We start from the raw sequence: 56720 nt of genomic DNA, 5'->3' as shown, positions 1-56720 counted from the left end.
TATTTCTCCTTCAAAAACACTGCTCCTATTGAGGATAAGATATGTGTGGTTCCTTAACTGAGCAAGCAAAACTTAATTTCAAAGAGGTGGTGGAGCAATGAGAAGATTGCCTGGTACAACATTTGCAGACTTGTAGTATATTAGCTTTACCAGATCCTTTGGGCCAGACTATGATTAATTTAAAAGAAAAATTATCCAAGTTCTATGACCTAGAAGTCAGATAAGTTTATACTGGTTGCAGGAAGCAGGATTTACTTGTTTAAAAAAATACTCATACAATAATGTTCTTCTACCATGACACAGACACTAAAATGAAGATAAAATAAGAGGAGAAAACAAAGACAGCCGAAGCAGTAAAAATCCTTTTCACAGTGGGCCAATCTTGCTATAATTACTCAGGAAAAATGTCGAGTGAAGCACTCTGTATCTCCTCACATTGAAAAGTCACTTCTGTTTCCGTGAAAGAAAGCCTCTTCCGTGACAACCCTCCACTCTTAAGACAGGAGAGAAAAGAATCTCAAGTCCCCCATTCCCCTGTCCCACAGGTCCTCACTGATGCCTGTGAGGCAAACATGAAATCTGCTGGGGGAGATGGATTAAATGGGAAACCCAGGAGATGAAAATAAGGAGAAACCAGCATTCTAAAATAAAAAAGTTACAAATGTCACAGCATTTTCTCTCCAGGATAAGAAGTTAGTTGTGCATCAGTGGGTCATCAGAAATCACTGGGATTTGCTCTAATATGTGAGTAATTTTTATACTTCCTTACAATATCAAATCATTTTTTTTCAGATCATTTGGGCACCTAAAGACATATCTAGATGTCCAATGAGATTTTTGAAAAAGCCCAAAAGAGCACCTCAGATGTGAAGTTTTTTAGCAAAAATGTGTCAAAAGGACTAAGAAAGTCAGTGACTGTCTTTTTCTTATCTGCAGTTGAAAGACATTTAAAACTATAAATAAATAAATAAACATAGAATACAAAATATTAAGGTATTTAAATAATTAGCTCTATTTATTTTATTCTGAAATTTAGAGATAACACACACAATTTACACCAGTGGAAGAGAAAATCATATCTTCTGGGAGACAACTAGCAGTCTTCATCTTCAGGCTTTAAGACATAGTGTATGAGATAAGGTGCTGGAAGACGCAAAGATGGAAACATTCTGACATATTTCTTCTCACCTTGCATTAGAGATAGATTAGTGTAGGTTCATTTCTTTTTTGCACTATTGTCTTCTTCCATACTGTGAGGCAGTGCTTTGGGGAAAGGAGTATTTTAGATTTACGACAACATGTTCTTTGGTTTTCCTGATTCATGTAACCTTGAGCTAGTTTCTTTGTATTTCTCTGCCTAAGTTTATCTAGAAAACAAAGATCCTCTTACTTTACATTAGTGTTGTATGAACTTAGCCACCAATGCTCAAAAAACTTCAAGTTTCATACATTACAAAACCAGCCAGATTCCCTCTAATGTTTCCCTCTTGCAACCCACAAGTAGACCTGAATTGTAATTATTTCTTTTTCTCTGCTGTTGCCTCTCTCCTGCTATAGAATCCCCTTTGCCAAAAAATGACAGGTTTAGTTCAGGGTCTGCTGACCAAGTGCACCTGGCACTTAGTTCTGTGATAGAAGAAACATGTCCTGCTCTTGCAATGCACCCATGGGGACTTCATGCTGAAAGAAGCCATGCTAAAAAGCCCATGCCTATGGCTCACATCCATCCCTTGTCATGCAGTGTACATGCTGCTCCTTTCCACATTGCCCTGGAAGAATGGGTTTTAAGCCTTGGAAAAGTAGAAGCGTGAGCGCTCAGAAGATCTGATCTGAATCCTTGGATGAATAACCTTAGGGTAAAACAAAGTACTTGTTTTAGGAATGATAGCTCTTAAAGTTGAGGCTAGCTTCTAGTGTATACACTTTGAAAATCTCCTCCTTTACAAATTTTGCCATTAATATTTTGTGAATTAGAGAAGTGTGTTCACTTTTCCTGATTTTCTGAGTATGTTTTGCTTGGATAAACTTTCCAAGCCATTTCTTCTATACATGTTAAAAACTCGTACAGATGTGCAGGAGACAGCCAGGGGATGTACAGAATGTTGAAATGTTAAATGGCAGGTGTGCAAACCACTTCTGTAATTTGCAGAATATGTGAGAGACAATGACACATTGCTCTTATTACAAGAAGGAAAGGAGAATAGTAAAATAGTCTCACAATCCAGCTATCTGTAGTCTTACTGTGAGGATGACTCATCTGCATTACTTTTCCTAGTATTAAACTATTGAACATTTTTGTTCTTTGTGATCCAGGCAATTCATGACTTTTAATCCTGCATGCTGATAAGCTTTTCGTTTTTCTCTCTGTTTCACACTTTGATAAAGTCATTTAAATATAGCAACTTCAAGTGAAGCTGCATTGCCAGGAGTTAATAGACAAGCACTGACGTGACCAAACTTAGCTAAATGAGAATTGTTTTGCAGCACCTGAATCCTAAACGATAGATGCTTACCAAAAAATAGGAGCATAGCACTTTTCCAGTCATAACCTCTAGCAAGATTCAGTTCAGAGAATCAGCCAGTATGAATAAGGCACCACGAGTTGCCCTGCGAAGCTGATGACACAGGATGGGTTTGTACTGGTTGCTGAGGATTGCCTCTTGCTGTCATAGTGATGACAGGCACGAGACAGTTTCCTGCAATGACTATATAATGTTTTTCTTTCTCAAAGCCTACCCTTTCAATGCAATGAAGTTCCTTAGCACAGAGAGTGCCTCATGGGACTCACACTGACTGAAAATTTTCAGATGTGCCCAAGTGTTTGACAGATGGGGGATGCAGTCAATCTGCAGCATACCCACCATCCTCTGGCAAGGTGGTTCAGTTTAACTGTGCGCTAGTCAAAGCAGTAGCACTATCATTGGCAAAGTCTTCCCTACACTATTCACCTCCTTTCTCAAACATTTCTGAGTGTGCTGAACAGCACAGACTCCAGCCAGATGCTTTTTGCACTCCGTTGAAGACCCTTCTGCATTGTGAAAGCTGATCATTTCTTCCTACCCTCTGCTGCATATCTATCATTCAAGAGTTATGAATCAATGCACAGACCTTTCCTTTTAACCCAGGAGAGCTGTTTGTTTGTTTGTTTGTTTGTTTTAAGAGCACCTGCAGATGCATCTCACCAAATGCCTCTTGGACATAAATCCAAGTGGATGGAGTCTACCCGACCACCTTGTCCACACACACAAAGAACTCCTGCAGAGGTGTGAGACATGACTGTTCCTTGCAGAGCTGTAGTGACTTTTTGTTAATGTTTTGCATTTATTCCCTTACACTGTGTAGAGGAACGTGTAAATTAAGTATTTTATTATACAGGTATACTCAGGAACAACATGTTGTTTGCATTCTCTAATATGGTACATTGTGTTCACTAATTTGATTCCTCTGCTAGAGGCTCTATTAACTTGCCTGGCATAGATGGCATGTTTACTGTTTGATAGTTGCTTAAATGCCTCCTGGAACTCCTGTTAAAAAAACAGTGTAATTACTATTGCAATTATTTCTCCTCTCTTTGCTTTTCTCTTTCTGCTAATTCAGTGGATGCATGCTTTGATCCATTATGCCTCCCTCCAAGGTTACAGAAAAGTTACAGGAAAATGTTTTTTACTGTAGCCTCTCAACCGCCTGTGAAATGAATAGTAAAGCCAGAGTCTGCCATCTATGATGAAGTCAACATGCCAAATCACAGCTTTTCAAAGTTCTTTTCTATAGAAAAATGATGTTGTAGTATCAAAATTTCAATGGCAAATTGCATTCTGTCTTCTTTTATCCAGACTGAATGGATGGTGCTACTCTTGCAGGTGGTGCAATTAGGCAAGAAAAATAGTCTGCTGTGAGAAAAAAGGACCACTGATGACTTAATGCATGCCCCAAATGGGCACCAAATTGAAACCATGAATGTATTTTTCTCTGCTTACTGTAAAGTACTGAAACAATACTGGAAGCAGCGACTAGAAGTGAGAGAAAAACAATCCTGTGTATACTGGTACTTGAGTTCAGCCTGAGTACTCGGGTACTGGTACTCGGGTTAAGCCAGAAGTATGCTAAAGGGGTGGGAGAATGATGCTGTGTAAAGTAGTCTACAATCCAGTGTTTTGGATGATTTCCTTGAAATAGGTGATCTCCAGCAAAAGAAATGGCTTTGCATGCCTAAGCAAGTATTTGGGACATTACCCCACTAGACATAGGGACACATGATGGGGAGCAACACTATTTGTGTCTTAAAACTGGCAGCTGGGACTGCATGTTCAGAGGTGCTGATCCAGTTTCCACGGGTTTACTTAAACTCTGAGAACAACTATTGGACTGAGCACGGAAGGGTGAAGGTGGAAGAATACCATACCTGGGTTAGGTAAGAGAAGGCACTAAGTCGTCAGTATTTTCAGTGCTGGACAGTTTGGGGTTTGGGCAGAAGTATCACTGTGGACAACTGAGGAAGTTTCACGGAAGGAAAGCCTGACGTGCCTCCAGCTTAGATGAGGGCTGAATGGTAGCTTGTAGAATCCCTGTTACAGGCCTTTGAGGCCTTCATTCTGCAAATCCCGTTTAAAAAGCTTCAACCCTTGTTTAGATTATCTTGTAAGCCCTTCGTGCTTTGGTTTCTTTATAAAATGGGTAGAGTCACATGTATCATCATTGGTAATGTAGTTCGAAATGACTCTGGAAAAGGTCACTATGTTTATTCCAGGTGTCTGATGCCGGACTCAAAACAAGACATGCCATAAAAAGGTAGACTGGAAGCAGGAAATGCAGAATGCCAGGGGACAGAAGTTGCCCATGGCTTCGAGAGCTTTCTTCTGCTAAAGCATAAAGAAATGCAAATGCTGTTACTTGGACTGTGCCTGGGATTTAAGCTCAATGGTCATGTTATCAAGAAATCAACAGTTTTATTGTGGTATGATGAAAGATCTGCTCTAAAGGAAAAATTCTTATGAAGGAAGTATAATTAATAAGTGGTACAGTAATGAAAACCCTCCTTGAGTTAAAAAAACCACTAAGAGAGGTACTGGCCAGGTATAATTAAAGAACAGTGTATCCTCCAAACAGAAAATAAGAGACCCTAGCAAAATGCAAAGTTAACTCTAGACTTCTCTAGGCCAGCTCTACGTTGTCTGTCTTGATCTGCTCAAACACAAAACTCTCTGACCTATTTCTCTTTTCTCTGCCTTTCCTCCTTATATGTTAGCAGAATTACCCTTCAGGATCATTTCTGACTAGGAGTGATACGTCTACACACTTCATCACAGTATGACTGGAAAGCTTCACTCAGCACCCAAAGACAGAAGTTTTTTTTCAGAAACATGGAAATTTAAGCCTGTGGTTTCCAAAACACTTGGGTTCTCAGTCTGAAAAGGTTCCTGCCCCTTTCGCTTATAGAGACAAAAGCCCAACGTACACAGGCCATTTTTTTAAAAAGGAAGAAGTTGATCAGGGTATACCTCCCTCTGAGATACAATTTGGGAAGAACAAAATGGCATGCCCCTGCCGCACAACCTGGTGTAGTTCATGAGGCGAGGGAGAGGTGTTGTGACACAGCAGGCCATGAGACCCGGCGCGACACAACACAGCACTGGCAGGCAAGGCTCCCTACCAGAAATGGGGGGCCCAGGAACGCCTGCCTGCTTTCCAGCTGTAGGGAAGTGCCAACTCTCCCCGTGGCAGCCTGAGAGGCACAAAGCAAGAGAATGCTGGGTACTGGGAAAAAACCTGCAGAGCCCAAGGAGGCATTTCAGCGCCAGGGCCATTGTCCGCCATCTCCCTGGCCCTTTCCCCTCCCAGGGCTCCCTCCCCAGCTTGGCAGCCCCTCGCCCTGGCGGGGCACTGCGCAGAACCGCAGGGGCCTCCCGGGGGTCGGCAGGAGCTTGCCCTGAGGGGCAGCACCCTGGGGAGCCTCTCAGCCCTTCCCAGCCAGCCTCGTGTTCCCTCCGTGGAAACACCGGGCCGCTTCTTGCCAGCGCACAGCTCGGGTGGGCACCTACGCGCCCCGTCCTGCCAGCCGTCTCCTCGGTACCGGGGCAGAGCCCCACGTCAAACCATACACGTACATGTATGTCTCTGTGTGTATATAAATATGTACCCTGGATATCTATAGACAATTAAATATGTCTTATACCACCCATGCCGTACACCACACCCTGTCCCGCTCTAGCGGCCGCTGGGTGGGGCCGTGCGCGAGCCCCGCCCAGCGCGCGGCGCTCGGCGTGAGTTGTCCCTCGGAGGCCGCCGTCGCGGTCAGGTGACTGGTGTCACATGACGGCGGTCGCTGTGGGGCTGCTGCGGAGGCTGGCGGAGCGCGGCGGCGGGGGCTTCCGGGTGTGTGGGCTCCTCGGGCCTGCCGAGGGGCGGCCGCTGCCTTCTCCCTTCCGCGGCTCTCACTCGCCGGCGTGCCCGTGGGGTGAGTGAGAGCTGCCCCGGGCCCTGCCCGCCACGGGGGCGGGCGGGGGGTCTCGGGGTGGGGGCGTCTCGCCGCACGGCCTTTCACGGGGGCTCTGGCGACCCTGGGGGCGGTGCGAAGGGCTCCGCCTGGCGCTGAGGCTTCCCCGAGGAATTTGGGCGCCCCCGGGCCCCTCAGGAGGCGTCCGTGTCTGTGAGCCTGTGCAGGGAGGGAGTGGCAGAATGGGGCCAAGGGTCTTCCTCCTCTCTGTCCCAGCGCCTCTTGGCTTCTTCGACTTACCTGTAGAGCTGGCGTACTCCTGAAACCGCTGTTACCGACCCTGCCCCCTCTGCGGCTCGAGGAGTATTTAAATGGCTCTGGCAGGGTCATGTAAAAGCTAGGACACGTTCAGTGGTCTTTGAAGGACATAGTAAATGGTGCCTCTGGGTGCCAGCTCACGGAAGTAGTTTCAAAGGGAGGACAGTTCTGCTGCTCCATTTGTTCAGGGTAGTTCCTTTTTTTTTTCTTTTATTTTTTTTTTCTTTTGTTAGAATCATATCAGTCATCATTCAGTTGTACAAACGAGGTATGCTTGTCAGAGATGGGGCAGAATGTACCAGTTTGGTCTTGCTTCTGTAAAGGCAGCCAGAGAAGTCTGGAAATAGTCTGTGTGGAGAGGCTTGATGTGGTTTAGTTTGTAAAGAATTAGTGCTCCATCTGGGTCTCAAGTCTTTGCAAACACACTTCTTGTTTTGGCATCAAAGTTAGGTGAAGATTAAACCACAAAGGACGGAGAAAGAAGTGGTGAAGGTCACTGTCTGTGGTAACATAGTGTGTCCTGATGAAGAGCTTCTGATGAAGAGCTTCTGTTCATATTTATTTTTCAGTTTGCTTTGTATACAATGATGGTATGAATATTCTTGTTAGTCTGAGTCACATGGGTTTTAGTTTATATAACTTGTAGGTTTTTTTCTCTGAAGTTGTAATTCATGTATTTCCAATGTTTCAGACAAATAGCTAAATCAGTCCTAATGTGTGGGGGTGGGGAGGATATGCACTGAATTTTAACCATGATTTGAAAGGAAGACAGCTTCTGTTATCTGTAGGGCTACTTGAGCATTGCAGAAGAGTAGTCTTTATTCGAATAACTTCAATTTGATTGTTTAAGAATTTATAAGACTGGAAGTTATTTAGTAATGGTATATATCTTCTATTTTAGCAAACTTGTGATTGTTTACAGTTTAATGTGTAGGTATGGCTTACTTTTGTTTGTTTCAGGGAAGTTACGTTTTAGATGCTTTATAAAACTTTGATTTCTCAGAAAGTACTGAGTACAGTTTTAGGGGTGAGACACCTGAAAGTAGGTTTTCCTTTTTATTTCTTTAAAATATCAGACAGATACTCTGCTCAAAATCTGACTTACTTGACTTGCCTTTCTAGGTACATTTTAATTATCAGTTAAGATGGATATCCGAGGTGCTGTAGATGCTGCTGTCCCGACAAACATCATTGCTGCCAAAGCTGCTGAAGTTCGGGCAAACAAAGTAAACTGGCAGTCGTATCTCCAGTAAGTAAAAACTTTCTACATTTTTTTCTCTTCCCTTTTAAGTGTTAGACCTCTTGGGATTTTGGGTTATGTTGAAACATTAGGTTGCAGTGAGGAACATTCTGTGTTGGTCCCATGGAAGTAGTTGGAAAAAGTCTACATTAAATGGAAGTGGTTGGGGAAAATTTTCTTATGACTTATTACAGAAAGGGAACTCTACTTTTCTGAACTGAACGCTACAATAGCAAATAATGTAAGTTTGCACAAATGTGTGGTAAAACTGTCCATTTTTTCCCCCTCATAATTCAAACACCCTTCTCAATTTTAGCCTTATTGGATGAGTACTGAAGTAAGAAAAGTTAATAGTAAGAGTTGTCTTATATGTAGGTATTTTGTCTCCATTGCTGAAATGTCTTTGGTGGGACTACAAATTGTACTAGCAAAACTGGACTGGAAGTCCAGGAAAATAAGCTGTACCTTTACTAAGGGAAGAACAACATTGGAGAGCAATTGAAGCAAGTAAATCGAGTTGGCTCAAACAAATACTTCAGTCTGGGGGGAGAGCTGTGCTGCCATTTCAGATAAGCTCAAAGTTACATTGGAATGTGTATAATGGCACTGGGTGTAGTGAGAAGAATATTGTCCAAAGAGGATATAGGGACAAGCTGAAGAAAACAGATTTGTGCATGAGGTAGGGAATAGGGAGAAGAAACAGACTGTTGCTGGTCCTCGTACTCTGAAGTGAAATGCGAGATTCTTGCAGCCCTGCATTCCTCATGATAGGTACCTATGAAGAATATTGGCGAAGTGTAAATTACTGTTATCTTTTGAGGATCCATGTATAATAGCAAATTACTTCAGCGTTCGTTGCTATGTAACTGAAGTGGCAGAAATCTTGATGTTTCTGGAGGTACAAACCATGCTGATGGTGCTTTGTGATTATCATCATTACACCAGTTCACAAAAAATAGGGTTTTTTTCAGATTGCTGTGATACATACATAAATATATGCTATATATTAAAATAATGTTGCAAAACTGTACACATGCAAGCTGAGAAATGCTAACCTGGTGGAAGCTTAATAATGACTACTTGCTTTGCCCTGTGCTATGTAGCTCAGTCTTGCTTATTCCATTCATTCAGTTGTATTATTTTTTCTCTTTGTGATTGTGTATCTGCATGATAAATATGAATTAAGGAACTGATCTGCTGAGGCAACTTCCTTTTTCTAGGCTATTTTTCAGATGGATCAGTTCCTGGTTCAGTTTATAGTGTGACATTACAGTGGCTTTGCAGGCAAAAGAGGAACTTGAAAGTGGTAACTTAGTGGCAGCTACCAAGCACTTTTCAAAAGTCTAAGTGGCTTTTTCTGTTACTGTGTGCCCTGTTATCCATCTGATAGGAAACATGTCCTGAGGAAGCCTGAGCCGCTGTTCTGTGCTGTCCTAGTGGCAAGTGAACAGCTAGTTTGCAGTTATCCGGGATGAAAGTGGAAGTACAGTTGTTCATTGTCAATGTAAGTGAATATGAGACAAATCTTTTTCACTGCTTCTCTAGTGGTTCAGACTATAGGGATGGTGAGATTCATCTGTTGCTTTTGTTAATATAGGGAATGGTTTTGTTTGACAAGGAGTTGTATTTTGAATATGTATGTAGTGTTAATTGCTTGACTGTGCTTTATGTGGTCTACCCTTTATAATTTTCCTTCATTCTTGGGGTTCTCTCTGCTGCTGAATAAGGATGGGGGAGTTTTGTTTGTTTATCTGTCGGCAAACTACTGTGTAACTTTTATTGAAGACAGGGTTGATGGTTCTTTTTCAGATTCTAGATGTAGAATTTGACTTTATTTTGTCCTGGCATCTATGAAAGAAGGATGTACTAGTTATTTCCTCTCTTTGATGGGTTGGCTATGTTTTGGAGGCTACTGCAGTGTATCTGGGTAGTGTTTGTGATCCTGTTGTGAAACTGTTCAATGCTTGGTGCCCTCTGTATGTCAATGACAGTGTGTCCTGTTTATTATTGCTCTGAAATAAATGTAATCTTTGTCTTGTATTTATTGATAACAGCCTGGCCGTCTGGCTAAGATAGCTTCAAGGATGGAGCTTAAGCGGTGCCAGAGGGGTTGTGGAGCATTGTGAAGATAAATCTAGTTCCTTGGCTGAGGAGTTTCCTTATTAGTTATTGGGAAACATCAGCAGAACTGTTGGTGCTTCTAAAGAGGAAATAAAATGATACCTGATTTTGGACATGTCCTTTTTACAACTGGCAGGTTTGGACATGATGGTGTCTTTGAGGCTGGTGCTTTAAGGGATTTGTTGAAAAGACAGTTATTGAAGCTATATGGACTCATTTCTGGACTGAATGAAGCATGTTAATGAATGAGTGGAAACTGCTTGCTTCTGATGCATCTGTTAGAGGCAGGTCAGAGTGGTTTGTTCTGGTCTGTAGAGTAGAAGGAAGGTGGGGTGCTGGTGATTTTGAAGGACGCTTCTAGTGTTCTTGCAGTCTGTGCATTTGGTGTGGTAAGCTTGCAGATAAATATGTGGAGGTGTACTTCAAGTCTTCGGATGTTTTTACATTGGAGAAAAGATTCTTATGTTTGTTTTCCTTAAGTTAACATATCAACTCAGGCATGCCATAATTTGTGTTCCTTAAACAATAGATAGCATTTATGTAGTTGAAGTCAAAGAACTTCACAGGAAATTCTGATGAAGTGGTTTTGTGGTTGGGGGTTTTTTTTGTTTGTTTGTTTGGGGTTTTTTTTGGTTTTTTTTTGTTTTTTTTTAAATCTGGCTGTGACAGTTGTATAAAGATGCTTTAAAGACTGCATCAGTCGCAACAGCGTTGGAGTCTGGGTCACATAGGAAGATGTTCTGAAGTTCTTTTCTGCTGTCTATGTTCTTCAGTGCAGAAGTAAAATGGTTTACTAATAGTTGGTCAAACTCTAGTAGCCTGACTTCTCTTGTAAAGTCAGTTCAAGCTAAAGATTAACTGGCGATATTGTTTATTCCATCTCTGAAGGTTATAACTGTAAAGTAAATGTCAAACTACGCTAACACACAACTGCTGACTTTTGATGTTTTCTGTGTATGCTGTTGGCATGAGTGAAATATTTAGGTATGACAACTGTATGTATTACTGGTTTGCCACTGTGTTCACTGCTCATTTCAAAATTAGGCTGTGGAAAAAGATTTTTTTAATGCTAAAATTTACACTTTTTTTGTGTTGAATTCCAGATAGGGTCTGTGTCTGAGGGAGAAGAAAGTACCAAAACGTGGAACAGTGGAAGATGATGTGTAGGTCTACCTACCTTCTGGAAACTAAATGTAGTTGAGGCCATTAGTTCTGTACAGACTTTCCTGCCTTTGGATCTTGAGACCTATAGCAGTTTAGAGGTGTTGATGCTCTCTGCTAGTTGAAAATATGAATCACAGAATCATGAAGTTTGGAAAAGACCTTGAAGATCATCTAGTCCAACCGTTAACCTAACACTGACCATTCTCAACTACGCCATGTCCCTAAGTGCTATGTCAAGCCGACTCTTAAACACTTCCAGGGATGGGGACTCCACCACTGCCCTGGGCAGCCCATTCCAAACACCTAACAACCTGTTCTGTAAAGAAATGCTTCCTAATATCCAGTCTAAACCTTCCCTGGCACAACTTGAGGCCGTTACCTCTTGTCCTATTGCTTGTTACTTGGTTAAAGAGACTCCTCCCCACCTCTCTGTAACCTCCTCAATATGGTGGATCTCTGTGGTGTACTGTGTGGTTGCTTTCAGCATTTGCCTCAGTTGTGTCGGAATGCCTTTGGAGGGTGTGTTAGCTTGCTTGAAGCAAGTTTGGTTTTGCTTTCTAAGGGTAGTAAATGAGTTCTGTGGAAAAGTAAACTTGTTTCAGTTTAACTTGCATCTTACTGCACTGTAGGTTTTCTAGATAGCATTTGACAATGCTTCATATTTAATCAGGTGAGATACCCGATGGCTAATTTGTACTTAGCTTCCTATGTGCTTTCAAGTACTTTATATATGTTTGTGAATTCTGTTGTTAAAATATCATTTTCCTGGGGGTGGGGGAACCTTCTAAAGTGGGTTAAATTTCTTGGACTTTAAAAGCCAATCTTATCTTAGAAGAAAGACAGAAGTTTCCTAACTTGTAGTGTGTCTGTGTGTGGTTTTTAAATTTGTTCCAGTCTTGTAGAATACACTCAGCCTGTTTTTACTGTTTTAATTTTGTAGTGTTAAAACTGCTGAGCGATTGGATAAAATGAATGTCCTTTAGGTATGTGCAAAGTATTGTAGATGTCTGGATAAACAAGAGTATGCCTTAACATGATGACTTCATATGAGCTTCATATTTGCTGCAGATGTAGTGATTTTTTTTTTATATAAAAGAAAACCAACAAAAAGCTCCAAAATTAAAAACCAAAGAAACCCCCCCTAGCCTCCAGAATGACTTTTGTTAAGTCATTGAAACAAAAAAAGGAACAAGAGCTGCGGGAGGAAATGCATAATAAAAAGAAGGAATCACAAGTTTCTGAGTCATCTTGAGAGACCAAGAGGTTTTAAAAATGGTGGTCTTACAAATTCATGCTTTCTAAATCTTACACAGCTTCAGTTTACTCTCCTATAGTTAGTGCTCTCAAAGGCAGGCCTTAGTATCTTGAGCTCATAGCTTAAAACGTGGTTACAGGACTCCTGATCTACACCTGATATAGCCAGACAGCTGAAGCTCAGTCAAAATGTCAAAATGTGCAAGACACATCCTGGAAAATAAGAAATTAAATAGCTGTTAGGAAGAAGGATGGAGGGAAGCTTCGGTTACTTGCATTGTTTGCTTAAAGGTGCTGGGAAGTTCCTGTCTCTTTGAAGAGGGATTGAAGAAAATGTGGAAATAGCATCACAGTAGCTGGGACCAGCTGTCTGAGGCTGCTCTGCTTTTTTGTTATGGTTTGTGGGTTTTTTTCCCACTGGTTGCTGATTTACTACATAATAATTTATTTAAATTTTAAAGTGAGATGAATGGAAATAGATGCATTTGAAATTACTAAAACTATTAATTAGATGTATGAGATCCCTGATAAAATATTAACAACTTGTTTACAAAGCTGTCAAATCCCTTGTACTGTTTTGTATGGGTTGGAAAGTGTCTTTTTGAATGGCACTTACAGAGCAGTAAAAAGTAAACCCTAATGTCTTTTCTTCTCAAGGCAACATCAATCCCCACACCTTTTTTTTTTTTTTTCTAATTTTTTTCTTGTGGTCTAATGTAGGATGAAAGCAAAAGCTTGAAAGCTTTTTTTCTCTGGCAGCTGGCAGACCTCTTCTAATAGCCTGGCTGTAAAGAAGCATCTCTCTTCCTAGGCTAAGGCTTTTTCAAGAATTAAAGCTGAAAACTAAGGGTTCATCTTATGTCATCTTTGAAGTGCTTCCTAAATGGCAATATTCTTATAAACAAGCATCTCATCTGGTTACTTTTATATCAATATTGTCCAGGAGTCCCTGGCTTGGCCAATGTTGATTGAAACATGAGAGGGTTCTAGTTATGGGTCATTAAGTCCAGTATTTGTGGCAGATCAATTGTCCTCATCTTTCAACAGCTATTCAAATCCATCTTTAATAGGTGAGAAAGAACACAAGTCAATACAGAAGGAATTGGTAGCAGCATGGTCATCATTGACTAATTACTTTTTCATCTATAATTAGTTAAGTTTTAGTAGAAACTAGTCAAGGACTACCACTGGCTTTATGAATCTTCCATCTAGTAAGTCTTAAATGCCTTTCCTCAGTGAATATGAGGATATTTCTTAGAAAGCAACGAGAATACACAAATAGTGTATATGGTACTGCACTACTGATGTTCTTTGCTTGAAAAGTAAATTGGGAAAGATGGCTCTGTAATGAGGCCATCCTCATGATGTAACCATTTAAGTAAAAGGAAAGATGAGAACACGTTGTGGGTCTTATTTATGTTTCTGTGTTTCAAGAATTCAGGTGAGCCAATTAAAAAAAAAAAGTGAACATTTCCTGTAGGTTTACAAGGATTTTAATGGAACCTCTAGTCATGGAACATCTGGAAGCTGACCATGGAAAAGGCATGGAAAAGGTGGATTAAAAGAATTAGTGCTACATAGCTTTGCAAAGTGGAAGAGGCATTTGACTCAGTGGAAATGTAAGAGGAGATGAGTCTTGGAAATAACTCAGAACAATGTCTAATACTTTCATCCCCTGTGACTTTTGTATTGATGATGATGTGCACAATTTCCTTCTTTTCTGAAGCACTCCTGATATTGACTAGTAAAGCTAGTCACCTATTAAAAGTCTTGGATATTTTCAGGACTACTTGGTTTAAAATTAGTTTTCTTACCTGAAGAGTACCTGACTGTACTATTTTGACAAATCTGTTATTTGTTGTGATGGTAGGTTTTGTATTATAACAAAAACCCAGCAATATTCTGCCAGCTCTTCAGCTGAGTCAACAGCTTTCTGAAATAGCACTGGTGATGACGGTAATCCCTTGAATATTAAGTTAAAGAGAAGATCAAGTAGAGAACTGTTAGCTTATCAGTGTCCACAGCAGTTTACTATATCAGGCCCCCTTGCTATGTGTTTGGATGAGCTTGCATGCATATCAGTTTTCAAACTACCAGAAAAAGCTGAAATGTCGTAATTAGTGAAAGTTAAAAATACATTGGGAACCAAGTTCTCTGTACTCCTTAAAATTCTCTTAATTGCTTATGGAAAACTTTAAAATAACAATTAATTTTATTTTTCAGCACTTATTTCAGGTTGGATTAGACTATTATTTGTGTTATGTGTTATAATTTTGGCATAATACGCTAGCTGTGTATTTCAGTTCTTAGAGCTATTTCTACTGGCTGTTGGATTCAGCCACTGGAAGTTTAAGAATTATTTAGAGAATGTTGTTCAGCAGAGGTGATGCATAGCGAAGGCTTGAGAGAGACCGTTCCATCGTTAGTTTTAAATTCTTTGTACATGACGCCTTTTGTAGAAAGGATCTCTTTATGTTCTATTGTGGGATATAGGATTGGTAAAGCAATACTGTTGAGATCTCAAGTTGAAGAGAATAAGGTTTGTTCGGTGGGTTGACCTTGGCTGGCCATGAGGTGCCTACCAGGCCACTCTACTACCCTCCCTCCATCAAAAGGACAGGGAAAAAACATGACAAAAAGCTCTTGGGTTGAGATAAGGACAGGGAGATCACTTGCCAATTACCATCACAGGCAAAGCAGACTCTACTTGGAGAAATTAAATTAATTTATTGCCAATTAAACAGAGTAGGATAATGAGAAATAAAAACAAATCTAAAAAAGACCTACTCCCCACCCCTCCCTTCTTCCCAAGCTCAAGTTCATTCCCAGCCTCTCTACCTCCTTGCTCTGAGTAGTGTAGGGGGATGGGGAACAACGGTTGTAGTCAGTTCATAATGCTTCATCTCTGCTGCTCTTTTCTTCTCACACTCTTCCCTTGCTCCAGCCTGGGGTCCCACCCACGGGATATGGTTGTTCGTGAACTGCTCCAGAATGGGTCCATTCCATTGGGTGCAGTCCTTCAGGAATGGACTGCTTCAGCATAGGTCCCCCACGGGGTCACAGGGCCTGTAAGAAAACCTGCTCCAGCGTGAGCTCTTCTCCACAGGGCCACAGCTCCTGCCAGGAGCCTGTTCTAGTGTGGACTTTCCATTGAACGCAGCTTCCTTTAGGGCATATCTGCCTGTTCCGGCGTGGGGTCCTCCATGGGCTGCAGGTGGATATCTGCTCCATGGTGGCCCTCCATGGGCTTCAGGGGCACAACTGGCTTTGCCATGACCTTCACCCCCTCCTCCCTCACTGACCTTGGTGTCTGCAGAGTTGTTTCTTTCACAAATTCTCACTCCTCTCTCCTGACTGTTGTTGCGCAGCAGCTTTTATTTCTTAAATATGTTATCACAGAGGTGCTACCATCATCACCGAGTGGCTCAGCTTTGGCCAGCAGTGAGTCTGTTCTGGAGCTGGCTCGAACTGGCTCTGTCTGACATGGGGGCTGCTTCTGGTGTCCTCTCATAGAAGCTGACCCTGCAGCCCCCCTGCTACCAAAACCTTGCCACATAGACCCAATACAGTTTGAAATAACTTATAGGTCATGTCACTTATGGTTTCATATTTTGCTTTTCAGAGGGCAGATGATTTCAGGTGAAGACTGTGAATTTATTCAAAGATTTGAACAGAAAAGAAATCCAGAAGAAAAACAGGAGTTGTTGCAAACAGAAGGCAATCAAGTAACTTTCCTTTTTTGTAATAATTTATCTTTTGGGGAGGAGGATGGAAGGAAATTTTGGTACCAACTCTATTTTATTGTTGGCTGTATATAGTTAAGATGTTATGGAAGAAGTATGAAACTTGGTGTTACAATTCTTTTTTTTCTCTAGATATAGGTTGAACATTCTTATAAAAACGTATTAATTATTTAATGTCATTTGATTTTTGACTCTGTTGTGGGTCAAGCTCACTCAAGTCTTTCCTCATCCCAGTTTACTTAATCATGCGCACTTGTACTTGAGTCACTTTTTTTTGGAGTTTTTATCATTACAGTTTATTGATGAGAGCTACTACAAGTGAAATTTCAGCTTAGCTAGGTGATTAATTGTAAAGTTCCAGCAATAGAGTCCACTGACTGCTAAGGTGGATTCAGTTAAACAAAGGTGTCTTGTGTCATTTTAGGCATGGTAAGATATGAGACATCTGCATTGGACACAGCTGATAGGTGACCCATGCCATTTGGCTTATGGAGCCCAGGCAGTATGACCAAAGACACTTTAATGATGCTTGAAGCAGTAGAACCTCAGTCTCAAAGCCTGAGGTTCTAGCAATGTCAGACATCAGGAAGATTGAGGGAGGCGGGGGAAAGGTGAAGAGTAGGAGATGCACTCAAGACACAAAACTTTCCAGCCCTTTATTCTGTTTTAATTTTAGGCTGTTCTGTGGTTTGTTGTGTGGGTTTGGTTCTGCCCCCCCACCCCCACCCCTTGTATTGTGTGACTGCTATGTAATGGACCATGTTTTGCACAGTGACAAAAGCATATCTGGTGAATATTATATGCCACTATATAATTATTGTGTAGCAGCTCAGAGTTCCATTTTTCTTTCAGTTTTAGTTGAATGGGGTGAAGGGGAAGGAGGAAGTGTAAAAAGTTTTTTTTTGACTGTTTCAGCCTATTATATCTGTTGCTGATATTGTAGAGTAGAATTGTTCAGGAGGCAGAAAACAGCTCAAATACAAAGATTTGTCTACAAGGTATAGGAAGTGAACAGGTGAGAGTGACCTGTCTTCCCTCCCTCCCATCCAAGTTGCTGAAACTTTCTTATACCATGTCTGAGTTTGTTGCTGTTTTGTCAATTTACTTGGTTCTTCTCCTCACTGCCATAAAAAAGGAAGCTGATGGAGGTTTTTCTCATCAGTCTTTCAACAAAGAACCGTGCTGACTTTCACTAGCAAGTACTTGTTATTTCATTTGAAAGCCGTAAAACAATTTGTAAAGGGTAATGATCAATGTGACAGAAAATTTTCTTTGTAATATAATGTCAAATGTATTTATCTCTCACTGCAATGAAATAAGATGTTGGGATGCTCAATGGTTATGTAAGACTTAACTGTGAATTAATGAGGTCCTGTTTTATATTATCAAAAGGAATGAAGACAATTGCTGATGTTAATTTTAATGTATCTTTTATTTTTCTAGTGTGCTAAAACATTTATAAATCTGATGACTCATATCTCCAAGGAACAGACGGTTCAGTACATTCTGACTATGGTTGATGATATGCTGCAAGTAGGTCAATAACCTGTCTTATTTTTAAGTCTTTAAATGCATGCTTGAATGTTTCTTTAGCCTAATTCAGGTCTCTTCAGGTGTTTGTCATACTGTATTAAAAATATTGTTTTAAATTTTTGTATTTTGGTTTCAGAAATTAAATATTAGACCTAAAGTTGTATGGGTAACTTAGTCTTGTATGTATATGTTCATGTTCTGGAAAAAAAAGTACCTGTATGCTTGTCTGTTGGCTCTCAACCACGTTTAATGCAATTCTTGAGTGTTAAGGAATGATTTGTGACCTCAGCCCTTTCCTGTTGTGTAGGTAGGGTATGGCTTCTAACTTGAAGTTGTTGAACCTTTTCCTGTGAAGGTGTTGATTTGGCCACCCTCAGCAAGAAGGTGTAGTTTCTGCAGATTCAGGTTTCTAACATAAGTTAGACTGTTGAGGACAACATGTTCTGAAATTCTACATGCTTTAATTATAAAACAGGAACTTTTGACTCAGTGAAATATATAGCTCTTTGTAGCTATGGGATACAGTGACTTATAAAAGTAGGCTATTAATTTTGGTGTCAGGACTGCTGTGCTGACCAGAACAAGTCAAGAGGAGACTGTACTCAATCAGATAATTCTGCTTTTGCATTTCTTTGCTCCTTAGCAGTCTAAGAGAAAGTGGTTGGAGTGATGATGTAAATAGATGGGTTGAGTTGTGTGAAGTTTTCTCCTGGTATTCATGTGGAATATCTGGCTGTTTGACACTTTCTATTCTGCTGTTTTATGTTATATTTAATACAAGGTTGCAGTGAAATGTGTCTATAGTGATTACTGAACGGTTTAGGACATTGTCCTAGGAGGTGAACTATGTCGAGTTCTAATTTGAGCTCTGAGTTCATGATTGTCAACGCAAGTTGAAAAGCTTGAACCTCCCCACAGTACGTATTACATGGGGATTATGGTGTTCTTTCAGGTGCCTGTCTGCACGTTAGAGCCCTGAGTGAGTGCCCTGACTGCTAGAATAATAGCTAGTGTTGGTGGTGGCATTTTATTCATGCCTATCTGCAGCTTTGTCACTCTAACCCTCTTCCTCTTTTATTTAGATTTATTTTTTTCTCAAGTGTGACACAAACATTAAGAAGCAGAGAAGACAAAAGGGACCCTCAGTGTCATTCTTTGATTAGGCTGCTCAGTTGGGAGTACCTTGGTTTGAATTACACATTTGATGACAAACTTTGTCTTAGTGTGTGAGAACTCTGTTTATTATGGCTACTTTTGTGAGGAATGAGTCTCATTTTCTGTTGGCCACAGAAGTAATCATTCCACTTCCACTTCTTTGGAACTTTTTGTGAGTGTTAGTAGGTCTTGTTTTGCTTACGTGCTTTGACATTAGGATGTAGTTTAGAGCTACAATAGGCGATAGCTGATATTTTCTGTGCTGTGGAATTAATACCCCACAGGTAAAGGCTTTCACTGGCCCACTGTTGAACAATTGCATTAGTTCTAGGTGGCCACAAGAAAGTAGTTTTTGAGTAATCTCTTATTTGCTGTATTGTTTCTGTCACGTCTGTCCAGATGAATATGTTTTCTCAACTTCGTGGTCATGCACTGACATTTCTGTATTCAGGACCTTACCCTGCCACAGAAGTGGCATGTGTGGAGTTCTTAATGTAAAACATAATGACTTTAAATTGTCCAGGCTTTATAGAGATACAGGAGAATAGAGATATTGGTGCACAGTATATATTTGCTTTTATTTGAAATTTGATGTGTTTTTCACTTCAGAAATTCTACTTCAGTGTCTGAAAGGCTGCACTGGCTTTTGCAGTGCTCTCTGATCTCATTTTTCAGGGATGTCTTGCTGCTGGCATAGAGGGCTTGTGTGCAGGCATCTGCATGGCATCATCTCAGGGCTTCCTAACCTTCCATGTCTCCACTAGGCAAGGCTGAAAGAGGACTTCTGTTTTCTTTTGGTCACGTTCAGACCGTAGAACATGCTGTCAGTGATGCCTTGTGGACCCTTGGTTGCATGTTTTTAAGGTGTAAGATTCTTGTCAGAAAGCAGCATATGGGCCACTGACTATGTGCCTGTGAGTTTAGTGCAGGGTCTCTGCAGACTGCATGGACAGAAGAATCCACAGTAGTGGATATGAAGTCTCCTGTCCTTACCCAAGGAGTCTTAATTCAGTACATGCAAAGATTTTAAGTGAAAAATTGTTCAAAGACATGGCCTGTCATGGTGCCACTGACTCTTTCAGTAAAATTGTTTTGAGTATGGATGTTCACTGAAGTTTCACAAGATGGAGAAATATTTGAAAGCTACTTTTGATAGCTGAAACTTCTAGAAACTATCATAGGTAGCATATCTTGTCTGTGCTGGTAATGATTGTCTGTGGTTCTTCTACTACCTTTCTACGCTTTTCTTGTGAGGATGTAAAAATCGTATCAACTGTGTTTTGAGCACACCAAAAGCCTACCTGGGTGTCTAGGATTGTTCCAGCAGTTCTACTTATGGATTTGATCATTGTTCTGAGAAAGAGATTTATTTTGGAGGCTGGCAGAAGTGAAATTAATATAGTGATTGCCTTAGAGTATCACCATTCTGCTTATTTCTGAAGGTGGAGAGTGTTAGCATACTGGAGTCCCTGAGGAAACATTTCTTATTCTATTCATATGATAAATACTTGAAACAATTTCTCTGGATTAGTGACCTCGTCACACTGCACACTCTGTTACTCATGAAATCTTTAAGAACCTGCACCATAGCAGGTAGCAGTACCACCTAAGTGAGCTTTATTATGCGTCTTCAGAAATGACAGATACTAAATTATTCAACTGTTGGATGTGAGAGCTTCAGGATTTCCTTTTTATCGGTGTAGTCAGTAGCTGCCTGGGAAGGTTCAGCACTACATATTTCAGGGCCATAGGCAGTTCTCCACTCCTTCCCTCCTGTCTTTACCCCACACCTTAACGGCACACCAGACTAGTCTTCTGATTGACAGCATGTTGAAGTTATTTCAGCTTTTCTGCTTCCAGACCTGTCTGTCTCCTCCTTAGTTATGTTGTAAACTGAACTCATTAATCTAGTTATTTTCGATCTTTTTAGCTAGACTCTGTGTAGCACAAGTGCAGATACTAACAGCGATTTATTTGATCAAACTGCCATTTTTCATCAAACTAACCCTCACAGAGTAGTGGCTCTCCACCAAGGCACTGGGTTCCTGAGATCTTAGTTTTTAAAATTATTTTTATTTCGTAGTTTCCAAAACCCTCTCAAAATTGGTTGTTCAGTGTTTTTTGACACATGCCATGTGGAGCATTATCACTGTAAGGGTTATGACTGTCAGATAACTAGTAACACCTGACATTTCCCAGTCAGTGATCAGGGCAGCAATTTGCAGCCCATGTGGTGCAGTAACTTTGATACTTTCAATGAAGTGTTGGTTGCAACTCTGATGCTTAGTAAGATGTATCCAGGTCATCTTGGGCTTAATGGATTGTATTTCAACAAGCAGGCTTGCCTAGCTGATTCTTGGTCCATAGGGTTAATAATTGGGTGCTGAATTGACAGAGGAAAGCTCTTCAGCTAGGGAAGTTTGAAAATTAAATTAATTGGGTAGTGAGATAGTGTTCTCATGCAAGTTTCCCAATTACAGTGTTTCAAACAGTTTTGTCTTCCTTGATAGGAGTTGTATACATGGTTGTAGTAACTTGACTTCAGTGGGGAGATACTTCTTTAGAACGAAAGCTTACTATCCAGCAGGTTAGAAAGTATTTGGAAATGCTGAGAAAAAGCAAGAATCCAGGTACTGGATCTTCTGGAAGACTGACTGTATTCTAGACTATTAGAAAATAGCAGAGCTCCTCTTTCTCCTTCAGGTTTGCATGACCTCTGGTCTGCTTTAAGGAGAACCGTAAGAGCTGCTTTTCACAGGGGTTATTAGGTGAGATGCTTGATGAAACTGTGCACAGTGCCCAGATTCAGGTACTTGTGGTCTCTTGTGGTTCAATTTAGAAGCCCTGGAATACAGACTTGGTGTCTGTCCTCTCCTAGGTATGAAGGTTGCCTGAGATAACAGCTGAACCAGTTGCAGTCTCATCTGGGAGAGAAGAGCTCGCTTCCCATTGAGAGGAATGGAGAAACAGGACTAGTTTATGCCTGCTAAGTTTCATTTGTAGCACACATAGCCAAGTTGAAAAACAGGCTTTTGTGTCGAAGTAGCAATACGTGGAAAACTTAGTATGGACTTTATCCAGTCATAATTGATTGGATGAGGAGTAGTGTTCCTCTGGGAAATGACAGTATTTAGCTTGTCTCTCGTTTCTTTCATTCTGCTTGCTTGATCAAAAGGATACATCCATTTTCACTCAAGTAGGGGTTGAAGTACTGAGATACAACTAGGGTTTCAAAGTTTGTTTCTCCCCACCCAAAATCTCTAACCTTAATGTTGGAGTGCTAAAATGAACTGTATCTACAAGTAACTGTCAAACTGAAAAATTTCATAGATTCATAGAATGGTTTGGGTTGGAAGTGACCCTGAAGATCATCTAGTTCCAACTGCCATTTCCATGGCCTGTTACAAGCCAGGGTATGCTCTGAGAATGGATGCCAACATAATGAGGAACAAATAGTGGCTTTATTTTGAATACTTTTACAAGTCTCTCATCTTTTCCCCTCTCCCAATTTTTACAGGAAAATCATCAGCGTGTTTGTATCTTCTTTGATTATGCAAAACGTGGTAAAAACACTGCATGGTCCTATTTTCTGCCGATGTTGAATCGACAAGATCTTTTCACTGTGCATATGGTAAGTTTTAGATGAACCTGTCTCTGAAGATGGTAGAGAGAAATGCTGGTTTTATTTTTCTTCAGAAGATATTGGAGTTTGAAGCTAAACTACTGCCTGGGTTGGAAAGTTGTTCTCTTGCAGTCTAGATGAGTCATACAATACAAGCTTCCCTTGACCACATTTTTGAAAGAAGTTACATTGTTTATTGACATTTTTTTTTTTCTGGGAGATTAGAGCAGGTTTTAAAGGCTCAGAAAAGCAAGGATTTTAGAATTAAGCACAGTAAGACATAACTAGAAGAATTACTTTTGTCACAACTGCCAGTCAATGCTCCTCATGCTGTACAAATACTAGAATTTAAGTTCTCATCCTGTGAAAGGTAAATATCTTTATTCTCTCAATGCTGCTTGAAATCTGCTTAAAATGTTTTGTAAGCATACAGGGGAAGAAATAATGTCTGCTGTTGTGGTGGGTTGACCCTGGCTGAGAGGAAGGCTCCCACCCAGTTGCTTGCACTGTCTGTCACAGTGGCACTGGGGAGAAAATCAGGAAGGCAGAAGCGAAAAAACTCGTGGATCAAGATAAAGACAGTCTAATAAGTGAAGGGGGGGAAAAAAGGGAAAAGGGATGGAACCCAAAACAAATCCAACAAAAAGAAGTGATGCAGAAGCAGTCACATAACACCAGAAGGCTGGTGCCTGGCAAGTGTATCTCTTTGGTCAGCTGTCCTGGTTGTGTCCGCTCCCGGCCTCCTGGTCCCCCCACCCAGCCTACTCACTGAAAGTGTAGAGTGAGAAACAGAGAAGTCACAGAATCACAGAATCGTTTAGGTTGGAAAAGACCTTGAAGATCATCTAGTCTAACTGTTAACCTAACACTGACCGTTCCCAACTACACCATATCCCGAGGCGCTAGTCAACCCGACTCTTAAACACCTCCAGGGATGGGGACTCCACGACCTCCCTGGGCAGCCCATTCCAACGCCTAACAACCCCTTCTGGAAAGAAATGCTTCCTAATATCTAGTCTAAAACCTTCCCTGACACAACTTGAGGCCATTCCCTCTTGTCTTATCGCTCTTTACTTGGTTAAAGAGACTCATCCCCAGTTCTCTGCAACCTCCTTTCAGGTAGTTGTAGAGGGCGATGAGGTCTCCCCTCAGCCTCCTCTTCTCCAGACTAAACAACCCCAGTTCCCTCAGCCGCTCCTCGTACAACATGTGCTTCAGACCCTTCACCAGCTTCGTTGCCCTTCTCTGGACACGCTCGAGTAATTCAATGTCCTTTTTGTAGTGAGGGGCCCAAAACTGAACACAGTAATCGAGGTGCGGCCTCACCAGTGCCGAGTCCAGGGGTAAGATCCCTTCCCTGTCCCTGCTGGCCACGCTATTTCTGATGCAAGCCAGGATGCCATTGGCCTTCTTGGCCACCTGGGCACACTGCTGGCTCATGTTCAGCCGGCTGTCAATCAACACCCCCAGGTCCCTCTCTGACTGGCAGCTCTCCAGCCACTCCTCCCCAAGCCTGTAGGGCTGTTGGGGGTTGTTGTAGCTGAAGTGCAGCACCCGGCATTTGGCCTTATTGAAGCTCATGCAGTTGGCCTTAGCCCATCGCTCCAGCTTGTCCAGATCTCTCTGCAGAGCCTCCCTACCCTCGAGCAGATCAACACTCCCACCCAACTTGGTGTCGTCTGCGAACTTACTGAGGGTGCACTCGATCCCCTCATCTAGATCATCAATAAAGATGTTAAACAGGAGTGGCCCCAAAACCAAGCCCTGGGGGACACCACTGGTGACTGGCCGCCAACTGGATTTAACTCTATTCACCACAACTCTTTGGGCCCGGCCATCCAGCCAGTTTTTTACCCAGCAAAGTCCTTGATGTTGTGCAAGCACTGCTCGGCAACAGCTAAAACATTGGTATATCAACACAGTTTTGGTCAACAGTCTAAACCACAGCATCATGTGAGCTGCTGTGAAGAAAATTAAGTCCATCCCAGCCAAACCCAGTACAACCATCTGTGTTGTATGGTATCTGCTGTGCTCTGAGCCACTGGATGCTGCTAGTGGATATGGAGTAACTTTTCTGGAATTCTTAATATTATTCTGTCATCTGTGGTGAGAACTGGCCATTTAATCTCAGCAGTTTTCTTCCTTGTGGGGGGAAAAATATGGTTATATTACTGTAAATTCCTAATTGACACCATAATTTCCTCCAATAAAACTTGCATTATGCCTTGAAGAGAGAGAAAACTGCACAGCTGTGAACTGTTGTTCACTGCATATGTTTACGTTGGCATGGTATGGTAGAATCAAATCAGTGGCTCAAACTACAAAACCATATACCTGGCCTGTGTTATGCTGTGGTGGCAGTACTGGTACAAGGAATTCCTGGCAAGTCATGCTGTTTGCCCTTAGGAGCGGCCAGTGTAACTCTCTTGGGGGCTGTACTGCAACTTGAACAGTGAGCTGGTCTGTTTTCAAGGAAAAAGGTCAGGCTTGATTTTTTTTTTTTTTTTTTATTTTATTCTGACTGATTCACTGCATGGCTGTGGAATCAGGTTACTTGGTGCAGCTGAAGGAGGAGACTGTTGGGGTTTTTTGGTTGGTGAGGTGGTTTGGTGTTTTTTTTTTTTTTTTTTTTTTGGTGGTATTGCTGCTGAAGACCCATCTTGCAAAAGTGCAATCTGAGCAAGCTCAGACAACATTGACTTCTCAAGTATGCAGGTAAAGTGTAATTTTTTTAGACCCTTGCAGTGCGAACTGATTAGTCTTCCTGGAATAGTGACTTTCAAATGTATAGTACAGAAATTTCTATGTCCAGTATTTCTCTGCTCACAGATGCATTATTTAGATATTGGGTTTTTTAGGTACTGCAAAAATACACAAATAACTACAAGTCACAGAGAACCTTATGTGACATGAATTTACTTTAAAACACTGTTTACTCCCTTATTAGGCCTTTTAGTACTGTTTGTGCATATATATATATATACTTTTAAACAGCATGAATGTTTTCAAAACAAAGTTTTAGGTTTGTGTTGTTTTTCCCTTTTTTTTTTTTTTCCCCCCCTCCTTACTATGCACACTGGAAGACTTTTGATGCCACATTGTTGCATCTGCATAGACAGACAAAAGTACTTGTCCCCTGTGTCCAGGCTCAAATTCTGCTAGGCATGAATGGTCTCTCATTCAGGGGCAGTTTAAACTCAGGAGCATGGTAAGCTAGGGACTTGTCATCTCATGTTTTAAAGCTGAAGGGATTTTATAGGGTTACTTGGCTGCATTCAGAAGTGAATTTGACATATTTCAGTGTAGAGATCGTTATTCCAGACTCTCACTCATAATTCCTCTATACATCAGTGGTGGTGCTGTTGTGCATCTGAATGCAGTATAGTGGAAAGGAGCCTGGAATAGTCCCCTCACTGCATCATGGGGCTGTATGCAGGCAAATGAACTCTTACTTCAGTAGTTTCTTGGTTAGACTACTTTATACATAAGCTGGCTCAAATGTTTCTATAAATAAGCTGCAGGCTGCAATGTAGAGTTACGTCAGACATAATTTGGAAAGGCTGTCATAGAAATATACTCTTGTTGTATCTATTCTTGTGCCATAGGCATCATGAAAATTCTTAATCTCACTACATTTTTACTCCTCAACTTCACTTTTACATGCTACCATCCCTTTTGGTTTTCCACTTTTTTTTTCTAGGCTTGAAACTTCTCCGTTCTTGAAGATGACTTGCTTCAGTTCAAGTACAAAAAACTTCAATACTTTACAATCATTTGTGTTAGCATATGCCATAGTTGTTTAAAGTAAGTCTGCTCATGTATGTGTTAGGCCATTCAGTGTTTTACTGTTGATGGACTTCCTGACTGTAATGGAGTCCTACAGCAGTAGTCCATTGATAGCTCACTTCCACCCCCTTTTGAGTTCTTTGCTGGTGCCTTGTGAACTTCATCAGCTACAAGTGTCTGATAACATTGTGAAAATATACCAGTTACTAGGAAGTAGAAACAGCAGAAAGCTGGAGAAACAAAATTACTAGGCATGAAGAGCCCCCTACAGAGAAAACAGGTAGGTTTCTGTAAGGGGCCATCTTTTACCTAAACTTGGTTTCCAGAGCTTATAGGACTTCTCACTGAATGCTGAAGTTGCTGCGTTTGAAAAGACTGTTTATTGCATTCTTTTTCAGGCAGCAAGAATTATTGCCAAACTGGCTGCCTGGGGGAGGGAACTTATGGAAGGCAGTGACTTGAATTACTATTTCAACTGGATCAAAACTCAACTCAGTTCACAGGTAAAAAACTACTTCTGTTTAAACATTACAGTGACTTTGGAAACTTTTTAATGAATATGAATCTATAGGTGTGCAAAAAAAAAGGTACATTTTTGGTTTTCTTTTTTAAAATGAAATTTTAATTTTTAAAGCTAAACATCCCTTATTCAAACACATAGTTTTTAACTTAATATTTTTTATTTTCTACCATAGTATTTGAAATGTAAATTAGAAAGGAAAAATAAGACTTTTTGTCTTTTGTTTAACATTGATTTTTCTTCTGGACACTGAGAAAACATGTGATGAGGTTTTTTTGTTGCCCTGTATCGTTTTGTTTCCAAGAGCTTTTTGCCAGAAAGAAAAATCACATATTAAAGCTTTTTTCCAGTTTACTGTAGTACAAAGCTTTTATTTTTAGTTCCATCTCTTGGAACAAAATAAATCCTGACTTATTTGGACAGTGGTTTTATGGCATTAGCTCAGTTTGAACTGCTTACTGGTGGCTTGTCCTTGAAAGATGAATCGTTCTTCCTTTGTATTCATTTTTGCAGAATTTCCCTTCAATCCTTACCAAAACCCAGTGATTTGTCATTCTGTAAGGTAGTGTTGTAGCAGAAGTGGATTCTGGAAAGCAGAGAAACATTCACTAGGTTTAGTAATGGTATATTTTTCATAGTTTTCCTAACTGGGTTTATTAAAAAGGAGGGTTTTTTTTTTTTTGCTCTGGAAGAAGAATATTACAGTTGGAATTTCGTACAGAAAGATTCGAGAGAACAGTCTTCAAATTCTAAGATGAACGTGGATAAAAGTCTTGACTAAATCCACACTTAAATAAATAAATAAACCCTAAATCTTGATATACCAGGATCAGCTCCCAGGATATTCTTTTAGACATAACGGTGTGTGTGGGATTTAAATACAATGCTATCATAATATATTGAGCAGGAAAAGTATCTAATAGATTCTTAATCTTTGTACAATTAGAGAGTTTGGAGAATTGAAAGAAACTTCGTAACAACTGTTCTGTAAAAATGAAGGACAGCTCTGATTTTAAACTTCTGTTTTTTTGCTAGAAACTACGTGGTACAGGGGGTTCTGTGGAAGCAGGAGCAGTCTCCACAAGTGATGTGAGTATATCTTTGAAATCTGTTAATTTGAGATTTTGGGCAGGTGATACCCCCTCCTTGGATTAAGGTGCAGAGCTGTTCTGTCTAGTGTCAGTAATAGAAGGTACTTGGAATCAGAACTGTACAACAACAGAGTGCCAGGTGATGGCGCCAAGAAACAAAAGTATTTTTAAAACACCGATTTCAGAGAAAGTAGAAGTAGGTATTTTACAAGTCGTCTTGTGTTGTTAAAACTGTAGATGTATGTGGCATTCTCTTTGCATATGATTTTTTTCAAGTTTTAGCAATTAATTTAATATTTGAACAGTACCATCTGTTTAGCACTGAACTGTCGGTCTTGTAGAAGCAACATGAGACTAAGAAGCTTTTGGCTCTTGTACCCTAAGTTCTGTACATCACATCAGATATTGAAGCTAACATTGCCCCTCAACCTCTGTAGCATGAAATTACAAGAGTGCTTTCAAAGCTCTAAGCTTTTCATGTTTGAATAGCTTAAATTCAGGGGAAAATGAATTGTCCTTTTCGCATCAGTATTTATTTATACTGAATTTCATGTAACTGTAATGGCTGTTGAGCTTGGAGATGAACTGTGGCAGTATAGCAAACACTAGTGATCATCATAACTGGATTTTCTGTTTTGTTGTGGCACAACGAGACAGTTTACTGTAGCTTTTGAATGTGGAGTAGAATTCAGTTGGGTCTTTTGTTTCTTTTGCAACCTGAACATGTTCACAGTTTTTCCAGAAGACTTAAATAATGAACCTGCAGTTTGTTTTTCTTCTAAGTGTAGACATCACTTTAAAGTGTTAGCTTCCTGTAGAGAAAAGCCTCTTAAATTACCACCTGACTGGGGCTGAAAATAGAAAAGATGAAAGACTATTATACATGACCATGGATAGAGGGTAAAATTATGGCCTAAGCGTAGAAGTTAAAGTATTTCAGTATTTCATGTGCAGTTCTGTTAGGTTTTGTTAGGCTGACAGCCCTCAGTCATATAACCTTAAAAGAGTAAATAGTTCTACAGCACACAACACCACTTGTTATGGAGCTGTGAGCTCTTCTAACTTGCTTAGAAATCTGTATTCATTGTACTGTAGCACTGCATGGATGTACTGTACCACTGCAGGGTCCCAAAGCAGCAGAACTGATAGTGCAAATATGTTCTAGGACAATTAAGTTGGGTAAGTGTTGTCTTGACTTTGTTAGTGTTCTGATTCAGATCTAGCTTGTGAAGGATTTCCAAGGAGGTCCTGACTAATTTATTTCAGACTAAATTACAGATGCAGTTGTAGCATTTTAGACAGGAAATGAGGCTGGCATCTATTTTGAAATTTCAATTATAGTGTTGGAAGAGGATGCTTTTATGGCAGTCTCATTAAAAAGAAAACTCCAAGTTCAGTAGTACACAGGTTGGTGGCGCAGATAAATTAATACATTATTCAGAGTGGGAGGGCTGGATGTCTGCTTATGTCTGTTTTATTTGCATGGTGTGTGAGAGTGAGTACCAACCCAGCGAAATGAATTATGATGATTTGGGGCTAGATGTTCAGACTCAGTTTTTATATAAAGGTCTTAATTCTGTGTCTCTCATCAGAGATTAATTCATCTTTATTTTAAATTCGCTTTATTGTCTCTTTTCTCTTCATATGGGATTGCCTAACTTCTTTACTCCATTAAATGTTTGAAGGGTTTGACCTTGCATTATGTGAGTGATCTACCATAAGACTTTCAAGACACTTAGTAAAGAAAAAGGTTTATGGGGAAAAAACCCCAACATTTTATCAGCAGCATGTCTGAGTATTAGTGAAGATAATGTCTGAAGTTGAGCAAGAGAGAAAAAAATGCCACTTCTGTTGCACCTTGGGAATCTTTCTGTTCATGTGGTGGGAGGGACAGTGTGTTGACCAAAGCCCATTTTTGAACTGCAGCCCATCTTATGTGTTACTGCACATAAAATATATACTTTCAGAGATGAAAAGCTGTTTAATGATTCTGTCTTTGTGACTGTTCATATAGGAGTCTGAATGAAAATAGAATTCAGTGGTGCATATCTGTTTTCCTGATGGAAAAGCTTTAGCTGACTTATTCTTTTCTTAGTACAATATACTGTGCTAAGCTTTTAACGAAAAGAATAAAAAATTAAAATGCAAAGATAAACTTTGAGGATGATTTTGCATACTTGTTTTTCTAGTGGTATTTTTTTGTATAAATATAGATCTCATTATGATAAGCATGGTACTGTGTAGCAAATGCCTAGGAAAATATACAATTGTAATGGCACCACTGCTGTTCTGAGTTGGAGAATGTGAGTGAGAAGAACCTGAGCTCAAGATTCCTTTTTCTACAATGACCTCTAGCAAACTTCTTCAAGCTTGGTAACCAGTTTGCTGATTTATTTCCCAAAGTTTGCTCAATGGAGTAACAATTGACTTTGTGGGTGAAAGGGCTCTGGTGGTATAATTGAACGGAAGACAGCCTTCATTCCTAGATACTGAAAGAAGACATGTTCAAATGTGCTATAAAAATCTGTTATGGTGATATAAAATGGTATCACTTTCATAACACTTCTTTCCTATTCAAAATTCTTCTCCATTTTTATTTTGCTTCTTACCTTTTCTTGTGAGGTTTTTTTTTTCTGCATAGGGGGATGTAAAGCATTGTAAGAGTGAGCCTGTTTAACTCAGAAGTGTCACTGAAGTGTGTGTTGAAGTACGCCGGTAAAGCCTAGTTTGGAAAACTGAACTTTAGCACTTACTACCTAACTCTTGTTGTAAGAAATGATGTGTTCTTCTTTTCACCCAGAGTTCTCAGTATGTACAATGTGTTGCTGGATGTCTGCAGCTGATGCTAAGGGTCAATGAATATCGCTTTGCGTGGGTAGAAGCAGATGGAGTAAATTGGTGAGCATTTATTTCAATTTATATAGATAAACTTGCACTTACAATAGCACATTCCCTAGTGACCTCTTCTGGAATAGAACTCTTGTAAAAGACAGCTGCTCTGTTTGAGTACAAAACCTATTTGTTTTCAAACATTAATACAATCAAACAGACAAATGAAACTTGCAGATAAAGGTACCAGTGTTGAAGCTTTAATGATACTTCACTCTTCATGAAGAACTGCTTATATAGCCATTTGTCTTCAGCTGAAGATACTCTGTTTTTTATTTAATAGAACAAGAACTAATGAAATGAGCTTCTGGTAATCTTCCTTGTCTTTCAGTTTGGAGTTGTTCAGTCTGAAAATATTAGTGAAAGGAGAAACATGTTCTAGAGCTAAGCTCAATTTTTTTCCATATATGGCTTCAAGTAGGTCATTCTTTTATCCAGATTCTCTTCATAAATAGCTCTGCATGAGGCTAGGATGTCACTCATTTTATTTAAAAAATGCTTGTCTAGAAATAATTTTTCTGCCATGCAGGCGTTATTGGGGATGGTGGCTATACAATTTGCACTTTAAGGAAAAATAGCCCTGTACTCTGAAATGGAGAAAAGTCAAAATTTCTAGTGAAGTAAAAGTTCAAAAGATGTTCACATGTGTCAAGGTGACACTATTGAAACAAACTTCTTCACCAAGGAAGCTTTTTAATAAACTATTAAAGCATTACAGTAAGCCTGTGTTTCAACAAGTTTGAATTTGTCTTCATTTTGATAGCAATGATCTTGAAAGTAGATAATTTTTTTTTTAGTTGGGTTACGTTTTTTTGGAGTGGACCTGTAAATTGCTTATTAAATTTTCAAAACTTCAGCTGAACAAAGCTTCAGTATGATTTCTTCTTGGAGATCTGATATTACTTCTTCTCTAGTAGTGCTTTGTATATCTGTGATGTGTTATATCTATAAGCTGTTTTCTGAGAACTCACTTGTTAAGTAATAACCACTTCAGCTCATTTCAGACACTCCTGTGGAGAGTAACAATTAAGGAAACAAGTTCAATTTGTGTAGATTTTGTTCTGTTTACTCCTTCTCTTTCTTAACTCTGAAGGAGTAGTGTCCTGGTTTAACCAGAACAGGGTTAAGTTTCCCCAGCAGTGGGGGGGAGCTCTAGCCGGGTTATTCAGATACCATGCGGACGTCACATCCTGGCAGGTCACATTTTCCTGGCGCTGAGCGCGGTGCACTCGTGGTTTTGTACATCGTGCTTCAAACTGCTGTATTTGGTAGCTATTTTGCTCTGTTCACTGCTATCACTATTACTGTTATTGTTATTGTTGTTGTTTGTTGTGTTGCTATTGCTCTGTTGTATTAAACCTTTCCTTATTTCAGTCTTGGGGCTTTGTATTTCACTCCCTTTGTGGGGGAGGGGCAGCGGCCGCGTGGTCTCAGACCCCGGCAGGGGCTAAACCATCACAAGTAGCTATGTGTACCTCCATTTCTCTGTTCTCCTAGAATGACAAATAATGCTCTAAACATGCCAGTAGAAAAAGAGTCTCGGCGAACCTGAAGATGGATACAGTACCACATCAGTTCACATGGGAAAAGCTGCTTTATGGCTGTAGGGCTAAGGAGGAAATAACTGTATCTTTAAAAGATGGCTTTCTGAACAAGCTGCTTGTACAAGTGATAAATGCTGGTGCAGGATACTGTGAAGCGTGTGTTGTATACTAATCCTCAGCAGCTCTTTCCAATAAGTTCCTGTTAACCCCTTCTTTTCATGTTTCAGGGTGAAGCAATGCAATCTATACAGTCATGATTTAAAAGCTAAATGTATACTGTGCTAATTTTTCAGTATCATGGGGGTCTTGAGCAACAAATGTGGCTTCCAGCTCCAGTATCAGATGATTTTCTGTGTGTGGCTGCTGGCATTTAGTCCTCAAATGTGTGAATATCTCCGTCGGTATAATATTGTTCCAGTGCTGTCGGATATTCTTCAGGAATCCGTCAAGGAGAAAGTAACTAGAATCATCCTTGCAGCATTTCGGGTAAGTGACTGTTGACTGTAGTCACGCTGCACTTCTCTCTCAAATGAGTACGTCTCAAATGTTGCTCGTGCACAGCTGTTTCTGCTAGACTGTCTTAGTAAACTGGATTGAAAGCTTAATTCTCCCTCTTTTTTTGTGAACTGAGTTTTGCTACAGGTAATAGAGATGGTATTACAAGTAACAGATGTCTGCTATTCAATGTCATCTTAAAGTAATTAGTGATTTCCCTTCTTAGTTCAAGATTCTTTTTTCTATTGGTACTAGTGTAAAACACTATAGGTACTAATACCTGATAAATTCTGCCTGATGAAGCTTTAATTTAAAAATATTATTTTAAACATGCATATGTTTGTCCAGCTGACTGACGTAGAAACTATTTTTGTCTACTAGTCCAAAAATCTGTCAAGATGAATGACAATATCCATGTAAGAGTCATTAGCTGACTTACTGTGTCCATGTTACCTGAAAATCACTGGTCCTGTTTAAGATAATCACAGAATCATTCAGGTTGGAAAAGACCCTTGGGATCATCGAGTCCAACCATCAGCCCTACTCTACAAAGTTCTCCCCTACACGATATCCCCCAGCATCTCATCTAAACAACCCTTAAACACATCCAGGGATGGTGACTCCACCACCTGCCTGGGCAGCCTATTCCACTGTCTGACCACTCTTTCTGTGAAAATTTTTTTCCTAATGTCCAGTCTGAACCTCCCCTGTTGGAGTTTAAAGCCATTCCCTCTTGTTCTGTCACTAATTACCTGTGAGAAGAGACCAGCACCAACCTCTCTACTATGTCCTTTCAGGTAGTTGTAGAGAGTGATGAGGTCTCCCCTCAGCCTAATCTGGAATAACTAAGCACCGAGGCTTGATGTTTTCATTGTGAGAGTACCAATTTGTTTTCATGGATGCTAACTGTGCATATACACATAGGTTTATGTGCATGCTTGTCAAGTGTCTGTGTAATGCTAGAATGACTTGTAATCCTGTTTTAAAACAGGACTTGTATCCTGAGTACATGTAGATCTTGGAAACTATTTGTTATCCTGGGTGTTGATTGTGATCCAGTAGTGGGTGTTACAACCAAATTAGGATGGGGAGAGGGGAATTGTTGCTTACTGACTTGCTGGTCAGCAATAATGAGCTGTGTGCAGGTGCTTAGTCTGTGGTTTAAATGGTCTCTAGCCACTTTGAAAAATTTCTGAATAAGGTAGATTCTTCTCCTGATGAAGGAGGTCAGTTGACATGAGCTATTCAGTAGGGGCTGTTCTTACTATGTAGACCTCTGTAGGTGTTCTAGCGTACTTTAAGAGTTTAATATTAGGATTAATAATAATAATAATAAGCAGCAACACAGCTTGGAAAAAAGAAAGAGAAAAATTGAGGGGATCAGCAGTTTATATCCAACTTCTTCCAATTCTGAGGTCATAAAAAATAGGAGAAGTAATTGCTGGTTCTTAGATTTAGTGTGTTTTGCAAGAGGAGACAAAAATTAAGCCAAGTTCTTTTAATAAAGCCTGAGAAAGAATAAGATGGTCCTGTTAGAGGCTTCAGGGAAATTAATTTAGCCGCTTCCTTTCTCCAACATTAAAGACTAGTGTTGTCATGAAAACGAGGTGATAAACTGGCAGCCAGGAAATAATAGATTAGAAATTAGACATCAGAGCTGTGAATTCTGAAGCAAAATTAAAATAGGTGGCAGAGGCAAAATAGCTCTTTTCCTGTGGCCACGGTATCAGTATATGAAAAAAAAGAACTAAAATAGGTGAATTGCATAAAGGACTAGGCTTGATCATTCCCCACATCATTCCTACTGCCTGTGCATTACTGAAGGTATGCCATGAGTCTTGACAACTTGCATACATCTTCTCTACTACTTGATTTTTTTTATTGTTTCACGTGGACACTAGTGATACAGCCAGGAGCAGTCTGAGGAATATCAAGAAGGATTATAAAGCCCTGGAAGCATTGGTAAGGGACTCTGGAACAGAGGTAGTTTTTTCATCAATCCTCCTGGTCACAGGGAAGGAGTTTGAAAGGGTGAGTTGAATCTGGCATATCAACAGTTGGTTACGGGACTGATGCCACAGCCAGCTGCTTAGACCATGGGACTTGCTTTGAGAAACCTGGTGTACTGGGGACTGCTGGGGCCCATCTGTCAGAAGAGAAAGAGCATCTTTGGTCATAGGCTTGCCAAGCTGGTGAAGAGGGCTTTAAACTAAAGTTTCTGGGGGAGGGGAACCTCAATCCCTCCCACTCCTACCACCTTCATGCCAGTGCCAGCAATAGATGCAATAGATGCCCAGACCTTGGAGAGGGGTCACAGGTCAGCAGGAGAGCACCTGAGGAGCCTCACAAAGGAATTCCAGCCACTCCAGCCAGCAAGTCAGCTTCATCGAGGGCCCAACTTAAATGCCTCTGTGCAAATGCATGTAGCACGGGGAATAAACAAGAGGAGCTAGAGATGTGTGCATGCCTTATTGGCATCACGGAAATGTGGTGGGATGACTGCTATGACTGGAGTGTTGGAACAGAAGGATACAGGCTCTTTAGGAAGGACAGACAGGGGAGGCGAGGAGGGAGTGTTGCCCTTTATGTCAGTGGCCAGCTGGAGTGCGTGGAGCTCTGCCTGGGGATGGATGAGGAGCTGACCAAGAATTTATGGGTCAGGATTAAAGGGAGGGCAGGGACAGGAGACATTATAGTGGGGATCTGCTACAGGCCACCCAACCAGGAAGACCGACTGGGTGAGTCCCTCTGAAGACAGATAGGAGCAGCCTCATGTTCACAAGCCCTTATCCTCACAGGGAACTTCAACCTCCCCGGTATCTGTTAGAGGGACAACACAGCAGGGCATAAGCAGTCCAAGATGTTCCTGGAATGTGTTGATGATAACTTCCTTCTCCAAGTGATAGAGGAGTCAACAAGGAGAGGTGCTATGCTGGACCTTGGTCTCACCAACAAGGAGGGGCTGGTGGGGAGTGTGAAGCTCAAGGGCAGCCTTGGCTGCAGTGACCATGAAATGGTGGAGTTCAAGATTCTTATGGCATCAAGGACGGCACGCAGCAAGCTTGCTACCCTGGACTTCAGGAGAGCAGACTTCAGCCTCTTCAGGGATCTGCTTGATGGAGAGGCATGGGATAAAGCCCTGGAGGGAAGAGGGGCCCAAGAAAGCTGGTTAATATTCAAGGATTACTTCCTCCAAGCTCAGGAGTGATGCATCCTGACAAAGAGGAAGTTGGGCAAAAACGCCAGGAGGCCTGCATGGATGAACAGGGAGCTCCTGGACAAGCTCAAACACAAAATAGAATCCTACAGGGGGTGGAAGGAAGGAAGGACAGGTAGCCTGGGAGGAATACAGAGAAACTGTCTGAGCAGCCAGGGATCAGGTTAGGAAATCTAAAGCCCTGACAGAATTAAATCTGGCCAGGGACATCAAGGGCAACAAGAAAAACTTCTATAGGTACATTGGTGATAAAAGGTAGAATAGGGAAAATGTGGGCCCTCTCTGGAAGGAAATGGGAGACCTGGTTACCTAGGGTATGGAGAAGGCTGAGGTACTCAACAACTTTTTTTGACTCAATCTTCACTGACAAGTGCTCCAGCCACACTGCCCAAGTTGCAGAAGGCAAAGGCAGGGTCTGGGAGAAGGAAAAACTTCCCACTGTAGGAAAAGATCAGGTTCAAGACCATCTAAGGAACGTGAAGGTGCACAAGTCCATGGGACCTGATGAGATGCATCCATGGGTCCTGAGGGAACTGGTGGATGAAGTGGCTAAGCCACTATCCATTGTATTTGAGATGTTGTGGCAGTCCGGTGAAGTTCCCACTGACTGGAAAAGGGGAAATGGAACCCCCATTTTTAAAAAGGGAAAAAAGGAAGACCTGGGGAACTACAGGCCAGTCAGTCTTGCCTCTGTGCCCATCAAGACCATGGAGCGGATCCTCCTGGAAGCTGTGCTAGGGCATATGGAAAATAAGGAGCATGGCTTCACTAAGGGAAAATTGTGCCTGACAGATTCGGAGGCTTTCTATGATGGGGTTACAGCATTGGTGGATAAGGGAAGAGCAACTGACACCATCTACCTAGACTTGTGCAAAGCTTTTGATGCTGTCCCATACGACATCCTTGTCTCTAAATTGGGAGAGATGCGAATTTGATGGGTGGACCGCTCGGTGGATATGGAACTGGCAGGGTGGTTGCACTCAAACAGTTGCAGTCAATGGCTCGATGTCCAAATGGAGGGGGGTGATGAGTGGCGTTCCTCAGGGGTTAGTATTGGGACCAGCGCTGTTTAACGTCTTTGTTGGCGACATGGACAGTGGGATTGAGTGCACCCTCAGCAGTTTTGATGACAACACCAAGCTATGTGGTGCAGTTGACACTCTGGAGGGAAGGGATGCCATCCAGAGGGACCTGGACAGGCTTGAGGTGGGCCTGTTTGAACTTCATGAAGTTCAACAAGGCCAAGTGCAAGGTCCTGCGCATTGGGTCGGGGCAATCCCAAGCACAAATACAGTCTGGGTGATGAGTGGGCTGAGAGCAGCCCTGAGGAGAAGGACTTGGGGGTATTGGTAGATGAGAAGCTCAACATGACCTGGCAGTGTGCATTTGCAGCCCAGAAAACCAACTGTATCCTGGGCTGCATCAAGAGAAGTGTGACCAGCAGGTCGAGGGAGGTGATTCTCCCCCTCTGCTCTGCTCTTATGAGACCCCACCTGGAGTGTGTTCAGCTCTGGGGCCCCCAGTATAAGAAGGATACGGACCTGCTGAAGTGGGGCCAGAGGAGGTACACAAAGATGATCAGGGGCTGGAGCACCTCCCTTATGAGGACAGGCTGAGAGTTGGGGTTGTTCAGCCTGGAGAAGAGAAGACTCGGCGGAGGCCTTATAGCGGCCTTCCAGTACTTAAAGAGGGCCTACAGGAAAGATGGGGAGGGACTCTTTATCAGGGATTGTAGTGATAGGATGAGGGATAATGGCTTTAAATGGGAAGAGGGTAGATTTAGATTAGATATTAGGAAGAAATTCTTTACTATGAGGCTGGTGAGACACTGGCACAGGTTGCCCAGAGAAGCTGTGGCTGCCCCCTCCCTGGAAGTGTTCAAGTCCAGGCTGGATGGGGCTTTGAGCGACCTGATCTAGTGGAAGGTGTCCCTGCCCATGGCAGGGGGGTTGGAACTAGATGATCTGTAATCTAAACCATGCTATGATTTCTCCTGAATTGACCTGTTTCACCTCTTTGGCAAGTTAGTTGCCTGAAGTATGTAATTGTAATGTAATGTTTTTCTATAAAGCAACAGGTATTGGGTACTTCTGTCTCCTTTGAATCAATTATCTCTTTACCTATTAAAATGTTTTTTCCTCATTTTTTGTACTTTTATTCTCTTCTATGCCTGTTTTATACATGTAACTCATTTTATACTTTAAGATTTTTTTTTTCAACAAGTAGTTTACTGTTTCTATTTAATGTGTTCCGGTTTGTGCTTTCCTAACATATCCTTTCAATTTCAGTCTAAAAAGCTTGAATATCTCACTCTGGTATGAGATAGGTAATAATATTTGAGTAGCTTCCACATCTGCCTATAATTGTCTTAACTAGGAGTTCTTTGGAAACTTCATCTACCTGCTCCTTGAACTTGTTGAATTTTGTCTTTTAGGATTCATTATTTGTGTTTTTGCTCTCATTAGCACTTTTAACTCTAAGTGATTTAGCATTACTTTCTGTAAATTACCTTTTACTTGTCAGTTCTTACTGAAATAGCAATGGGGTTTTTTTTGCACATTAAAGCTAATTGTATGTAGCCATTAAAAGCAGCAATATGACTTATTTTCACTATGCAAGTTTTAACTTGCAGTGTTCTGCCTTGCTATCTAATATGATGTCTGATATCTTAGAAACCTTAGGTGTAACGGTTCTGTGACATGCAGTTAAATTCTTTCTGTATGGTTTCATTGTTTATTTCTGGTTGATGTGAAGGCCTATTTATATAAATACATGTTCTATTTAAGGACTTTGACTTTTATACGGAATTCATGTTTTCAGCTTTATCAAAAAGTGCAGGTGGCTAGCTCTGAACAACATAATTTGAAAATGATTAAACTGAGTAGAAAGGTAATGGATAAATGACATTGGAACTTGACTATTACATTCTGTGCTTCTAATTCCAGTCTTACCAACAAGCTTCTGTTTGAATAAAAATGTCTAGTTGGAATATTCCCAAATTCAAAAGAAGCTGACTTAATCCAGATGGTAACTCTTGAGTTGGAAAGATGACTTCAGGTTGTTTTTGTTTTGTGGTGTTGTTTGGCTTTTTTTAAGGCTTTCCCGCTTAATGCTATTGCTGCACAGAAAGCTAAAATGATAATCACAGATAAAAATAGTTGTTTATGGCAGAGGCTGTGGGATTTGGGATATAAGCCTGCCCTTTATATTTGAATAGTCTTTGTAGTCAGCCCAATCTGAACTGGAAAGTGATCAAAGCATGTGAATTAATACTTTAGGTAGTATACCATCTAGAGGGAAAAAGGTATAAGTGACCTAAACTTGAATACAGTGGTGGTTGTGCTTTTCAGTACATACAGTTGCATTACTTTGACCTTGCAAGATGAAGCCTTTTTTTTTTTTTTTTTACAAGTTCTTCTTCGTCTGCTGTAGTGACACATATGAATACTCCTCCCATGTAGTAAGATCAGTCCTAGGCAATTTATGCTACTGAATGTAGGTGTAAAGCAGCCACTGTGTGGTAGAGCCATACTTTACTTCTTTGGAGAGATTATTTTGGGAATTGGTCAATTCTGTCACTTAAGAATTTAAGAATTTTGTAAACATACCACTTTGAAACCAAGTAGTTTGTTCTTAAAGCAAACAAAATAAATACATTTTTACTTTCCTAGAATTTGTTAGAGAAATCTACTGAGAGAGAAACTCGCCAAGAATATGCTCTTGCCATGATTCAGTGTAAAGTTTTAAAGCAGCTAGAAAATTTGGATCAGCAGAAATATGATGATGAAGACATAAGTGAAGATATCAAATTTCTGCTGGACAAGCTTGGTGAGAGCGTGCAGGACCTTAGGTATGCTTTGCGGTGTGAACTTAAAAAAATGCCATTATATGAACATTTGTAAAACTTTTTTTTTTAACATACAGACTTATGATACATAAATGCTAGTTGATAAGGTAGAGCATACAGAGATGTTGGTTGTATATACGCGTTTCCTATTCTAAGTGAGTATTTACATGCTGAATAGAAAATAAATCTTTACTTTTAATATGTGATTTTTGTAACTGATAAATTGTTAAAGGACTTCAGAGGGATCTTATAGATAGGTTTCAGTCTAAGCTGAAGACTACCTGATTAGAATACATTTGCTGTCCAGATTAACTCAAGTTTTTGCTAGTGTTTTTTAGTTTTAGTGTTCTTGCTCTTGTGCATAAATTGAACTGCATATTTGTAGTTCATGTCAAAGGTTTAATTGGATGAAAGGCAAGGACTGGGATTCTTGGTTGGGGAAGTTGAAACCTAGAAAACAGGCAAAACAGCCAATTAAATTCCTAAATGCTGTGGTTGTGTGGCTTGAGTATGTTTTTTTCTACACGAATTGTGTTTTTGGGTAGGTGGAGGGGTATGTTTGAAAACAAATTTTTCTCTTGCCTTTCATGCCTTTCCTTATTTTTAAAGTGTTGAACCCTGAGACAGGAAACAGTTCTTAAGCTCTGCAGAGAGCTGACTTCCAAATGTGTCATAGCAAGTCGTGCTCCAGCTTTGTCTTGCTAGGGACTGGCTTGGGCACATGGTTCAACTCTGTTCATAGAAGCTCAGCCAATATTTCATTTAGGTCTTTTGTGTTCCAGTTCCTTTGATGAGTACAGTTCTGAGCTCAAGTCAGGAAGACTGGAGTGGAGTCCTGTACACAAGTCTGAGAAGTTTTGGCGTGAGAACGCTGTAAGACTAAATGAGAAGAATTATGAACTACTCAAGTAAGTTTTAAAGTCTTGACTCACATAATTCTTTAATATTTTCTGTGTTTAACTGAACCAGTATCTAATACAGGTTTTACATTTCAACACGAAGTAATGTCTAGAATGAAAGCAAGTCAGAACTTCTTGCTATTTTTAGAATGTATGGTCCATACTCATGTATGTTTTGTTTTGTTCAAATGCAAAATTATTTGCTTTTACTGGTGAGAATGTATTGATGATGATAGAGGGAATATAGGTTAACTTGCATGTAGCTTTGTGCCGTTGACTCTTTTCATGCTTTCACTTGAAAAACAGCTATACTAATTGATGTAATTAAAAATGTTTTTACCATACCTTAGTCTTAGTTGTGTGTTGTGTGTCGTTGTTGACCTGAGTAATGAACTCCTGTCTTGAATGCTTGGGGGCTGGAAGTTGTGGTACTGTTTCATGGAAAATCTGACTTGCTGCATTACATTGCAATCTATTTTGTCTTGGGACTATTTGGTGTACTTAAATGGTTAGATGAAGTGAAGCTGAAGCTCATCTTTCCTTTTGGAGTCAAGGACTTATTTGCTGGCTTCTGAAAATATGTACTCAAAAGATTTCTAGGTCAAATAGCTTGTAGGAGCTCTTAGTTTAACTTCGTTGTCATTAAGTTTAATATGTGGTGTTCTTCCTATTCAGTATTTGCTAATAAGTGCCAGACCTAACAGAAGTCAGGAGGGCGAGTAGAGCATGTGAGATGTTTGAAGGCATGGCAAGAACAAGCTTTACGTGCATTTCGGTCTGCCCTGAAGCCTCACCAAAACAAGTCTGATAAATTCCTCCCTGTGAGCATATTGCTAAATGGATAGGATTATACGCTTAAAAATTTTATATGCTGTCAACTGCATTATGAAGATCAAGAGGCTTAGTATTTCCTGTAGCAATTGCAGTGTTTTGCTGTATTCATCTCTTCTGTTTCTGGAACTGTTAGGTAAATTTATTGTACTTGTGCTGCCAAAAGGACAGTCATCTACAATAGTTTCTTTAAAAAAACTCCCAAAAAACCCCTCCAAAAAAACAAACAAAAAAAACCCCACAGAAAACCAACTAGCCTCCCAAACATGTGGTGTGGAGATTCTTGCAGCTCAGAACTTCTTTTGCATTGTAAGGCATTTAACAGACAATCCTTTCTTTGCTTCAAGGTACATAATTTATCTTCCCTTATCTGCAACCTTACTTGTTTTCTAACTCTAATATATTTAAGCTTACTGTTAAACTTATTTTTTTTCTCCTGCCTTTCTCTGTTATTAACTTCTTAAGCAAGTGATGCTGGACTTGTATTTTGTTCAACGATATTTTATGGATCTTCAGTGTCGTCTGAGTAGTGTTATGGTTCAAGTTTCTGCTCCTACTTCTTGTCCGAATTAGGAATTCTTTTAAAATGAAAAGTGCTTCGTCTTTCACTTTCTGGCCTCTAGGGAGGCAGTGGCTGTGGTAATTTAATTTTACCAGAATGTGTTTCTTTAATTCCAATTGAATTTTTAACCTCCTTAACTATTTCAACTTGTTACTAACTTTCTGTGATTAGAACACGATTGTCATCTCAGGATAGATGAATCTAATTTTCCTGTGATCTGTATGTTTAACCTTTTAAACTTATGATTAGTGCCTTCACATCTGTGTCATTTTTTTTTACACTCATTACTGGTAAGAGACTAGTGTTACTGGTACCTGTTTTCCAATAAAACTGATTAAACTACTTAATATTGTCTGCGTTTTTGGAGTAAGAGTTGAGAAACTCTTACAGCTCTGTTTCTGTTCATGCTAACAAAATAATATATGAAATTGGAGTCAATTACAAGGTATAGCTTTCATCATCTCAGTCTTTGAGTTTGGACAGAACTGCTTTTTAGTCCTCAACACTTGAATAAGTGATGTTTTTTAGATAAAGTTGATGGTCTTGAACCAAGAGAAGTTCACAGTTGCACAGACCAAAGAACTCTGTGTGCTGCTTTGTTCTCAACTGCTGGGATGCCTTTTAGTTCTTAAATGACTCTGTAACAGTGTTCTGCGTAATATTTTGCCCTTTTTGTCCTCTATCCTGCGCTGAGCTGTTGTAAGGTGAGGGGAAGAGTAGTGTTGGGGAAAGGCTGATAGATAGCAGGCTTATACCCCTCTTGCTGCGTCACGAGCAATGTGGCCTTACCACTTTCTGAATCCGTAGTGCAGGATCTTGAGTGCGGGAGGTGGGAACAGCGTGCAAGCATGACTGGGGTCTGTCGTATAACAGAAGCAGCAGCATTTGTTGGCCTTGTGTAGGCTTTGTGTTTGTGTCCCACCTCTGCCCTGTCTATAAATATTTATATGTTGGTTAGTACAGTGTATCTTGAACTCAAAACTTGTCTTGAGATATTTTGTAAACCTTGGTTATAGGTATTTGTAGATGTGGCTCACTAAACTCACTCTAGTGAATCTTAATAATTCTGTTAATTAGGGCAGTATCTCAATTCTTTTAAGCGCAACTGCACATTTGGGAAAAGTTCTGTTCTAGCTTTGCTGTTTGGGTGACTTGTAAAGCATTTTTATGGTTACAGACTTCGTTATTTTAAGTTATTGGTGATTTTAAAAAACAACGATGAAGAAACCCCAACAAAATCAATACAAAAAAAGCTCCCCTAAATGAAACCTGTGACTTGATTGTTTCAAATCCTTTCCCAGAATCCTGACCAAACTTCTGGAGGTTTCTGACGACCCACAAGTGCTGGCTGTAGCTGCTCATGATGTGGGAGAATATGTACGACACTATCCCCGTGGGAAACGGTAAGAAAAATACCAATATGTTGTTACTCAAGAGACCAGCTGTTAGGTGTTGAAAATGTGAGAAAAGCAAAACAGTGAGAAACCTGCAAAACACACATTTCCTTGACACAGGGCGCCCAAAGCAAGCACAGGACGGGATGGAGGTCCAGTGATTTGTGTTTGTTGTGGCACCAAGGAGGAATGCGAAGTGCGCCGTAGGCCGCGCGGTCCCATTCTTTCATTTCAAGGACAGATTTATCTCCTATTCTACTCTTTTTGTCTTGAAAGATGATTTTTGTAGCAACCTTCCAACTTTGTGCCTCATCCTCCCTTTTTTCCCACACAACCCAGCTTGCACCCCTCGCACCAAGTTGACCTTGCTTCTTGTCCTCCCTCTTTTTCCCACAAAAACTACCTGTACCCCTTGGCACCACGAAATGAATTATGTCATTACTCAAAAAATAATGACTTGACTACAGTCCCACCCACTCACCCATACCTACTAAGATAAATAGTACCCCAAGTTTGTACCTAACTTGGAGGGACGATAATCCAACACCAAACTGGAGGGACGGATCGACGGGTTTGTGCTCTCACCCCACCCCCTGCCCCCAGAAGGGATGCCTTTTGGTAAGATTTCCTCAGCTGCGCTGAGTGTATACCCGGGAACTGTGTGTGTGTGATTGCAATACTTTTGTGTAGTGCTGTATAGCCAACCTGCAGTTTGTGCATTTATCGTAGGCAGTCTTAAAGAGATGTTGCATGAAAATAAACCGTACTATTCGTGAATCTGACTGCTTCTCTTGAATGCAACCAGACTTACAGTGTATGGGCTGTTTGGGCTGGGTTAGACCTATAGTGACGGCCACTAATCCGCACCAGTCGTGAATCTGATGGCTTCTTTTGAACGCAATCGGATTTACACTTTACGGGCTGTTCGGGCATCTGAGTCAGACCTATAGTTACGACCCCAATTGGTATACCTGTTAAGGGATAAGTCCAGCCGCCCCTAGCCCCTCTAATCTCTGAGGACCGGCTAGAATGTGGGGGATTTATCTCTTACCAAACTTATTCTCACCCTAAATGCAACACCAGCTAGAGTATATACGTTGCCTGTGGCTTTTTTGTTTATTGATATTAAAATATGCTACATAGGGATTGCAGGTTATGCTTAAGTTTAATTCACCAGGAAGGTGAGAAAACACAAACTAGATGAAGTGAGAAAATACAAATTAGATCTTTGACTTAATATACTTAAGTGTCTCTTAACAGTGAAGGAAACCTATGTCTAAACAAGTCTTGAATAAGTTGTTCAGACTAAAGCAGAAGGCATGCACCAGAAGAAATGTTTATTAAATTCTTGGTAGCTCTTCTAATATAATTTTTACCCTCTGTAATGACTATTGGTCTATAATTATTTGACTTACAATAGGGATGAACTATTTCAACAATGATTAGGTCTGTTTCATGACTTAAGACTATTGAGACAAGATTTTTCTCACAAAGAATTTCTATTGTAATTTCAGTGATGTTAGCACAGATTCAGTTAGCAGTCTTTAGCATGTTTTTGTTAGCTACACAAATACACATTTCAGTGAAAGTTAATATTTATTGTAAACCTGAATTCCTTCAAAATATGCAGACAGACATTGCTATATTTTCTTGCTTTGTTTTGTTTTAAAAACCTGTGAACAAAGAAGTTTGCTGAATAATTGCATCTCTAAGGTAGAGAGACCACTGAAGCAGAAAGGGACCTTTGGTTTTTGCAGGAACAATGCTTCTCAGTCACCCGAAGGGACATGTGACTTAATTTTTGTAGCAAAGAGTGGCCTGTTTCTGGTTTCTGCATAGGGTTTAATGGGAAAGATGAGAATGGTCTTCCAGGCTTGTTGGGAATTTCATGAACACTTCTTGTGCAGACTGCTGTCTTGACAGTAGTAGAATCACAAACAACAGACTGAAACTTTGTGCCATATATATATGCTAGAAAGACTTGTTCGCTCTAGAGAGAGTCATGACCCTTGTAGTCTGGTAAGCAACTTGAAGTGAAGGTATTTTCAGATTATTGGAACAAATTAACTGTTTTCTAGGTCCACTAAGAAAGGTCAGAGGTGTTCGGTGTGTACCACTTGTACTGAGCAGTACTGTGTATTTGCTAATTAGCTCCTGTGTCTTGCGAAAGAGATTTGTGACAAGTGGTATTTGGAGGGGAGGCAAGATATCCTCCAATAAGGTGGAGACTCATACTGATGACTGCAAGTAGCAAAGCTGAAGGACTAATACTGGTTGTCCTTGCTTTGAGCTGCCCTTTGTCTGAAACCATTTTTGTTAGGCATTTGCCATAATCTTTAAACAGCTTGCACACATCTACAAGTGTGGCATAATGGTTGGGCTAGTATGGCCACGCAGTTGCTGGACCAAAGTGATGAAGTCAGATGAGTGGATAAACAGGACCTGTATCAGTCTGTAGCCGGGAAAACGTATTGCTGGTGAAACCACAGCTCTGCTCAGCTCTCAGGCTGTTAAACCTATTCAGAGTGCGTCAGCCTTCAAAAGGAGTACTCATCAGCAAATAATAAGCGTCCTAGATACTATTCTAACCCACGTTCTTACAGCAAATTTTAGTACTTTAGCTGCTTTCTGCTTAAGGACTTGACTAATTTAGCTTTCTGTTCTGATGGACAACCTAAAATGCCTCAATCTCTTTTAAAGAATTTCCTTTGTAATCCACTGTATTCTTACTAAGTATAACTTCAGCAATTTTAGGACTAAAATCTTAAAATGGTGAAGGACTGTGTGTCAGTTCCCACATAATAGTCCATTTCTTACTACGATGTTTTTTGATACATAGCTGATTATTGTTCTCACTCCTGGTTGACGTTACACACTCTCATTGTATGACTCACTTTGAGAATAGATGCTACTTGTTGGTTTAGAAGAATAAGAGAATTCAAATGTCTTTAAATGTTGTTGTTTCCTGTGTTTATCCTTCAGCTCTTAACTTGGATCGTCCTTCAGCCTTTGAACGTTGAAGAACCTAAAACTTCTTGAATTTATGTGCTGCTCACAGCAGACCTAGAGTTACAGTTCTGGCTAACCTTCCTCTTTGACAAAAGAAAATTTTTGTTAAACTAAATACTACATTTTTGCTTGGCTGTTCTCTAATGTTGTCAGCTTAAATAATTTTAAGTTGTCTTTAAAATTGCACATTTTGGACAAAATTCTCAAGGCAATAGCACCGTGGGCTTCTAATAAGCCTCACCAACATGCATTTCTGTCAATATAGCAGCAGAAATAAAGTACAGCATTGGTGTTTGCTGTCACTGAAAATAAACACAGGCTAAACATCAGCATCCAGTACAACTTCCGTGTGGCCCAAGGGTTACTGTTACGTAAGATCAACACTTTTAGTCAACTGAGTGCCGTGAACGTGGTTTTTATGTTTTGTATGTGCACGAGATTGACACCCAGAGCCATTCCCTTCCTTAGCTCATGATTCAAAACCAGCTTAATTGCATTCCCTTTTTCACCTTGGTCTCCTTCTAGATATGTAGTGTGGATTTTATACTAATATTTTCTGCTATAACAGTCTAAACTGCTCTCATTTGTCTTCATAGAATCATAGAATGGTTTGGGTTGGAAGGGACCTTAAAGATCATCTAGTCTTCATCTTCTGTTTCCTCTTTCTCCCTTTAAATGGGTCATGTTAAAATCTGTCTCCAGAAACTTGTTTGAATTGCCACTGTCTTGGCTTAGTGCACTGTTACTATGGGGAGCAATCCCTGTAGTGGATGTACACATACTGTAATTGCCCCACTGGGCTCTTATTACTGCTGTAAAGTAAGCAGAAGTTGAGGAGAGGGAAAACAGAACTAAAAGTAGTGTTTTGAGCAGGTTTGGAACTTGAAGGAACAGGATTCACTGTGAACCTTCCTCACAGTTACTTACCTTTCAGTCTAAAACACATGGCTGGGAAGTGATTTCTACCGGTCGGCAGCATTATGCAAGAATGGTAACACTGACTCTTCATATTCTTGGCTATAATATCAGTGATGTACTGTCATCTGAAATACTCTATTACCATTTGTGATTGTAGGACTTAAACTTTTCATTTTGATTCTTGCATGCTCCTAGCGTAAAGGAAGCTTTAGCGTTTAATGCCTCTTTTGCCTCCTTTCAATTCCTGAAAATTCAGTGTTCAAGTTAGTCCTATAACGAGGAAAAAATTCTTGCTTGTGTTTCATAGTCTTGTCTTTGTGTGCAGTGGTCTTATATTTAACTCGTGATTAAAAATGTGAGGCAGCCTAAGGCAGGCATAAAGGTTTTTTTGAATCTTATATTACTAACTTGTTGAATTCTTGGCAAGGATTTCCAGCTTAAAACAATTGCACTTTTCTGGATGCATTTCTGTTGTATGAAACATCCTTAAATGTTTTGATGTTGTGGGGAAATAATGTTCCCTGTGGTCTCCAGGATGGTTTTGACTGAGTTATAAAATGAAATGGGAAATCCTCTTTTTCATCTCCACACTATGTCTTTATACCTGTTCTGCAGCTTAAAAAACATGTTGTGTTGTGCAGTAGTAATGGATTAATTTGGCCATGAAAAGAACAGTAATAAAAGCAGGTAGCTAATGCAAGCTTAGAATGGCAGGATAGCATCAGGTTGAGAGTAATGGAAACAATAGCCTCTTCACAGGATATTATGTTTAGCTAGTCAGTGACCTGTGAGAGAACTGATGTAAAAAACCATATGCAAGTCAGTGAGTAATCAATTTATATATTCCTTGCAAATTCTCTCCAAATTTACTTTGTTATGACAGATCAAAATGCTGCATGTAGAGTCTCATCTGGAGAGTGATACTTTTTCAGGTTTTAAGTGTGTTGCCTTCTATTTTTTTTAAATGATATATTCATGACACATGATACAAGGTTTCATCAGTATTTTGTGTGGGGTTTGGTATAGCTATTAAAAAAGATATGGCTGACTACTGTGGTGAAGTTTGTAGTGAAAGATGGAGCTCAAGTCTATCTTTTTTCTGGAAATGGTAATTTAGCAGCCAGTTCTGTATCTTGTGCAGTTCTGTATCTTAGCAGCCAGTTCTGTATCTGTGGCTCTAGTACAGTTTGGATGGCAAAAAGCACGATGAGGAGTACCAGGTGGATGGCTTAATAGGTGTTGGTGTGATCACAAGCATTTTTTCTGGATTAGGCAGTGCTGGCCTGGATTGGGGCTTTATTCTTGCAAAAAATTGAATGACCTGGTTATCATCAATTTATGGAGGAAAGGGCACTACCCCCTCCTAAATAATAGATAGTGCTGTACCCTGCTAACCCTTTCAAGCCAATATTGAGTTGTTTAGCAAGCTGGGTAAAGTAAATAACCTTCTTTGAAAAGGTCTCCTTTCTTGGTTGTCGTTTATTTCAAAATTTATGGAAGTAGGTAGTGGGTAGCAAACAGGAGTTTAATACAAACACTTTCTCATGTTGTGAATTCTTAAAAAAAAAAAAAATAAAAAAACCAGTAGGTAGTATGAGAGATCTGCATTTGTAACATGTCAAATAAGATGTATATGTAGGAAATAAATACTTTCCAAGTCACATAATATTTACTTTATTAACTTAACCTCTTAAAGCCTTGAACATGAAGTGGTTGGATAGGATAGCTACCCAGAAGCTGAAGTAATGTCAAAAAAACTGCTCCTTTCCTCTCTTTCAGAGTGATTGAGCAACTTGGTGGTAAACAGCTGGTAATGAACCACATGCATCATGAAGACCAACAAGTTCGTTATAATGCACTGCTGGCTGTGCAGAAGCTGATGGTTCACAACTGGTATGTGAAGATTATTTAACATATCACTAACAATAAGAAATATTTGGTGTGGAGAGAATATTCAAGACAGTAGATTTCTTTAAGGGGGGAATAACATTTTTATGTGGTAAGAGTGCAGTTGTTAAATAAGAGCAATATGGTGCTGATGTGTAAGATCTTAGCTACGTTTTCTGTATATTTTGGTTGCAGTTGAATTGAGTAGCTTCACCTTACATGATTGAATGTCATATGAGTAATTAACTCGAACAATATATTTTAACTTATTTGAACTGTTTAATATTCAATCCAAGCTGTAATTTTAGGCTTGTACTTGTTCAAGTACTTAATTGGCAGTTGCTTTGCAAAGTTCATGCCTGACCATTCTTTTGCATTGATGTTCTTTGCTCTACTCCTTTCCCCCACTCTACACTGTTATTTTTTCTGTTGTCATTTTAAGGGACGCAAGTGCAACTTTTCTTGAGCTCCTGGAGTAACAGAAGCTTGTGGGCTGCTTGGTTAGTTGAAAATTACTTGCTGGTACCTCTTTCATCAATTGCTGAGAACAGCATTTGAAGTGAGGTTCTTCTTTCACTGTTGACTAACTCTCTAATAAAATTCCAAAACCCTGAAGTCCTGGCGTGTTCTGCCACAGAACTTGCTGGTGGGTGGCACTGTCTTTCCAACAGCATTGAAGGGCTGAAGTTCTGAAAAACTTTAGTATTCACACAACAACTTGGTGTAGCTTGCCAAACTAATTAGGTATGCTAAGCATAAAACATGGAGAGTTAAAAATACTAATGAGGGATTCTTAATCTGATTATTAATTATGATTTCACCAAAGCTCATATTTCTAATTTGGCATTGCCTTAGAGAAAGATAAAATCCAACAGTACATCTCAGTACATTGGAACAAAGATGTTGAGATACAAACAACTAATTTAATTTTGAACTTAAACAACCTTTTATTTCCGAAAAGCTTGGTGCTTGGAAGTACCTATAACTTGTGCCAGTTTTCTCGCTTCTGACACGGTGTGATCTTTTTAAAAGGCTGAGTAGTGATGATGCTAACAATGTGAAAGTGGTAGGGGAACAAGGTTTATCAAGCACATTCTGACAGGTTAAGTCATCTACTTGCTGTAGAAGACAAGCTAGCCAGGCTGACAAAAAGCTCCTGTCCCCTCTCCCTGCAGTGTATCTTCTGTAAAACAAAGCAACTTTTCCCCTTTTTCTTCTAAAGAATATGGGGTTTTAACTCTCATGCATGTTATATTCCTTTTATCCTGCTTCCCCCCTCTCTCATACTATGGGAACCTTCTACAGCAGAGAAATGCTAGACATTTAAATAACCTACTATGACAAATCCAGCGTTAATATTCTTCACCTGTAGGGAGGACTTTGGTAAATAACATTGAATTTCTGAGTGTGTGGAGATGGAGACTAAATGTGTGGTCATGTGCAACCTAATTTTGGGTTATAACTGTAAATTACACTCCTCCTGACTTGTAAGTTTGGTGATATGCTGCTTTTCTCACTATGCTGTTCTGATACATTTGAAGCATTCTGAGTGTTCTAAGTCAGCCATAGCTAAATAGAGATTACAGTGTGGAAGGTTTAGTTAATGAATTTACCTTCTGCAGGAGGGGACAGGTCTTACTTCATGTGTGTTCTGACGTCTTGTAAATTTGGTAATAAAAATCTAAAACTCTGGTCTTTCTCCAGCACAAACCTCACTCGTCGTAAAAGTTTTCCAGGATGCGTAACCTGGCTTTTTCCCATTTTCAACTTAAGCCTCTGGGACACATTGTCCTTGGCTCGTATTTGCCAAAGTAGTGTTCCCCCTGGAATGGACATGAGATAGCTTGAGCTAAGGAAACGACACATTGTTTGTATGTGGGAGGCTAGATCTGTCTTTGTATAGATCTGGCTTTTGATGTGTGTCATGAGCTCTTCTGTTTCATAGCTTGTATGGGGAGAAGAGAGAGCAGAGTCCCCTGATGGCTGCACAGTGCAGTTCAAGCGCCTACTTATTTAGCTTTGATTTGTCATAAGATGGATTACTTGGCAACTTGAAGGTTTTGCTTACCTTGGTCTTCAGAGCTGGGGAAACAATAAGTACTTTACCCCTTGCTTCCATGTGTTTTGGAATTCCAATTATTTCACTTAAAGCAATTTGGTTTTTTCCTTGAATTTGATTGGCATGGAACAACTCTGCATTTCTATCTGACACACATGTATGACAGAGGTAGTCAGGCTCTTCCTAGATCTGGAGGCTGAGAGAAGGATTAGAAAATAAAGGTTTGCTTAGCCAGACTGAGGCTTGGTACAAGTGCTGTACGTGGAGTAGCAGAGCAAGGAAAATTTATGGTACCTGAACCAAGGGAGTGTCATGGGGCAGCTGAAGTGGCATTCTGCTTAAAATGCAGCTGTATCATTAGGCTGTTAATAACTCATCTTGGAGACAGTTAACTCCTAAGTAATTTCAATAGTTCATTACAGGTGGCTCAACTGGCTTTTCCTTGGGGGGTTTTAAGTTGGGGATAAATGGGGAGAAATCAGACTCTCAGGCATTCTGTTAAATAGTGAAGCTAGATTGGCAAAAGCAGTAACTGCTGTCAGCTTTTCAAATCAGGTAAGTTCAGGTGAAATATTCCAGTTTCATGTGCAAGTTAAATGATCATGCACTTGATGAAACAGGGAGAAAAGGTATATTTTTAGCATCACTTAATGTCTTTAAATGGTAATTAATTATTAGGTATTAGGAACTGTTTTGGGGAACCTAGTGCTGGTTGGAGCAATGTTTTTAATGATGCAGACTTCAAAAGAATCAAACCATTAAGTTCTAAACTGACAACACTTACATATATCACTTTAAAGAAACCTATTATGTTAATCTCTACAGGTGAAGCAGGTGCCTTTCATGTGCATTGTGGCACAAGATTTTACTGAACTTCAGGGATGGGATGTTGTGACTAAAAGCACCTGCAGTTTAGAAGCCCAGGTTCCTTCTATGAACAACAGAGAGAAGCAGGTTGCTTTTTAGGGCAGGGCAGAGCAGCTTCAGTGCCTGAAGTTGAGCAGTGGGAATAATCTTCTGTCTTTGATTTGCAAACCTATAGTCTCCTGGTTTAATTCTAAAGGGTCTAATTCCAACCTTCTATTGCTTCACTAAAATAGGAGCTAGATGAAGAACTAGATGAATTCTAGATGTTCTGTATTTACCGTGTAATTTATTTACGGCCTTACTGGTCATCTAGAACGTTGTGCATTAGTTTCCACCACTTGCTTGTCTTCTAGCTGTGTTAGGCCTGGAAAGCTTGCTCATGATTCATGTAGTAAGTGCAGCATTTTACTTTTTTCTTGCTCTGTCAGTTGGGAGTTGGGGGCCAGAGGTCAGAAATAAAAGAGAATTGTTACAATATTTAGTCTAGCTGACCTGCAGAGATGGATCATGTGTGCTCTTTGTTCACGTGAATGTAAAGTGCAGTGGCTTAACCTCTATAGCTCAAATATTCAGTATTCATGCAAGTGCTACTGAAACCATAGTGGATCTGATTGCAAACTTGTTTGTTTTTCCGCTGGTTGAGTCAGCATAATGGCAAAACTCGTAGCATCTTTTGGCAGTTGCTCCCATTGACTAAACTACCAGACTGTGTTGCCTCACCTTTCTGTTTATGCCGTAGTAGTGAGCTGCTGTTAGGGAGGGATTGCATCTCTAGGCTCAGGTGTGATGCCTCATCTCTACAGGATCCCTTCACCTGTGCAGGCTCTGACCTACAAACTTCCTTTAAACAGGCAGACTTTTAGAAAAAACTGCTATTCAATGAGTTGATACCAACAGGGAGAGTATGAGTATGCTGGCAGCTGCTAAACAATTGGAGTTAGGATGCATCACTAATGCAGAATCAAGTATGGTATTGGAGGTAAAATAAATAAACAGCATACTGAATGAAGCAACAAATTCAGATAAGCTTTATATGATTTTCAGAGAGCACATCCCAGACAAAATTACGTGCTTTCTTTTAAAATGACTAGTTATGCAGAGAGACATTAGAAAAATCTTAAAACTGCCTAGGATTTGCAGTGTGCTGTATTTAGAAGCTGTTGTTCTATAGAGTTAGCATTGAACATTCAGTATTTGTCCCTATTCTTCTTTGGTATAAACTTTGTTCTCCAAAGCCCATGTATCTCCTAGCCCCCTGCTGCTTTTTTTTTCCTATCCCAACACTACAGAGTAGCCTTAAATCTTGGTAACAGTGCCTACATGATAATGCAATCAACTGTATTTATTTATCCTGTTTCTTAGCCTTCATCATCAATACAGTTCCTTTTTAGTGGTTAACAGAAGTAACTATAGGTACTCATTTGGCATGGGGAAGCTGGATAAGAGCTTTTCCATTGTCCCTGGACTTAAACCTCCCACCTGCAAATGAATAACCGAAATAAAAGGTTTTGTAGGGAAGGTACTGTACTATCTACTGTGTGTCCTTAGAAGTTGAATATGTCTGTAAAGGCACTAAGTACCTACAAAATATGCTACTGCTCTGCCTTCTCAGAGATTTCTGCTGAATACACTGTGATGTGGTTGAATTTCAGTAAGCCGTGAGCATGCATCTGAACCAGTGTAAGCTATGCAATAGTTGTACACTTACAGATTGTGAGCTTGATTAATTTTCCTAAGTAATTGCATAGGAATTTCATATTCAGAATAGTTCATGTGTGCTTTAAGAATAAATAACTTTGCAGGGTTATGATGCTGTGAGCAGAGCCATGTGTGCAGCAAGTGTCAGTTGCTTCCAAGGCTGCGTGTCAGACAACAGAATCTGTACATGCATGTAGGTATGAAACAAAGACAAAAAATACTTAAGGAGCAGGAGGAGGTTTGAGTTTGGAAGCCCTTCCATAGTTGCTGGCTGTGCTTTTGGATGGCTGTCAAAATTTGCTTATTTTGGTGGTACAGCTTTGAGTCCTGCAAAACCCCAAGAGAGCAGCTCATTTCCTTCTTTGCCATCAGCAGTTTCTACTTTGAGGGTGGTAATCTGCCGATTATGATCGGGAGTCATACCTATTGAGTGCAGCCCAAGCATTAAAATAGTGTGATTCTGCAGCAACACCTGATAAAGCTGTGAAGGAAGGTGCTAAATCATAACATATGGCTCAGCATACAAATTATGTGTCATTTTCTTTGCTAGTGCAGTTTGAAGTTAACATGATACTTTATAGGAATTTTGCTGTTCTAGATACTTTAAAACTGAGAAAAGTGCTGTTGGGTGGTACGGTTGTGATGCTAATCTTCATTGTGCAATAGGAGTTGTAATGCATAGGGACTAGCTGTTCAACAGGATAGTAAACTGAAAACTGTTTTTTGAAATAAGAAAAATAAGAGTAAGATTTGCAATAAGGACTGATCTTTTTTCTTTTTTTAAATAAAGAAAAAATGCATACTGTTGAGTTGTGGGTTTTTGGGTTTGGTTTTTTTTTTTAAATGGCTTTATTCTGAACATTATTTCTCTGAACTGCTTCTAATGCTTAACCTGTGTAGGTTGAAATACCTGTGTAGTGAGAGAAACTGTGGTGCTAAGTGTATAATCAGCAATGGAAAAAACGCCTACATTTCAGAGGTCCTGGAACCTCTCTTTCAACTGATACAGTGGTACAATTACTGAAGTTTATTTTCTGGAACAAGGAACAAGCCAGATATTACTAATAGTCCTCTTTCAGCTTCTTTGAGGTTCGCTGAAGTGTTGAGCTGCTTTCACAGGAGACAGTGAAAAATGAGAACAGTTCAGAAGAATTGTGCAGTATTTTTCCATAGAATTTAGATATTGTTGCTCCAGACAAATGCTAAGAATTTGAGGGGGTGTTTGTTCCAGTGTTGAGAGGACAGGTATAAAATAAGTGACTTAGTGCACTTCAAAATACAGGTGAGGAAAACACTGTAAAGAAAGTGTTGGTATACAGTGGCCCTGGCTTGAATATCTTTTCTTTCTTTCAACTTGAACTATAGTTCTTCGGTAGGTGTCTATTTTGCTAGCCTGTGGGTTAAATTGCTGGTATGTCTGTTGGTATTACTTGTGTTTATGCAGCTGGGTTATGGGAAGAGATTCTTTTAAATACTTTGCCACAGCTTCTAAGATATATATTCAGCAAGCAATATCTGTGTGCCTTGTGGGTGTTCTGTAACAGTTGCCAGGACTTCTAAATACTACCACTCGGCTTTTTCTTTTCCAGACAGTTTTTTTGATACTCGGTTTGTACCTTATTTTCAGAGACATACATGATGGGTACCTAAAGCTTAGGTACTCCTGTAGTAGCTCCAGTTGACTGTTGATGGTAGACATTATTTGAATGAATAATTCTAAACTTAAAGCTTTTCCCTCTTTCTCTACTTCATACTTCCCACCACTGTCCTACTCTCCAGAATGTTTCTTAATCTAATTTTTTGTTGCATTTCAGGGAATACCTTGGAAAGCAGTTGCAGTCAGAACAACCTCAAACGGCCACTGCACGGAGCTAAACACTTCCATCATTTCATGCTTATAAACTGCAGTATGTTTGTCTTTAATATCAAGGAAACACTGAAATCACATGTTCTTTGCTTGCTATTAGTGCATAAACTTTCCAGCTTTCCTCCAGTGTTGTTGGCTTAGTAAAAATTTGTTTGTTCAACTAGTTCTCATGATTATGCCTATTAGCTTCCTGTTATATTCTGAATGTATATGAGGAAAATGTGGCTAATATATTGTGTTTGTTTTATGTATTTATTCTCATAATAAAGAATGTTATTAAAGGATATTCATTCCATATTATAATTAGCCTAGAAAAATTGTTCTTGTCTTTTAGTGGGTTATCAGGGTTGTCACTTTCCAAGAAAAACGAGTAGTCCCTGTATGTCTCCAGACAAATTAATAAAACTTTGATTTGGTGTTCTGTAGGAAATGCAGTAGCCTGAGAAATGTTGATTATCAGTACTAAAATATATACCAAGTCTCAAGATAGTGTTAAAATTGTATATAAAAGCAAATGTATGGGGTTTTTTTTGGGGTGGGGTACTCCTCTCTTGTTAGAAACTACATTAAAAAAATCTGGATGTGAGAAGAGGAAAAGAAAACAAACACTCCTCTAATGAAAAAAAAGGCAAGCTGTGTAACAGTGTTAAGGCTGTAGATCAGAGGTCAACTTGTGTTTGTTTTTTTATGAATAACAAATGTGCAGTAGCTGATGAACTTGGAATTTCATGGAGTGCTTTTGATATTGAAAATACTT

General features: G+C 40.0%; 1 protein-coding gene across 2 annotated transcripts; it reads left to right on the top strand.

Moving 5' to 3' along the window:
* Nucleotides 1-6295: 6295 nt before the first annotated feature.
* ATP6V1H (ATPase H+ transporting V1 subunit H) lies at nt 6296-56266 on the top strand. Of its 2 annotated transcripts, none has more exons than XM_074881241.1 (14): nt 6296-6454; nt 7874-8000; nt 16153-16255; nt 17717-17806; nt 22479-22592; nt 26768-26872; nt 27925-27978; nt 30781-30878; nt 32707-32899; nt 39797-39975; nt 40755-40880; nt 43566-43667; nt 49365-49478; nt 55911-56266. In XM_074881241.1, the coding sequence occupies exons 2-14, from the start codon at nt 7897-7899 to the stop codon at nt 55969-55971; spliced, it is 1443 nt and encodes a 480-aa protein (XP_074737342.1). In that variant the 5' UTR covers nt 6296-6454; nt 7874-7896; the 3' UTR covers nt 55972-56266. The 2 variants fall into 2 exon arrangements, with proteins under 2 accessions (XP_074737342.1, XP_074737350.1); XM_074881249.1 differs by lacking the exon at nt 6296-6454 and adding an exon at nt 7667-7685.
* The last annotated feature ends 454 nt before the right edge of the window (nt 56267-56720 follow it).

Source organism: Strix uralensis, chromosome 1 (genome assembly GCF_047716275.1).
Source record: "Strix uralensis isolate ZFMK-TIS-50842 chromosome 1, bStrUra1, whole genome shotgun sequence".
Classification (NCBI taxonomy): Eukaryota; Metazoa; Chordata; class Aves; order Strigiformes; family Strigidae; genus Strix; species Strix uralensis.
The sequence above is the reverse complement of the archived record's forward strand: the minus strand, read 5'-3'. Positions and strand labels throughout refer to the sequence as shown.

Coding starts and splice junctions, on each gene's coding strand:
- ATP6V1H (XM_074881241.1), top strand. CDS start 7,897: ATGGATATCCGAGGTGCTGTAGATGCTGCTGTCCCGACAAACATCATT. Junction 30,879..32,706: donor GAAGCAGATGGAGTAAATTG/GTGAGCATTTAT, acceptor CTAATTTTTCAG/TATCATGGGGGTCTTGAGCA. Junction 40,881..43,565: donor AAGAATTATGAACTACTCAA/GTAAGTTTTAAA, acceptor ATCCTTTCCCAG/AATCCTGACCAAACTTCTGG.